The sequence below is a fragment of the Bombus huntii genome, unplaced genomic scaffold, assembly GCF_024542735.1.
Source record: "Bombus huntii isolate Logan2020A unplaced genomic scaffold, iyBomHunt1.1 ctg00000059.1, whole genome shotgun sequence".
Lineage (NCBI taxonomy): Eukaryota > Metazoa > Arthropoda > Insecta > Hymenoptera > Apidae > Bombus > Bombus huntii.
The window spans coordinates 502201-574289 of NW_026099320.1; the positions used below are offsets into that span (position 1 = coordinate 502201).

At 38.7% G+C, this 72089-nt stretch overlaps 1 protein-coding gene, 2 long non-coding RNA genes and 1 pseudogene across 5 annotated transcripts; 3 read left to right on the forward strand and 1 right to left on the reverse strand.

The window, feature by feature from the left end:
* Window positions 1-4522: 4522 nt before the first annotated feature.
* Window positions 4523-8353, forward strand: LOC126875884 (uncharacterized). Of its 3 annotated transcripts, none has more exons than XR_007693739.1 (5): window positions 4523-4685; window positions 7439-7530; window positions 7648-7792; window positions 7852-8017; window positions 8084-8353. It is a non-coding gene; the product is annotated as an uncharacterized LOC126875884 (long non-coding RNA). The 3 variants fall into 3 exon arrangements; XR_007693740.1 differs by having other exon boundaries at window positions 4524-4685; window positions 7648-7805; window positions 7877-8017; XR_007693738.1 differs by having other exon boundaries at window positions 4525-4685; window positions 7877-8017.
* Window positions 8354-18884: 10531 nt separating this feature from the next.
* On the reverse strand, window positions 18885-20903 carry LOC126875891 (uncharacterized). Its single transcript, XR_007693748.1, has 3 exons — window positions 20575-20903; window positions 20197-20343; window positions 18885-19137 (listed from the first exon to the last, which is right to left on the reverse strand). It is a non-coding gene; the product is annotated as an uncharacterized LOC126875891 (long non-coding RNA).
* Window positions 20904-35302: 14399 nt separating this feature from the next.
* On the forward strand, window positions 35303-35420 carry LOC126875907 (5S ribosomal RNA; annotated as a pseudogene).
* A 34778-nt stretch (window positions 35421-70198) lies between these two features.
* Window positions 70199-70785, forward strand: LOC126875848 (uncharacterized). The gene is made up of 2 exons (XM_050638747.1): window positions 70199-70363; window positions 70441-70785. Exons 1-2 carry the CDS (start codon window positions 70199-70201, stop codon window positions 70783-70785), a joined length of 510 nt encoding a protein of 169 aa, XP_050494704.1.
* Window positions 70786-72089: the final 1304 nt, after the last annotated feature.

Genomic DNA, 72089 nt, shown 5'->3' on the forward strand with positions numbered 1-72089 from the left:
TTACATCTAGCACCCCCTCCCCCACACACAAAAGTTTACCAATTTATAATATATGTACTAGTAGATTGACAAGTTACGATTTACAGGTTATATAGAATTCTATTTTATGATTTTATAATTTTTCGTTAAATAGAATAATCAAATAACTTGCAAATAGTAAAATTTCATTTGTTTTATCGTCAAACTTGTGCAAGGGAACATATTAATGCTGGTAACTTTAGTGACTTGCAAAATTTCAATAGTGCAAGACAGGCCAGATATTCAATTGCAATTGGTTGCTATCCATATTTTCATCGGTCTTACAATAACCTTATGTTATCAATTATGAATTAAAAAGTTAATGAAATCACAACTCACCCAAGGCCAATGGGTATGACTTCTTTTCGAAGATCGATTGAAATCTCGAGTTTGTTGTTTGAGACATTCAGTTACCACAAGACAAAAACACCACTCCATTACAGCCGACGTAAACAAAACATGACAGATTCTTCCAATTCTCGGACAACAAACATAGGCATACATACTGTTTTAAAGTCACAGTCTGTCGTTGAACTTTCGCCAAGTAACTTGATACGCACATATACACGTCCCTCGAAATCAGTTTTCGACGAAAATACATACGTGACATGTTATGTTGCAACCGAACGTGAATTTCTCGCGGGAAATAGCCTGATATCGTTTATTTATGCGTCTCTCAAATACGAATTTTACTATACACTTCGTTTAAGACACGCCATTTTGCAAAACGATTATCGAAAGATTACTGCTTACATCGAGATCGAGAATAGATTCGCAGGAAGCTGGATGCCGCGATTTCTTCCCGCGCTTTACTTTCTTCCGAAGTTGTGATTGGTTGATTTCCTGCTGCCATATTCGGTTTCGCCGAGAATCGTGAACACGTACGCTGGAAGCAATGCGGGGTAATTATTTAATTTATTTCATAATATTATTTAACATATATCGTGAAAAGTTCTGAATATTCGGATTCTTCTGTTATCGTTTCATCGTATGTTAGCATTATCAGCTCTCGATATCGAATTGACAAACAGAATTTTTCTCATACAAAGTAAGTCACATTAAGTATATGTATATGTATAGTCGAAGCAATGCAATTAAAAATTTTTCCATTTTAATTGCTATTATTTATCACAGACATTTTACCGAGCATTCATTTTATAAATCTTATACATATATAAGTCGGAGATGAAAGAACACCGGAGCCTTTGGAATTTTGGATAACCCCGCAACATTGTAACCTAGAGTCTACTATAGCTGTAATTGAACAATTGTAGTTATTCAACCCGATTGTAATTATTCGAGAATTGTGATAATGAGCTTGGGCTCGAGGCGACAGTCAGTCGCCGAACGTAGCCGCGGTCACGGGATGAACGCTTTGCCTAACAAAGGTATGAAGTAATTCTATAGCTCTCCTTAAAAGAAATATTTGTGGCGACACGCGACAGTAAACATTCCAACGGTTTCTGTCCCGTGGCTCGCCACGTGCAGACCCTATTCTTCGAGTAAGATGATTGCCAGATGTCGATGCGTCTCCGCAGTACATGTTCGGCTAGCCCGAGGGCCCGTTATAAATCTTAAGGTTTAGTTAACTAAAGTCCTTCAAACAGACAAACAGTCTTTGTCCCAACTACGGGAAGATAGGGGAGACATATTTTTCAACGAGCGGCGTCTCCCACTAGCAACTTTCCCTCGAGGGCGGCTAGCATCCTTTTCTAACCACCGATATGGAGATTAACCAATTAGCAGCAACACTTTCTGAACGAAGGCTTTTCTCGACGAATCCGATGATCTCGTATCCTTAGACACACCCCGTTATAGTTTTCCTGTGTGGCATCATCGGGACGGAAAAGGCATTCTCGCCCGCGATCTCATCGATCCAAGAGTAACGCCTTCGCGATCAGTGATTATTCTCTCAGACTTAGACTTTGTGAGTACGTTCTGTTGTCATCCCGTTGACCGCGGATTCGTTATTGAACCTAGGATCATTGTCATTAGTATCTCGAGCACCTAACTACCGCGGTTACTTGTCCGGTTCTATAATAATCGTATTTGCACTAGTCAATGTCTTCTCTATTGCATAACGACAACGTGTAACCCAAACGAAGATTCGTTTCACGCCCCTAACCCTAATTCTAATGTAAACCCGACATATATATATATATATATATATATATATATATATATATATATATATATATATATATATATATATATATATATATATATCGCGAAGGCGTTACTCTTGGATCGATGAGATCGCGAGCGAGAAAGCCTTTCCCGTCCCGATGATGCCACACAGGAAAACTATAACGGGGTGTGTCTAAGGATACGAGATCATCGGATTCGTCGAGAAAAGCCTTCGTTCAGAAAGTGTTGCTGCTAATTGGTTAATCTCCATATCGGTGGTTAGAAAAGGATGCTAGCCGCCCTCGAGGGAAAGTTGCTAGTGGGAGACGCCGCTCGTTGAAAAATATGTCTTCCCTATCTTCCCGTAGTTGGGACAAAGACTGTTTGTCTGTTTGAAGGACTTTAGTTAACTAAACCTTAAGATTTATAACGGGCCCTCGGGCTAGCCGAACATGTACTGCGGAGACGCATCGACATCTGGCAATCATCTTACTCGAAGAATAGGGTCTGCACGTGGCGAGCCACGGGACAGAAACCGTTGGAATGTTTACTGTCGCGTGTCGCCACAAATATTTCTTTTAAGGAGAGCTATAGAATTACTTCATACCTTTGTTAGGCAAAGCGTTCATCCCGTGACCGCGGCTACGTTCGGCGACTGACTGTCGCCTCGAACCCAAGCTCATTATCACAATTCTCGAATAATTACAATCGGGTTGAATAACTACAATTGTTCAATTACAGCTATAGTAGACTCTAGGTTACAATGTTGCGGGATTATCCAAAATTCCAAAGGCTCCGGTGTTCTTTCATCTCTGACACGGCCATCCTGACTATCACACGTCCTCGTGTGTAACTAAAATATCGTATTTCTTACATTAGATTCGATACAACTGACATTATTTGCGATTTAACTAAATGTCCAAGTAAGTCAAGGGTCCAGTGCAATAACAAAGTTTCGTTCGGAGGTTTGACAACAGAAAAATAAAAGAGAATAGGAATTTGTAATGTTATAATTTGTATTCAAAGTGTTAGGTGCGTTCTGTGAGTCGCCAGCCAGACCGTAATGACACAACAGATCATTTTCGATTTCGTACACCGGTGAACCTCAGTTTGTTGGATCATATTGCCACGTTGGGTGCATTACACCCAGAAAGCACGTAAGCCCACTCAACGGGTTACAACAAAAGCACGTAACCCCACTCAACGGATTACAACAAAAGCACGTAACCCCACTCAACGGGTTACAACAAAAAGCACATCAACCCACTCAACGGGTTACAACAAAAACACATCAACCCACTCAACGGGTTACAACAAAAACACATCAACCCACTCAACGGGTTACAACAAAAACACATCAACCCACTCAACGGGTTACAACAAAAGCACATAAAACCACTCGGTGTATTACTATGACCACAACGCAGTGTTAATGATCCTCTGAGGTCAGTGTACTTGCATCGTTATTATCACCGCCGTTGTCATCACCGCAGACGTCTAACTCAGCAGGGACGCAACCTTCTGGCATTTTTCTCAGTCTGTCGTGTCTGTCCTTATATGATCGTTTGCCGTCTAAGGTTTTTAGGGTATATCTATCTCCTTCCAAAATCTCGGCTATTACGAATGGACCCCTGAATTTCGGATCTAACTTCGTCTGGTTTCTTTCCTCGTTTTTACGTAACACGAAATCGCCAAGGTTGAACCTAACTATTTTAGCTTTGTTTTTGTCGAACCTATCCTTATCGTATTTGGCGCAGTGATACATCGAGCATTTTCGACGATCGCATTTGCGTCTAAGTTAGTTTCGCTTAGTAAGGAGTTATCCCGGTGACCGTGGATTCGTTTGAACTCAAACATTGCTAATAGTATTATTTAATTTAATTATTCGTAGATCGTATTATTCATTAGGCTTAGTGTTTGTTAGACTTATTATTAGTTGTACTTATTATTTGTTAAGCTTAGTGATAGACCTGTATATACGTGTAAATAAAATCTCGGCTTTGTGAAACGATGGCTAGTCCACACGAAGAGTCGTCGCGCGCCCAAAATTCGAATCGTGACCCGACATATATAACCAATTTATAATATATATATGAACACACACACACACACACACACACACACACACACACACACACACACACACACACACACACACACACACAAATATATATATATATATATACACACAAATATACAAACACACACACATATATATATACAAACAATAGAAATACTTTCGTGTGCTATTATACGTAGTTCGATAGTTTACATTTCACGGGCCCCGTGTTGCACCTGCGTCGGTTTCGTTCCTGTTTCCAACGTATAAGTGTAGCGTCAGTGATTCGCGTGACGCGACGCAACCTTCAACGTTTGTTTTTCTCCGTTTATGCGTTGTGTGTTCGTTTGAATGAAAACGTCGCGAGTGTTGTAACAAAAACCACGGAAAACAGAAGAAGAATACGGGAGCAAAAGGAATTCCAGGCTACAGCAGAATGCCCATTGCCCAACAGGGTTTCGTTCCATGGTATTTCAACGAGGTAAGCTACCTCTTTTAGTACGCTTCAAGGCGCCTCTTTCCAACCAATTAATTTGCGTCCAACACCATTTTAACTTCGTATACTCAGAGAAAATATCGTTCTTTTGTATTTTCTAACTCTGATCTATGTATAAATTTACTGCGACGGGTCATTTCTACGGATTAACGTATCTTATAAAAACGTTGCGTGAAATGTTAATAATATATAAGTCTTGAAACATTTGTACTAATTTCATAGAGGAACGTAGTTGGTACCTTCCGGGTGGCATATTGTATGCTTGTTGCATGAACTTTCCAAATATCTTACAGTTAAATGGTTGGATTGTTTACTAGAATAAGCAACACAACATTGTTTTTGATTTATTGTGAATGAATTTATAGAATCATATTATTTTACACATATACACTATCGCGCAAAAGTATCCCAACATTTGATTACTTTTGATATTATGTTATTTAATTGCACAATCAAATTGATAGTATGTACCGATATATAATGATTACGATCTGTATTATTATCTTATTCCTATGATGTGGTTTTAACATAGGTCGTAACAAAACGGTCAAAAAAATTCTTTATTCTCAGACTCTGTAGCCTGTAAGAAACGAATTAATTAATTAAGAATCTCGTTGTAACCTACAGGTTCGGAAAAGGCTGATAGGCTTTGGTCTACGTGGTGGTTGGGAATTTTCATTCGTTTCGAGTTCGCTTAGCTGATAAATAGTGAATGTGCATTTCTTCCAAAATAAAGAAGAAAGCGAAGTCGATAGAAACGTGGGTCAAATTTGAAATCATTTCTCGATTATGTGGAGGTTGATTAAACGCGTTGGTGTATATAGTGATGAGACGAGTTGATATTTGGTGTAGTCAAATGTATTTAAAACTATCGGCAGTACTCTTCTAACGATCTCCCTCTAACGAATTTAAATTCGACTTCGGTTGACGGTTGCGCGTAGCGGCGATATTGTTCTGTCCGGAGTTTGTTTATTATCAAGTTTCGTACCTCGAGACGGTATCAATGCCCCGAGGCAAAACAACAACATGAGTTACTCTCGATTCGCATCGTCCTATGACTCATATGCCGCTACAATATGAAATCGAATAAAGTGATAAATAGCTTGCAGATGTTTACGCGTCTCTGAAAATGTTAAAAGATATAACATGTTTAACGCGAAGTATTCGTGATAATATTCGCTGCAATTTGAAATATCTGCGTGCAGTCTCGTAGGTTTTGAATAAAAATTTATCTTTTATCGCAAGATACATACATGTTTTGGCCTATATATAGCTTTGTACTCTTGTAACCTAAAAGAGAAGTCAAAAAAAGTGATGTTAACTCTTGCAGTAAAAAATTCATTTATGTCAATACTACTTTTAGAAATGCACCAAGAGAAGCAAGACAAATTATTGACGAAACACAGGATAGTCATTTCCGATCCAAAAGAAAAACGCAACTAAAATAATATGTAGATAGCTATTAAGGCAATAAATAATAAAGTCATTGAAATGATCCATCATTTCAAACTAATATCGCTTCTCTTTACTTCAGAACTGCTATAAACATTTTAAATATCATTTATGTCTTGGTTCCCTTGCGAAGTTCTCGAAGAATTCGTCAAATGATGTCATGAACAATATAAATAATCGTAAAAAATCTATATTTGTGTTTAAAAAATAGGCGAATAAAGAGAAATAGGATAATCGAGACCGGTGAAAAAGGAACAACCAACATCCCGCATCTGATACAAGCGGAAGAGAAATCAATTTCTATCATGTCGCACGGCGAACAAGAACGCAAATACGGAATCTTTTGTATAATACTACTCCAAACTCTGTTGAGTCGCAGTAATAATAATAATCGGGTGTTGACTTCTGCTCGTTTTTACTTGAAGTTTGCTCGTTACCTCTTTGAAATTTGGTGGATCGTTTTCTGTCGAAACCCGTTCCATCTGACGTTAAAATCAATAAAAACAATATTACGATAAAGACTTTTATCTCCATTGTTGTCAACTTCCGTCAAGTCTTCGTTTTCTGCTCGCTGAATATAATACGGATTCCCAAAAACTTTCTTCGTATGAAATTTTACTAATGTACATTTATCAAACATTGCACATTTTAAAATAGGTTATCATTATAAGATTAAAAAAAAAATAGCTAAAAATATCTTGAAACAAAAGAAACCAATTTTGAAGTTTGTTAGCCCGGAAATGTCATGGTAGGAAGGTATACTTCGATATTACTTTTACTATCGATAGGCGTCGCCGTCGTTGCTGTTATCATATACGAGACACAACAAATCACGAAATTGACAAATCACCGGTGATCTCCTCGAGTCGCAGTTCGAACGTTTCACAAATAAGTTAAAGAATTAAACTTTAGATATAGTGGTAAAATTTATTGTATGAATCCAACAGAGTGACGGTTCAGGGTGTTATAACAAAGAGGTATAGAACGCTGATTTGGGAGACTTCTTGTACTGAGGTTTTAGTCCCTCTGAAGCGGTTATCGTCGGGTGTATATCAGAGGCGCCTATCCGTTGCTATCTGGTTATTGTTTCGATAGCTGTGGCATGTAGGATGTTTTGTCTACTCTATTAGTGCTTCTAAGCGTGTGATACTGTCGACGATTCGCCTGTGCATGATTATACATTGAGTAAACGGATAGCCTGAGTTGGAGTTTTGATGATTAGGATAATCGAAATAATTCATAGCCATGGTAATATTTTAACTAATTTATTTTGTTGTCTTTTATAGGCCACTGCAATGAGAAAAGAATTCCTGAAGCCAAAGAAAATGATACACCCAAATAGCAGAAAGTCTATCGCTATTACGAAAAAAGCCAAAAAGTAAATACAATTACTATTAAATTATGTGATTTTGTTATGTACATTTCATTTATTTTATATGATTATATAATACTTTTGTGTAATAAAGAAGGAAATGGACAATGTGTTTTGTTTCAGAATATCAAATAGACAGAAGGCAGAAATGTCCTGCTTGATAAAACAGAATTCAATAGGAGAGAAAATATCGTGGATCAGAAACAATATGATTCCAGGCGTGTGACCCTATACTCCAGAGATAACTGCAAGTTTGTTAGAAACGGAGGTAAAACAAAAATGTATACACATGATGATACAGAGATTGTACATTAAAGATGTGATTAGTTATAGTTCTATATTTGATCCAAAGGTATGTAGCAAGAAATGATGAAGAAATGGAAGAAATTACTATTAAAAGGTCTATAGGTAGCAACAGGAGTAGACAGCATGCTAGGAGGGAACATATAATTAGAGTAGAAAGAACTAGGAGAATATCATACACGTGGAATAGGTAAAGAATTACAGCCAAATTTATTTTCAATATATCCTGATGTACAAACCCTCCTTTATTTTTCAGAAATTTCTGATATTTTAAATGCAACTCAGTGTGAAATGTTATTGAATTGGAATAATGAATTACAGTGTGCGAATAATTTTAAATTTATAAGGTTTGGCGAGAAAGATTTAAAGAAAGTATTAGAGCTAAGAAAAAGAATGAAAATAAGCCATATTAGACTATCCAAATCTCTATTAGCTATGCCTGTAAACAAGAAGAATTTATTCAGCAAGCCAATTGATTCAGATGAAAATAGTGTAATGGAAATAGAATAAATTCTGTAGATATGTCTTTTTATCTTTCATCTCTATTTAAAAACAAGAAAACAGAAGAAAAGCGAACAGTTTCGTCCTTTTTTGTTTGCGAAATGCTAGAAACCGCATTTCGTCTTGCTCTTATCTCCCACGAGAAACAGTCACGTCACAAGATACAAGAGTACGATAGAAGAGAAAAGAAAATGTTCGATTGTGAAATATACAACAAAACTGAAACATGCAGATGAATCACGTGCACGTTATGAATATTCTGCATCGTTTCTCCGCCTTTCCTTCATTTTTTTCGCTAGCTGCTCCATTATTTAAGAACGAAGATATAGTAATTACTCTCAAAGTTGTACATTTCGAAATGGTAGGAAAATCAATAGTACAATGATAAATATACGATTTTAAAAGCTTTTTAGATTTCTTACATACTTAGCATTAATCAAATAGCTTAGTATATAAAAGAGTTTACTTATGTCGCATGTTATAAATGCAGCTGCGTTCGTTACAACAATTCCAATTCCAAGGAATTTCTCTCGAAGATCGCAGTGAAGAATTTGCTTTGTTAAATTATTACTGGTATACTTCGTCAACTTGTGGTATATCGATACAATTTGTCAACCATCACTTTTAATAGCTTCTCGCTAATAAAAACATTTCGTACCTATTTAATAAGAAGCAGTATATTCTTAATTATTTAGAAATTTACTTAATGATGTTTAAAAATACGAATATGTTTAAAAATTATAATGTAAATATATATATTTCATTTCATGTTTTACTAATATATCTCTAATTTAGATTAAATATCTGAAACTTGAAAGAAACTTTTAAAACTTTCAATACATCGCATACGTTTCAAATTTAGTGCATAGTTACATATATATATACGATCGATCTTACTCGATCATCTTACTCGAAGAACAGGGTCTGCGTGTGGCGAGCTACGGGGCAGGGACCGTTGGAACGTTTACTGTCGAGTGTTACAGCTATTTCCTTCTTAAGGAGAGCTATAGAATTATTCCATGCCTTTGTTAGACAAAGCGTTCATCCTGTGACCGCGGCTACGTTCGGCGACTGACTGTCGCCTCGAGCCCAAGCTCATTATCACAACTCTCGAACAATTACAATCGGATTGAATAACTACAATTGTTCAATTACAGCTATAGTAGACTCTAGGTTACAATGTTGTGGGATTATCCAAAATTCCAAAGGCTCCGGTGTTCTTTCATCTCCGACAAATATATTATGGTATAGTTCCTATTTTCCGACCGCGTGGAAGGAAAATAGGACAGCCTTAATACCAAAGGCTAATAAAGATGGAAATATGGTCGAGAACTGGCGACCAATTACGATCGGCCCAATTCTAGGCCGCATTTTCTCATCAATCCTCGATGGGCGGCTAAGACGGGATATAGATCAAAATATAAGGCTGTTGAGATATGTGTAATTTTCTGTGCTGGACTGAGTTAAGTAGTAGAAATACTTATATGTATATATCAGTGTGTGGAAGTATGTGTGTGTGCGCAGCGTCTCGAAACAAAGGAATGTAAACAGTCAGTCGGTTAAGAGTCGTCGATGAAGAGTCGGGTGTAGAAGGTTCTGAGACGCGTGCAAGTGTGTATCGATAAATATATATAGAATCGTTCATGTAATAAATATATCATTATTTTAGTAATAACTGTCAATATACATTTAATGTTCCTATAACATTATTTCGGCTTCAAAGATCCACAATTCTCAACATGGTAGAAGATCGTGGTTGCCGAGATTTAAGGTTATGGAACCACGTGTAACCGGGAGTGAATGTATAAAAGTCGATTTATAAAAAGGAATAAAAAATTGGAAATAAGTTCTGAAGAGATAAAAAGGCTATTAGTAGAACAAATAAAAAGATTTTGGATAATAAAGAGAATTATTTTTTGAAAAAAAAAAAAGGTGTGAATATAGAAAACGAATCAAGATGCCAAGGGACGACGAAATTAAGGTTCAAATATTCGATGGACGCGATTACAGAATGTGGAAGAAAAGAATATTAATGTATCTAAAGTGTAAAAAATGTTATGAACCGGCTACACGAGAGAAAATGGACACGGATGCGCAAGATAAGTGGGATGAAAAGAATCAATGGGCGATGAACTACATCTATAGTAGTATAACGAATGAGCAATTAGAATTTGTTGGTGATCAAGACACTGCTTTAAAAATAATGCAAAAGTTTGATGAGATGTATATGAAGGAATCAACAGCAGTGCAAATTTGTATAAGAAGTAGACTAGGCATGATGAGGTTGAAAGACTTTGAAGAATCAAATTCATTTTTCACGGAATTTGAAAAAACTATCAATGAATTGAAGAGTGCCGGTGCAAATGCAAACGAACGTGAAAAACTCGACTACATGCTGAAAGCACTAGCAGAATCATTGAGCTATGTTGGTGACTTAATCGACTCAGTGAAAGAAAGTGATCGGACTTGTGAATTTTTGAAAAATAAAATTATAATGTGGGAAACGCGTAGCAAGAAAGAAAGTGATAGAACAAAGTCAAATGTATTTACAGCCGAAAAAAAGGACATAAAGTGCTATGGCTGTGGAAAGTACGGTCACATGGCAAAAAATTGCACAAACACGTATAGAGGCGGAAACAATGGCGCAAACAATGGAAGAACACAACAGCAAGGAGGTGCGTATCAGCCGCAGTAGAATAGGGGTCGCGGCGGACGAAGTTTTGGCCAAAGAAGACGAGGATACGGCCAACGAGGATTTGGCCAACGAGGACAAAGCAGAGGCCGGCAACAACGCTACTACGAGGCAAGTCAACACGACGCAAATTATTCACACAACGAGGGCTACGACGACAAAGAAATTGGATCTTTCCTAACGAGAGTAGAGCGCGAAAATAATAAAAATGAAATTACGGTATGTACTAGCGATACGCGAAAAATAGATTGGATATTGGATAGTGGATGTTCAGATCACATTATAAATAATGACTCTTATTTTGTTGAGTACGAAAATTTAAAAAACCCGATAAATGTGAAGTTAGGAGACGGTAGAATTCTAAAAGAAACAAAAGTCGGAAAAATTTTAACTTACTTTGAAGTAAACAAAAGGAGGATTAAAATTACAATGTCTAATGTATTTTACGTGAAAGAAATGGATAATAACTTAATTAGCTATGCGAGAGTAACGAATGAAAATAAGATAGTCTCAGCAGGAAATACTTTAAAGATATATAACAAATACAGAAAGTTGATAGGGATAGCATTCAAAGATCATGGTTTATATAAGATAAGTAGTTACATTGAAAGGCAAGAATCTCATGCTAAAAATGTAGAAATGTACCCTTCCAAAATAACCGTAGAAGAGCACGCGAGATTTTAGAATTAGTACATACCGATTTAAATGGACCTCATAATAATACCGGGTTTGATGGATCCAAATATTTCTTGACATTTATAGATGACTACAGTAAGTGTGCATTGATTTATACTTTGAAATCAAAAGGTGAAGTTTACAATTGCTTCTTTGATTACATAAACAAAGTCGAAAATCTTACTGGTAAAAAGATAAAGAGATTAAGATACGATAATGGAAAAGAATATATGAACAAAAGCATGTACAATCTAACTAGGGAAAAGGGAATTGTCGTAGAACCATGCCCACCTTATGTTCACGAGTTAAATGGAACAGCTGAGCGCTACAATAGAACAATCATGAATTCCGCTAGATGCTTATTACATGATTCAAAGCTGAATATTAAATATTGGCCGGAAATAGTTAGAGCCGCGGCGTACTTAAAAAATAGAACCGTTACAAACACATATGAAAATAAAACACCATTTGAAATATTTTTAAAAAGGAAACCGAATATAAATAATTTAAGATTGTACGAAAGTAGAGTTTTCGTAAGAATACCCGAAGTTAAAAGAAATTCGAAATGGGACAAAAAAGCAGACACTGGGATACTTGTAGGTTATGAAAACAATGGATATAGGATACTAGTTAATAATAAAATTGTAATTGCAAGACACGTAGAATTTATAGGTGAAGATGATAATTTAGTAGGATTTCGAGGAGAAGATGGACCAGGCAATGAGACAGAAAAGGTTTTTGACGAACATTCGGATGTAAACGAAAAGGTCGAGCAGGTTGCAATAAAAAAGGAGAGAAATTTAAGTAACGAATCAGAAGAAAAACTTGAGGACACAGAAAGTAATTTGAGAAGGTCAGGACGGGAAAGAAAGAAACCTCAAAGATATGGTCAAACGAGCTCATATTTCATTTATGTGAATATAGTTAGTGCACACAGTCCTATGAAACCTATGAAGAAGCTTTAAGTGGAGATGACAGCGGTTCATGTAAAGAAGCAATGGATCGAGAAATGAATAGTTTAATGAAAAATAAGACCTGGCAATTAGTAGAAAAACCAAAAGACAAAAAAGTATTAGACTTGAAATGGATATATACGAATAAATCTGATAATCGTAAGAAAGCGCGACTAGTTGTTCGAGGCTTCCAACAAAAAGAAGTACTGGAAGATTTATACTCTCCAGTAGCAAAAATGCAAACGTTGAAGTTATTACTATCTTATTGTTGTCAATATGGTTTGACGATTATGCAAATGGATGTAGAAACAGCTTTCTTAAACGGAACTATAAAATCGGAAGTATTTGTAAAACAACCTATAGGTTACGACGATAAAAGCGGGAAAGTATGTAAATTATCAAAAGCGTTATATGGATTGCGTGAAAGTTCAAGAGCTTGGTATGAATGTTTCGACGAATATATGAAAAATATTACTGTTAATAAATATTGATTGTTGAATACATCTGAGTATTTCTTCCGCACCTATCACGACATCCCACCTCATGGCCATGAAGGGAAAAGAACAAGAAAGAGAAAGAAGGGACTAGAAGATGTGAGAATGGGAAGGATACAGATAGAAACAGGAGAGGAATAAGAAAAGATGACAGCAGACCAAATTATAGAAGAAAGAAGAAAGGAAGAAGCAGAAGAGAGGGAGAAAAGGATAAAGGAATCCAAGTATAATATACACTACAGAAACATAACCAAAGAAAAATTACCAAAATACTTAGAAGGGAGGATGAAGTGGAAGGACAGAAAAATACTGGCAAGATTCAGATGCGGAAACGAGATCAAAGCAAGGGAATACTAGAAAGAAGAGGGAGATAAAGATGCAGACTATGTAGAAGGAAAGAAGACCTGAGGCATGTAATAGAAGAATGTGAAATAACGGGAGGACCAAAGGACATAGGAAAAACGCTAAATGAGACTGGAGAAGGTTTAACAGAACTGAAGGCAATAATAGAGAAGAGAAGGGCAAACGACAGGAAGGATGCACAGCAAGGAGGCTAAAGACCAAAGTTGCAATAGTTTTTTAGTCGTTAGTTGCTAATTTGTAGTTTCTACTTTTAGTTTTTAGAGGTAAAATTAGCAAGGTAGTGCAATAGAATAGAGTGGAAAAGAGATGTAAGAGATGTAAAACCGAAAGTTCATTCAAAGCCGAAAGGAACGAACTAAGCAATAATAAAATAAAAGAATAATACAAGAGGATCCAACAGACCAACAGGCGATCAACATTGTGTAGTAAGCCCTATTATCATAAGAGGTAGAAACGCTACTATTCACTTCTAAGGACGTAGGAACGCTATCAGTGATGTCTAAGGATGCAAAGCCTTCAGCATTTATATTTATATAATCAAATAATAATCAAATCTATCTGCCAAGCAAAGGAAAGAGTAAAGAAAAAAACAAAGAAAAGAGGGAACACTGTAACAATCATCTCGGAACAATGTAAAAGCCAGGTCGAACGAGAACATGGGTACATGAAATTTGCATAAATGTTGAGGACTGATGGTTTAACTAACTAGCACTGCTCATTAGATTAATTATATGATCTCTTACGTCGTATCGCAACTTATTCCGGTTATGTCCATGAAGTGTGAGTTATCTGTAAAATTTAATCGTGGCGTTTAGCTTCCCTTCATAGACTTAGCTTATTGTAGTTCGTATCGTTGTCGTCTGTCTTGGAGCCTATATATTCATGCACACCATCAACAGAATGTTTGGATCTCTCATAAAGCGTCTTTTAACTGTTTTGCCAACCGATGCACTGATAAGGCGTCTTACTCCAACACTCACTGCTGAAGTCATGAAGACATGGGTTGCATTGGGTGATCGACAGAACGACGAGTTTTTGAAATTGCATGGTCGTCCCGCGGCCTACTTTAAGAGAGCGTCGAACGATAACACCGTGCTCCTTTCTATCTGCCTAGTCGTCAAGTCACTTCAAGTCCGTTTGAATCTATCAGTTTAGAGAATCGGTACCAGTGCACTTCGCTGGGCATATGTTCTCGTACACATTCGCGGGACATTCTCTTTATATTAAACATTGTAGAAACAAACTATGTGTGGACATGATTAGCCTATCGTGCAGATAGCTAGAAAAAGAGAAAAAGAGAAAAAAGGATTAAAAAATTTAAAGGAAGGAAGAAAGCGATTTGGAAAAGAGAAAAAAAGGGCTGAAAGCCGAAAAAACATTTCTTGACTTGGGCGAACTGGAACGCCCAAAGAACAAAAAAGAATGTAAGACAATTAATGGGGAAAATTAATTTTTATTATAAATTTATGGAAGATGCCTGCAAACTCCTGGAACCACTTCATAACTTATTAAGGAAAAATGTCAAATTCATCTGCAATGAAGAATGTGAGAAATCATTTCAGAGGATCAAGGAATATGTCTGTTCAAGTCCGGCTCTAGCAACATATGAGCAAAACAAAGAAATATTCATTTATACAGATGCAAATGGTGATGGTTTAGGAGCCGTTTTAAAACAACCCCAAGATAACGGTATGTTGCACCCGGTTGCGTACTTCTCAAGAAAACTGAAACCAAACAGAATCAAAGATGAAAGCAATCTATCTCGAATGCCTTCCTCTTAAAGAAGCGATTCAATATTGGCAACATTACACATTACTGTTGCTTTGCACAGAATGCTTGATATGAAATGAACCTTATAGCGATAGCGTTCGTAATGAGAACTAGCTGCAGTACGTATATAGCAGCAGATGGGTTCACGAAAATTGCATCAGGTCTAATATGGCGTTCTGCGTGTACATCAACTGTAACTCGAATGATACACGTTGCTGAACCGAATAACAAGCGTATCAACTAAAAAATTGTAAAATAGAGATAACAATGAAGTGTTTGCAAGTGATCTTAGTTAATATATCTTGAACTTTGTTGCTGTATTTTCGATGATAGCGACTAGTGTTATTTGCAAGAATTGCAAAAGCAAATTCAATCTTCTAGAACCAGAAACCGCGGCTTAGGTTCCAAAATTGCAAGTAAGTGTGAGTACTGGATGAAATTTTTCAACTCATCTCCACTAATTGGCAATGCCAATCCATACCAAAAGTCATCTGAAATAAATCGCAGGATTGTGTTGGCGACTTTTAGAGAACGGAATGGAAAAGATAAATTTATTTTGTGGGCTAATGGATATTTTTCAGGGATCGGCTATCAATAGATACTATGGCTGTCCGGAAAATTTACATTCTGTTGTCTTACGGGTATCTAATCGTCCAATTTCGAGAGCTACCGAAAAAGACAGAATAAAAGTTAGCGTTTCGGAAGAGAGAACGCCAGGAAAATGAGAGAATTGAATTTTTCGTTCGGGTTTGCTACACTCCTCGGGAAACACAGTAAGAATGTGCTTGATATAATTGTAAAATCTAGGTTTCCCAATCTTGCAGCGTTGCATGGGAGAATAAAACGGGCACAGAACAGTACAATGATTAGTATGAAGGTGACAAAGATAATTGCACTATAAACCATATCAGTGCTGATAAAGTGGAAACTTATGTCATCACAGAAATGTTTATGAGATCAGGAAAGAAACATCATGCCAAGTATAGTACATGTATTGGAGATGGAGATAGCGAAACACATAAAGACATTAATCCATACGAAGACATTGTTGTTTAAAAGAAAGAATATGTTGGTCATGTATAGAAACGAATAGGCACAAGGCTAAAGGACGCCAAATAATGTTAAATAAACTGTTTTCGGATAATTACAATAGCGTTTTCACAAAAAGTGGAATTTCTAACTTGAGAAGGACAAACACAATAATTTGTAAATGTCCTAGGAATAGCGAAGAGTATAATCCATGCATGTTTTAAACCAGTTAAAGCTGGATTCCAAGTCACTTTACACAAAGTTCATCTGAAACAGAACTTTTGTTTGTAATTGCTTTTGTTTGTATTTGCTTTTTAGATGAATATAATTAAGTGCTGTGGTCAAAATCTGAACCCTCGTCAATATTTTATTGCCGATCTATTAAATTTGTATTTATGAAAGAAAATGAGGCATTGGTTAGGGAAGAAGGTAATAATGGAAATAAATAATCTTTCTCCCAATACATACAATTCAAACAATGATAATATAAAAGTTATCTTTGCTTTGCGCTTAGCCATGTTATACGGTAGCGTTGGTAATATTTTATCAAATATAAATGTTGGTCCCAAAATGTTGTACCGGTGGAGAATCTTCAAAGAAAATGAATTCGATAGAAATTATTCAAAAACCTCGCGTGTGCAGATATTTCGACGTTAGCACGCGAGCTAAGAATTTAATCGTAATTCGACCGTGCCAGTTTATCCTTTCAGGAAGAAAACAACTTTATTGACTGGACAGTTCTATGTAAATATTTATAAATCGCACATTAAGCGAACTTGTTTACGAGTTAAAATCCAAAGGTCTCAGCTGTAAGAACCACAAGAAAAGATAAAAGAGACCTACCTTCAGAATTTCAACCTCATAAACGTCGTGAGGTAAACTGTTTTCTTTTTGGGTTCACTCAAAACAGAATATTGGTATCGTATGATCCCAAGAATTATGATCCCATTAATACAAATATGTATATAACAAAACAAAAATGAAACGTATTCTTTTCATTTGTAATTTTAAATAACGCATAGAAAACATAACGCATACATGGAGTTTATCACCTTCTTTAAATGGTATAATGCATTCCATAATTAAAAGCGAATAAAGAAACGAACTTACCAAAGCACCATAGGAAAGAATTTATGAAGTTTTATCTTACTCGGGAGTCAGTTTGCCTGAATATCACAAAATCCATTCACCTTAAATTTCTGGCAACGAGAACTCTTCAAATTTCCTAAAAAATGAATTTTAACAGACTTTTTTTCAATTTTTTAAATTTTAACAGGCAATGTAATATTTTAACAGATAATTTAACATTCTAACAGAAATAGTAACAAGGGAAAGATAGCGTGTGCAAAAATGCGTGAAAGGGCATTTAGAAAAATCGAAATAATTGGAAATATAATTAAAAAGTGAAGAGAAAATATCATGGGTTTCATGCCTGGAGCATAAATGTGAAAAATTTCCGCTTTTGTAACAAATTCTACATCCTTTTCTTTTTTTGTTTAAATTGAGGTGTGCATTGAATTTCATGACAAAATAATATATATTCATATATAAATATCAAAAATAGTAGTCATTTTCCTTAGTTTATTTATCAAAATGTCATTTCTTTATATTATTATGATACAAAGAATTATATATATATATATGATGTATAATGCAAAATAAGGATATAAAAATTAAAATTGATTTCACAATTACACTTGAATATGGTATGAAAAGTAAGGTTTGAAAGAAAATTTCAGATACATTGATTTCCGGAGTTATTTAATTGTTTTTCATGTTTAGTTGTAAATTTCCACAATTGGCCAAATTGCAAAATTCATGCCATTGACATTAAGGAAACAATATAGAGTGTAATAAAAGGAAAACAAGAAAATACAAATTCTGACAGTGAATTTAGTAAAAAATCAAGAAAAAGTAAGACAGACGTTAGGAAACTATAGCAAAATAAAAGAAGCTCGAGAGGGCAGCGGTAACCATAACAATAAGAAAGAAACATAAGAGAAAGGTCACTAAAATAAATTACAAAGTGTAAAATAGCAGTAGAAGACAAAAAACAAATAACAAGTAGGAGCAAGGAAAATAAGTTATACAAAAAAGGAAATGAAGAAATGATTTTAAATCAAACCTTAAATCCTACAGAAAGTACATATAATGTTGAAGGGAACAAAGAATATGAAAGACAAATTAAAGAAGGTAAGAAAAATTTATCATTAATTAAGAGAGATTTTATATTATAATAGAAAGATACCAGAATATAGAAAAAGGTAGGAGAAAAGAAAAGAAAATGAGCAGATGAACAAAGCAAAATGGGCAAAAGAAAGAAGCAAACTAACAAAAAAAAGTGAGGTAATAGAAGAGTCAGACAAATTAAAAGAAGAAAAGAGAGGAAAAACTATTATTATAAAAAGGTTGTAAATAAGAGATAAAGTAGAAGAACCCAAAATGAAATTGAACATAAATAGATTAAACTTTGTTTGAGGGCATCACTCTTTTCTGGTCATTGTTTGTATCCTCTAATGTTATTTCATGAATATGAAAATGAATATGAGAACGAAAAATAATAGTTTTGAGTTTAGTGATCAATTGTTTCACAAGTAGTGATCAATATATAAATTGATTTGGCAAAGGCAACTTTTGGTATTTTGTACGAGTGGAAAAATATATATAACCCAACTTATATTATAGCGAAAACATTCATGTTATGGACAGAAATTAATGCTTTAATGGTAATCTGACATAAAGACAAAGTCAACCATACACAGTGTAGGTATATGGTATAAGAATATGGGTTCTCCACTACTCAACAAGAATAGATAAAACACAAACACATTTCCTAAAAAGAATATTATACATACTGAAATACCATGTAATGCCAGATTATGTGATTAAAAGCAATAGGAATAGTCTTGGAACACAAAATAATAAAATGAGGCATAAACTACATGTTAAAACTGGCAAACATGGGAGAACTCATAATTAGACAGGAAAACATTGCAAAAAGTAATACACACATAATAAACTCAAATAGAGTTATGAAGCCGATGGTACAGAAATAATAATAAATTTAAACTGAACAATAATAGAAGAAATAACACAAATACTTGCTGGATAAAAGAAAGAAAGAATAGAATAATCTACTTATAGTGAAGTATATAAATATGCTAAAAATATAGAAAAAAATAATTAAAGTTTCTTGCATATGAAACTGCTATTAATAACTAAAAGGATAATCAAAGTTAGAGTAGCTGGGAGACAGGAACGATCAGTGAATGCAGAAAATAGCATAAAATACAAAACAGATGAAAACAAAATGTATAATATGTGTAAGAAAAATATATTGGATAATATTAAGAATTTACAACAAAATTCATTAAAAAACAACAATAGGATGGTGATTTTTTTTCTGACAAAGAAAAATAGTTACAAGGACTGACAAATTTTATTAAAAAGCAAAAGCAGCATTAAGCTAAGATCATTTTATCATAGAAGAATAGCAATTCAGACAAATTCACAAATTATAATAATCTAAGAACAACTTAAATACTTTGTTATGTTTGTTTTGCAGTAACCAACAAATTTAAAGACTTAGCCTAAGTATAAATATGCCATAAATAATTCTATGTAGAAATAAACATAAATAATATTAAATAAATAGAACTTTTCTTATTGAAATGTGACAGTCTGTAATAAAAGATAAATTAAAAAAGAAAAAATAACTTTAACAAAAAAGAAATTTATAAAAATTTATTCTTAAAAAATTGTGGCCAATCAGATACGTGAAATAAAAGATTATTAGAAGAAACATGATTAGTCTACAAGAAGATCATACGAAAGGAGAAATGAAACATGTACCGTATTCTCTCAACATACGATTGCGAAGAAGTTTACTTACTCTATATTTCATTTCCGAACTTCTTCGTTTCCACGCAGTCATAGCAGTTCAGAACTATTTTATGAAAATCAAGAATTTCCTACATCAAATTATTTGATTTGCAAGACCTCATATATTTCTAAATTACTTACACAAAATTAGTACAGCCTATGAACAATGCAAACATTAAAAAGAAATAAGCGATACAGTAGCCCAAACAAGGACAAAGGTTGAAATAAGACAACAAAAATAGCAGTTATTATTCAAATTTGTATGAAAAATCCTTCAGAAATTAAATTCTTCTTTTAATGAAAGACGGTTATGTATATGAAAATCAAAAATGCAGTAAAAATACAAAAAATATAAAAGAAGAAAACTGTATTTGTTATTACGACTTACTTTTGCATGTAGAATAATTTCCATTTCGGTTACTGCACTACCCCTGTTATTAAATAGGTTTTGGAGTTCGATATTTAATTGATTCACACAGATTCAGTTTTTATATTCTGTATTTCACCACCATGTACAGCCATATGAACACACCGGATACTCTCAGATAATTAACACGTGGCAGAAGCCAAAACAAAAGGGCGTCGTTAGAAGTCGTACCAACTTCGCATGTAGGAACTAGTGATCATACCAACATGACATTTATCTCAACAGATTAAACAGTACTGAACTCTATGATGATGCGCTAGCATGATATAATGTCGACGACGAGGTAGCGTTGTTTGCTGATTGGTTATACTTCAGGACTACATGTGGGACCTCTGTACGATCGCTGGTTAAATCGGTCACTTTGCGATATGCTTATGAAATCTAAACGTAATTCTTTTGTTAACATTTTCATAATTCTACTTCTATTTTAGGATTAATTAAACAAATATTTAATAATTATTTTAATATCGATTACTATATATAACGATTATTATAATGCGAAATTTTATGTGTAAATAGTATGTTAAAATATGTAAATGTATATAAAATAAAATATATAAATGTGTGCATATCCAAAATATATTACATGTGTGTGTACCTACATTCAAAACACGTAACAGTAATACAATATTCTAGATTACGAATTTGGATTTATCGTTCATTATGTTCTTTCATTACAATTTAGTTGTCAGTTGCAAATCGATTCATAAGATTCATAAGGGAAGGATCTTTTTATTGCAAATAGACTAATGGAAAGTTTTTCTCTAAAATCAATTGCAAATAATAATTTTGAATAAAAACGGAAGAAGAAATGTCTTTCCTAAAGGAAGAAAAATGAATAAGGTATGAAAATCTAATAGCTAATAAAATTTTATTCGTTATTCCTTATTGACTGTCGATATTAGACCTTGATATTTCGTGTCAGGTATCCCTATCTCTGACATTCAATAAGAAAGGAGAACGTTTGTTTAGAACCTTACGTCCTCGAGAATGTTTCTAGTCCTATAACAAACAGTTTTTGTAAACAAAATCTTATTTTTAAAATTACATATTTACATACATTATATTTAAAAGTCTCGCTCTGACAAAATAATATTATTATACACATGTATAGCATTACAAATTAGAAACAGAAAAGACATGTACCTCTGTAGCTCATAACTTTCTTTGACGAAAATTTATTCCTATTCTAATTATAAAGTTTTTAGTAATAATAATAACAAAATAATGACTCGATGATTGAGTACATATTAACAAAAATACCCGTATCTGAAATGTTTATTATTTTGAAACTTAGTGAGGTACAATTATTTCATAAAGTTTATTATTCTCGCTTTGTTTCGTGCAAAATCAATAATTATATCTTCGTAATTTCAATTTTCACATAACTTATTCAAATTAAATAATCAATTAGATAGTCTTCCCTGAGACATAGTAGTATGTATATAATTTTTAATTAATTTTAATCTAGAGAAAGCACGCCCTGCAGAAGCGATTGGAATAATTAGTAATATTCTTAAAGTAACATAAAATTGGAAAATAAATCCTTAATTTTATGTATCATATTCGAACATTGCATTGCTGTTATATACAACAAATTTTTACTGTATATGTCACAAAATATTTTTATTTCATTAAGCATATCGCTTCTATCTACATTTCGATGATTTTCATTTTCTAAAATAATGTCCAAATTCATACGGTGTTTAATCGGTTCTTCTGCTTTCATATTTTTTAGTATTGTTATGTTATATAGAAATCTGAATGGTACAGACTCATGCTCAATGCTCAATTTGCATGAACCTTTCTCCGATTGAAAATATTCTCTGATCAGTCATAACTAAAAAGTGCTTTTTGAAAAAGATAACTTCGGTGTTATGCGAACGTGTATCTCCGCTTCATAGGCATAACAAATTTTCGTTTTCTTAATACGACGTCTTAAAAATTTAATGAAATGTCATTATTAGAGCAGGTGAACCTGTCGAAGAGCTACTTGCTCATCGATTTCGATGCCCTTGAAATATATCGTGAGATCATGATTCTGAACAACATTTTCTTATAGATACGAATGCTCGGTCTTAGTTTTCGTTATATTCATGTAAAAGTATGTTTGGTATCATAAACATATAAATCCTTTTTTTATATTTTATATAAAATTAAGAAAATAATGTTTGACATCTTATTTGTAAATAAAATAGTAGACGGTATTATTTCTTCTTCTAATGTCAACCAGCAATTTTCTCTTAATGTCCCTTTAAGATGTCTTAGAACCAACAATTTATTCTACACCGGTCAACACATATTGCTTTAATCGTGAGCTAAATCATGCTAACTCCTTTTATTCGAAGATAGATCAACTTTGGCAAATCACAGTCTCCTTAAAACACTTGCTGGAACGTTTATTTTAATTTATTTGCATGCTTGTATCTATATTTAATATATATATTATTTCGAGCATATATATGTCGGGTTCACATTATGATTAGGGTTAGGTGAGTGTAACGAATCTTCATTTGGATTAATCATTGTTGTTATGTAATAGAGAAGATATTTACTAGTGCAAATATGATTATTACAGAATTTGACAAGTAGCCGTAGTAATTAGATACTCGAGATGCTAATGACGATGATGTGAGATCGGACGAGAACGAGTGCACTCAACGTGGTATGAGAGTTGGCTGAAGTAAGTAGTTTTGTTAATTGCTCTTAATATTCAAGAAAAAAAGAATATTAAAAAAACAGATGTATGTAAAAATGAGAATGATACAATGTATGGCAATAGTCGCGTAGTACTAAAATATTTTTTTTTCGATGCTTATATTATAGATTATTAAAAATAGATTATTAAGGAAAGCAAAAGAAAAATTGTAAAAATGAACAAACCAATACCACACGGAGTTCCCAAACGGTGAACCATCTAAGTACCATTCGTGCCTAGCGTTGCTTAACTTTCGTGATCAAACGAAAACGAGTGCTTTTTTAATTTTAATTATAACGTTTATTGCCCAAAGAAATACATATTTTGTATATAAGGCCGAAAATTTTTACTATATCGAATGCTTTTTCAAGGCAGGCGGCTACTCGTTGCTTTGCATTGGGAGCCCACCAGATGTCTGACGTTAGTTTATTTATTGCGTACAGTGTGGAATGTTTGTGTCGGAAGCCGATTTGATTGTGTTGGATTACGTTGTTTTTTGTGCGGAAGGAGACTAGGGGGTTGTTTATGACTATTTCGAATACTTAGCTTATGTTGGATAGGAGGGGTCGCAGGTTTGATTTTGTCTTTGTTTCCGCGTCTTCTTTTTTTATTTTGCACTTGCCTGGTCAATGCGACTCAATATATTTTACGCACCGATAATTAAGGTTACAGTTTTGTGAGATATGACATAACAGTTGGCATTTGTGGCATTGCGTCATGTAATTTTTTCTGGTTTTTCCCCATTTTACCCTAAAGTAATTCAGACGGCTAATTTTTGGTAAGTTACTAATATTGCTATGAGAGAATACTTGGACTATGTAGATTGGGAGCAGTACGTTGTTATCTATTGATTTTTTATTGAGATGCGTGAAACTTTTTTTAATTGGACGTCGGACATCTATAATGCTTGCAACTCTACGAGTATTTCTATCTCAGAGATTTATTATTATCATATGTATAGAGGAATATATATAGGTACTGAATTAAACCATCGATAAACATATGATAATGAGTGGACTTGTGGAAAAAAATTACTTCCTCTTCGATTTCGATGGGTTTTGAATATATTATCCGAATATATTATTATATTGAATATATTAGTATCCGAGATATTCGCAAATAACTGTCGATAGTACTATAGTGTAGTCAGCCTATAGTTGTGTGCTGAGGCAGCGTATGGGTCAGTATTGGTTGCCCAAGTCCACTACAAATCTATCTCTTATCTTCTGTTTATAGTATATATAAACGAGAATTGGGCTAACTCAATGTCCCGTGCATAACTGTATAGGTTGTAAGAAATGTCTATTGTAAACCAATTAAATGTAAATGTCATCAATGTATTGCGTTAGGGTTAGTCTTTTTAATAGCTTGCTTGAAATAAAAACAAGTTAATTATACAAATACTGAACGAATTGATAATTGATATTATTTTTCGAAATAGAACAATTATTATTTTATGCTAATCATTTCGCGTGTAACCTACGAGTGCACTCAAATTTTTCACTCTTAACTCCTTTCTAACCTCATCTTTTGTAATTATTGCGGCTTATTTACGGTGTATTTACATGCGTGTGGTATTCGCTGGATAAACACTTCTCAAGCTTGTCGAAGGTGCGGCCCCTTTCCCCCACAGTAGTTACATGATAATAATTTTATTTGCACTAAAGTTCGTCGATTCGCGGATAAATATATCGAAAACTAAATTGAGAATGCGATAATCACGAGACTATCAATTTATATTATTTTAAATATAATTATTTTATACGTCTTTCAAATTTATTTGTGAAATTAGAAGTATTTTGAAAAATAAAGAACAAAATAAAGGATTCTGTTACATTGAACCGCTTAATTGAGCTTAATCACTAAATAAGTTCGGATTATCCTTTTCTCTTTCTTGCTTCAGTTTTTCCTCGGTCCTGTCGTTTTCGACGAACTGATCGATCGTCATAATGACATTAACAAATTAATATCTTATTCGACAATGATAACGGATTTATTTTCATTAGAAAATCGATTGACTGTGTTTACAATCAGAGCATCAGCATTTTCTTTGGCCTGATTGGTTACAAATCTAACAATGTGAAATTCACCATGAAGCATGAAGATAAATTTGCATTTAATTTCATCGTTTGAAAAAAATTGTCTTTTGAACGACGCATTTTCACCTTACGAAAAAGCTTTGTTGCTTTTGTACAAGAAGAACTGTTTTCATCGGAATGGTTATCCGAAAGAATAATTTGAAAAAACACTCTGTATAATATAAATGTGTATATCTGTACTATATGCGAATTCACCGCTAATCTACATCGACCCATTAGCACCTATTCTATGGTCATAACTGACCATATACCAGATCAGTGCTTTTCTATTCTTCGAACGAATTTCTGGTTTTTACGAACATTCATAGTAAACTTGTTTTATGTAGCGATAGTTTATTTTTTGGTAATTGTTCACTGGTAGAATGTCTACAATGAGTCAGTACATTTTCTTCCTTTTGAGTCTGATTTGCTCGATTTCTTTATTTATGTGTTGTTTCCAAACAAATTTGTCTGGATGTAGATGGTCCGGGCAAAGACTTGATTATCTAACTGTTTTGATTTGCTGTATGATGTGGTGGTTGAGAATAATAAGAGATGTGGTACCTTTCCTTAATGTGAATATAGTGAGGTTGCATTTACCCGTATTTTCAGTTTATTTCTATCTATTTGGCCGCTCCTCGAGTATTTCGATGTGAGTTTGTAGCTGTAGCTACATTAGAGTAGGTTCTAATTTATTTTATATAGTGTCGTACAGTGACAACTATCTACTTGCCAAGCCGCGTTACAAGAAAAAACCTGGGAGCACAGGAAATTACTTTGAACCCCGAGACAGTTGGGCTGATATAGTCGGCTGCCCGAAAGTTCCATTATAATATTTCCGAATTAAACATGATAGAATTTGGAAATATTGCGCTATAACGGTTTGTGAACAATATAAAGGAATACCGATAATGTGTAGGTCAAGGTGGGTGTAGGTCGTAAGATAAAGGATAGTGTAGATAAATATGACAAGGTGTATTTATAAACAAGTTATTTATTATAAATTATTTAATATGTATACAGGCCAGTCGTATTATAGCGGCGATAGTTAGAGTCAAATTATTAATTTTGGTTTTTTATCGTAGTTAATATTATGTTGGTTGTGGCCATGTTGAAGGCGAATCAGGATAGTCCTGGCCCAGGTCGGTGGTCTGGCCCTATAACAAATAATATCAACAATAATATAGCAAATAAATATCATAAACATCGATATCATTTGTAAGGGAATGCACTTTGAGCATAGTGAATTTATGTTGAACAGTTTTTGGGTACTAGATTGAAATTAGATAATAATTTTGTTACTTATGTTATAGATTTACCCGTTAATTTTAAGGAGATGCAATTGTTCAGGCGCCGTTAATTCACTGGATATGTCGTCCTTGTAGAGAAATGTTAGGTTGGCATGATCGCTAGTTACTACAAGCTAAGTTGGTACGACTTCTAACGACGCTCTTTTCTCTTAGAAATCGACCACGTGTTAATTGACCGAGTGTATTCTGTGTGTTAAGACGTGTCTTACGAGGCGATATATTATTACAAAATATATTGGAGAAAGTCGAATCTGCGTGAATCGATTAATTAATAAACCCAAACCTATATCCTTTAACAGGTTATGGGCCCAGGGCAGTAAACTGCGGTAATAAAAGGCATTACTTTTGAGTTTTTGTGTTTTCTGAGATAATCCAAGAAGAGACCACGCCATGGTCGACCAGGAGAGAATAGGTGATGTGGACAGCGATATGAAGCCGGCCCTAAGAAAGGGGAATTACGAATATTAGAAGACAATGACGGAAGCCTCGTTAATTTTCCTGGGTTGCTGGAAAGCAATAGAGCCAGGATTTACGGCAGCAGAAAGGTTGAACCCAGAGTGCATGAGGATGGACAACATGGCACGTGCGTACCTTCCCGGCATATTCGCCCCGAATATCTTGGGGAAATTAGGACTTTGAAAACAGCAAGGGATTCCTGGAAGGTGCTAGAGGACGTCCACCGGAGGTCTACGTCGATGGACACTGTTTTATGCATACGGGAACTGGGAACTATAGAGAAGACCCCCAACATGGATATCTCCACATACTGCGGAAGGATATACGACCTATGCGACAAGCTCTCCAACGTAGGATTAAAAATTGAAGACCATATGATGGCATGTTTCGTTTTGGCCGGCCTCGTGGCGGATCCAAATTGTGCAATGTATATTAGAACAATAAGAATCGATAAGAGTCTAACCATGAGGATCGTGAAGTCCGATCTTCTACTTGAAGAAAAACAGATCGAAGCAGCCATGGATTCATCCGAGAAGAACAACGCAATGGCGACCTGGAAACAATGGAGGTCCAAGCCTCAACAAAGCAAAGATGGCGCGAAACCAATGCAAAAAGACCAAAAGGATAAGAAGTGCTACAAATGTGGAAAATGAGGCCATATGTCGTACCACTGCCAAGAGGGAAAGGGAGATAAGGAGGACCAAAACCAAGGAGACAAAAGGGAGAGAGAATCAGAAGACAAACCGAAGTCCAAGGGACTTATCTCCACGCTAACTCTATCATCTATCAGCCACATGGAAAGGGACAGGATCAGCTACCTTGACTCGGGGGCCTCAAATCATATGACTCCGGACAGGCATCGGTTCGTGGATTTCGTGCCTGCAACTGGACAGATCAGGATTGGTAAGGTGTACCTGGAAGTCAAGGGAAAAGGAACGATCGTCGTGAAGATGACTAAGGCCTGTGGCGGGTGGAACCTATACTTGTCGAACGTCCTGTGGGTACCTGAATTAAATGTGAATCTAATCTCAATCAGGCAATTGGCAGTATGTACGAGGGATGAGGCCATCGGTACACATGATGATAGGGATGTAATATTCAATTCAAAGGCAGGAGACAATGTGTATTACCTAGAGACAATACCATTTGAAAGGCATGTAGCAAACGTTTCCGTGGAGAATGATCAGGAAAGACCTGGGAAAGATGACGACGACATTGAGGTCATTGAAGCCAAGGCATACAAAAGTATCGTATCATGGCATGAGAGATTAGGTCATCTACATGGGAATGCGATGAGGAAAATCCCTGTAAGTAGTGTGAAAGAGGACTCGAGGAAACCTGAGGAACCATGCAGAGTCTGCGTGAAAGGAAAGATGACCAAAGTACCATTTCCGAGGACAGCTCACCACATGTGTCAACGCCCTTTAGAGATTGCTCACAGCGATATTAGTGGCAGAACTCAATGCAAGTGGCTGGGCGGAGGTAATTATTTTGAGACCCTTATTGATGACTTTTCTCGTTTCATGCACGTCAGAATCATCAGTAGGAAGAATGAAGTACTCAAATGTTTCAACGAGTACCAGGTGGAAGTGGAGGCTTTGCACCAATCCAAAATAAGTGCCCTCCAAACTGATAACGGGGTTGAGTACACGGGGGAAAACTTTGAGAAATATCTGAAGGAGAAAGGCATCTTACACAGAAAGACCGTTCCTAGAAACCCTGAACAAAATGGGGTTTCCGAACGAGCAAATAGGTCGAAATGTCTAGATGTTTACTCATCCAATCAGGACTCCCTGACTAACTGTGCGGGGAGGCTGTGAACACGGCATGTCACATAAGGAACCTATTTCCATTCACTGCTATCGGAGACAAGATCCCACTGGAATTATGGAAGGGTAAGGGATGTGACCTCCAAGGGGAGATTAACAGACTGAGTGTGCTTGGATGCAGAGTCTGGTATCTGAAAAGTCCAAGCGGAGGAAAATTCGAGAGCAGGGTGGATGAGGGAATATTTGTAGGATATGACAAACAGGTCAAAGGTTATAGAGTTTACCTGCCGAAGACCAAGAAGGTGATAATATCCTGTCATGTCAGGTTCGAGGAGAACACGTTCCCCTACAAGAGCGCTAAGGCGGAAACGAACCATATAAAGGATAAGTCCTCGGAATGGATATGGGATGTAGAAGCCTTTGAACTTGGAAGGGGAGTTGGCCAGACTGACGTCGAAACACAGAGTGATGGCGAAAACGACGAAGGGGAGACTGACTACTTTATGGATAATTTAACGAGTGAGAATAATCCAGTGGAGGCTGTGAGTGTACCGATTGTGCCCAGGAGGTCGGCAAGACGGCACAAACCGAAAACATGTGATAATTGTGCTCATACTGCGACCGTTTGTAAAACTCAAAACATGTGTGTACCTGTGAATGTGTACGAAGCCCTGAGGGGACCAGCTGCTCAAAAGCGGTCTGACGCAATAAGGGAAGAATTAGACAATCTAAAAAAAAAGATGTGTGGGACATTGTGCAAAGACACTTAAATAAAAACGTTATAGACTGTAAGTGGGTGCTTGTGATAAAGAGAGACCCTGATAGGTATAAGGCTAGACTGGTAGCTCGGGGATTCTGGCAGAGATCTGGAGTAGATTACTCAGAAACCTTCAGTCCAATAGTGAAACGCAGAACTCTAAGAATTCTGCTTGCTCTATCTGCGGAGAATGGGTGGGTTTATGAGCACATCGATGTGGAATGTGCGTATCTCAACAGTTCTCTGGATGAGGATATATACATGGAGCAACCAGAATTTCCCAAGCCAGGGAAGGACAGAACTCAATTTGTGTGTAAACTTAAAAAGAGCCTGTATGGACTGAAACAAGCTGGGAGAATGTGGTTTAGGCACATCAATAGTATTTTAAAGGGTATGAGTCTGAACCCATGTGTGAGCGATCCATGTGTGTATGTGAATGCGTCCAAAGATTTGATTGTAGCTGTGTATGTGGATGACATTCTTGTGTTTGGGACGAAGGAGTGGATTGAAATATTCAAAACTAGGATTAAGGACAAATTAGACGTAAGAATGCTAGGTGTAGACACTCAATTTCTATCCATCCGCCTGAGCATGCCAAACAGCACCACTGTAGTATTCGATCAATCTGTACGGATAGGTCAAATGCTGGATCTGTTTGACATTACTCGTGAGGTTGGGGTGGTGGGAGTGTCGACACCGCTAGCTAGAGAATGTGAGACTGGTTTTGATATTGAACGTGATGAGCCTCTCGACAGTAAATTATATGAACAAGCTGTGGGGCACATAATGTATGTAGCTACTGTAAGTCGTCCTGATGTTGCGTGTGCAATAGGGAAACTAAGCCAAAGATGCGCGAATCAACTGTATCCGATTGGAAAGCAGCGAAGCGGGTATTCAGATATTTACTAAAGACCAAAGACTTGAAGTTAGTATACCAAAGGACCGGGCAACCTCTGAAGGTGTTTTACGACTCGGATTTTGCGGGTTGTACGGTAGACAGGAAATCCAGGAGCGGGTATGTGTTCATACTCGCTGGTGATGCGATATCCTGACTATCCAAAAAACAACCGATTATAGCTCAATCGACGTGCGAAGCGGAGTTCGTGACGATGCAGGAAGCAGCAAGGGAAACAGTGTGGATTTCCTTACTGTTAAGGGAGTTGGGCCAATTGTCATATTGCCCTCGCCCTTGCAAGATCTTCTGTGATAATATCGGAGCTATTTCATGGTCAAAGGTTCTAAGCACGTCCAAGTGCGTTACTTTTATATTAGATTATACGTATTATATATAGGGGATATTAGATTATACGTATATACCTAGTCCTGAGAATGACGCTGACATCCTTACCAAAGGCTTAAATAGGGTTAAGACTCAGTATTTCACCAAAGTTATGGGGCTTGTAGGAACTACGATCAAAGGGGAGTGTTGAAAAATGTTAGGTTGGCATGATCGCTAGTTACTACAAGCTAAGTTGGTACGACTTCTAACGACGCTCTTTTGTCTTAGAAGTCGACCACGTGTTAATTGACCGAGTGTATTCTGTGTGTTAAGACGTGTTGTACGAGGCGATCAAATATATTGGAGAAAATCGAATCTGCGTGAATCGATTAATTAATAAACCCAAACCTATATCCTTTAACAGCCCTAAACCAGGATATTTAAATTTTATATTATTGTATTAAATAATATTGTATTGATAGGAAGTATTTTATCGCTAAAATTATGAGTTTTGATTAAATATAGCATAGTGTCGCGTCACTACGAGAAAGGAGGTCAGTCGTAAAAAATGGCAGTAATTGTATAATAACAAAGAACAAGCCAAATATACCGGAATAACTCATCGGCTAGCGGTTGTGTCTATCAAAAACAAAAGAAATTTGAAAGATCTTAGTTTATAGGACTTGTTGACAATCAATGTCACGCGGTCGATACAATGTTTAAGTGGGCTGTGTTTAGACACACAACATAATTTATAAAATAAACAATTCTTATATTTGATTTAAGAAATGATAGATGGTTTGCGAGCAGTATTTATTAGACAGTGGCTGAAATTCAGTTTATAATTTGAATTTAATAATTAAATATCTAACGAATGAGTGTTTAGTCTATAAAGCACGAATGGAACAGATGATAATCTACAGAGCGTTCGTGCTTGGCGGGTGTATTATTTTGTTTTGTTTACCTAGTGGATGGGTATTCTGTTGCGACGGCTTTAAATTTGTAGATGTAAATAATGGGATTGTTTGATATTATTATAAGGAGTGGGCGATCACGGCATGCACCCTGAGAGTTGTATAGCACTGGTAGAGTTATTCGAGTGGAGATAGTCGCTAACTATTGATAAACTGCGTAAAATGCACTTGCACTTGCACATAAATTCAATCGAGGTTGTTAGAATCACGTGGCAGGCTAAAGTATATGTCGGAGATGAAAGGTCATCGGAGCCTTCCCCTTGGTATTTCGGAAAAATTCCTTAACACCGTAATCTAGAATCTAGCATAGCTGTAATTAAACAATTGTAGTCACCCAGTCCGATTGTAATTGTTCGAGATTTGTGATGATGAGCTTGGGCTCAAGGCGACAATTAGTCGCCGAACGTAGCCGCGGTCAAGGGATGAACGCTTTGTCTAACAAAGGCATTGGGTAACCCTATAGCTCTCCTTAAAAGAAAGATTTGTAGCGGCACGTGGCAGTAAACATTCCAACGGTTTCTGTCCCGTAGCTCGCCACACGCAGATCCTATTCTCCGGGCAGGATGTTTACCAGATGCCGACGCGTCTCCGCAGTACGTGATCGGCTAGCCCGAGGACCGTTATAAACACTAATATCTAGTTACCTAAAATCCTTCAACAGATAAACAGTCTTTGTCCCAGTTACAGGAAGACAGGAGAGACCTATTTTTCCACGAACGACGTCACGGATGTCGCGAGTGTGTGATCATTGTGAGCTGTGTCAACTCTGTAACATTTTTGTGTGTGTCAATAAAAATAACTTCAGTGTAAAAAAATGAATAGCTTCAGTGAGGAATCCTTACCTGTCCCAAGCCTCCGCCAAGAGGACGACTCGGGCCCAGATTCGGACTTTGACTCGACATATATGTAATTGTACAGCATAAGAACATTTATATAAATAATATAATTGTACAATAAATGTACGCAAACATTGACATTATTTATTGTTAGGGAAAAATCGACATAAATTTCCTCTATATTGTCTATTGTAATGATCAAGTTTATTTCGTTGATTGGTGGTTCATCGGCTTATTCTGTTTCTGCCGAGCACACGCGTTTTTGTGGCTTGACGGTGAACTCGACCTAGGCAGTTTTTGCATAAAGGAATGTATGTGTGTGTTTGCAGAGAATGCCTACATGAAGACAAGAGGGCTTAGTCAGCGAGTTCAAGCGGACGTCTCTCTTTACCTGGCAGTTAAATAATATTTCAATCTCCCGTAATCTTTCAATCTCCCGTAATCTTTCAATCTCCCGTAATCTTTTAATCTCCCGTAATCTTTCAATCTCCCCCTATCATACCTACATATACTATGAACAAAATACTGTATCCGGTAGCAACCTACGCATAGGTTGCACGGACGCACAACTATAGGCAGAATTCATTCAAGCGATACCGGCAGTTTTTCGCGAATATCTCGGAAATTAAGCAAGTTCATTCCTTGTATGGATAGGAAAAGATTTTTCAAAATATAGATTTGCACGACATACGCAAAAAACATCAAAATCGAAGTTTAGTCAGTCTTACTACAGTTTCAGTAAATAGTGAATATAGACTAATATCTACGTAACATAGTGTAATTAATATCGCAATCTCGTTATACAAACTTGAACGAACGTATAAAGTGTCAATTTTGAACGATCCTTTAGTTTTACGATTTATTCCTTTTTTCGCTAGCCGAACCGTGGACGTCAACCGACATGCCGGTGGAAGTGTCACACGCTCAAGAAAGGCCACCCGCTCAGAAACAGTAATAAAGTAGACGAAAAATCCTGCATGCCATAGCTATCGAAATAATAACAAAACAGCCCCTCCAAAGAGACTAAAACCTCCATATAAAAACCCTCCTAAATTAGCGCTCAACACATTATTCTGTTGTAACACTTTGAACCGACACTCTGTTGGATTTATACAATAAAATTTCCATCAACTTATACGAAGTCACCTGATCATGCGATAGCGGTGAGAATAGACAGTAACCGAACTCCCACCCGTGAGATATATGAATCATAGTGAGGAGGCAAAGATCCCAGTTCTTTAGTAAGTAAGTCAGTCTGTATTTTGCTATTGAAGTGTAACTTTGCCTTTTGAATAAAGTATTGTTCATTCGCCTATCTTTTTTTATATATATCGAAGATGAAAGGAAAGCCGAAGCCTTTTCTTGGAAATTTTGGGAACATCCTCTACTCTAGCCTAGATTTTATCCTAGCTGTAATTGTTCAAGATTTGTGATAGCGAGATTGGGTTCGAGGTGACAATTGGTCGCCGAACGTAGCCACGGTCACGGGATGGACGTTTTGCCTAACGGAGGTCTGGAGTGGTTGTATGGGTTTTCCGAGAAATGTGGTAGTGGCGGCATGCGGCCTCGGGAGCGGGCCTAGCCACGTGTGATGTTGCCTCAGAGGTCCCGATATAATGGGACATACATTGTGTTAATAATCAAACTCGAGGTAGAAACTGCCTAGCAACGGTGTTTGGAACTTTCTCGATGCTTCCAAACTAGTATAGAAAGCAAATGCAATCGTACAGCGAGAAAAATCTCCACGAGGCTGGCATTCGTGCGATTGTCTTGGAGAGTAACACATCGAGCATTTTCAACAATCGTATTTTTGCGTCTAAGATTAGTCTACGCTTAGTAAAGAGTTATTCCGTTGACCGTGGATTCGTTTAAACACAAAAACGTTGTTAATAGCATTCATTAAACTTATTATTCGTAAATCATACTATTCATTAAACTTACTATTCGTTAAATAAGTTTAATGAATAGTGCTAGTCTAATGAATAAGTCTAATGAATAGTTCAATGAATGCGCTATTAATAAAGGAACTTGTTTGGATTCAGAAGATGGATACACCTATTGGCAGCCACATCCACTATTCCTATGTAAGTTCGAGCAATATGACGTCTTGTACGAAGGAATCGCCACAAAAATTCAAGAAATAAAAACCAATAGCAACCCGACGCTACCGGGTTTTGCCTTTACGACTCAAGAAATAACCTTTGTGCTAACCAAGACTGGAGAACAGCCTTTGTGCGGATACACCCTGTTATCCACAGAACACCCCAAGCTCTTTTTCCTAAAAACGACTAAAGGAAATACATTTATACCCAAACGTAAAACAGCAATCAAAAATTTGGATATATTCGCATACGTTAACTCAAAATTCATTTACGTAGAAAAACTGTCAGAAGACAAATAACGGCACTCTATCAGGATATATTGACACTAAGATGCATCTCGGAAAAGAAAATAATAGAGAATGCATTCAGTCTAGCAACTATATTACCTGATGAATTTGCGTATGCAATAACCAAAACTCCAGGACACATGGCTTTGGTCGCAGGAGAAGCAGTACACATAGTTAAATGCATTCCAGTTCAAGTGAAAGTAGGCAATGCCCTGGCCGCGCTGAGTGCACTCGTTCCCGTTAGATCACGAAAGTTAAGCAGCGCCGGGCACGGATAGTACTTGGATGGGTGATCGCCTGGGATTCCGTGTGGCGTTGGCAGAGCGCGCTGGGCCCGCCGCGCCCCCCATGCGGTGGTTGATACGGATGCCAGCGCGAAGGTTCGTTTCTCAGAGGAGATTCCTGATCAAGTGTTGGAGGCTTTCCTACGCCACCATTCCTCAGATCAAGGGGGGGGGGGGTACTTGTCCTGAAGTACTCTCATGGTGTTTAGATAGGTTTCGTGAAATGTATCCTGATGCTCCGTGTGTAGATTTTGACTTTACTTGGTAACAGTGCCTTATTTATTCATGTGTGTATATATGCCTAAATGTGTTCCCAGCGGGTGTTATTTTATTGGAGTGATTTTGTCTATATTCTTATATTTTATTTAATAAGATATGTTTTGTTTGTTGTCTTTCTCCCTTGCATTGACACGCGGTGAGTAGCGTCGGCTTCCGGATGACGGGTTGTGCATCTTGATTGTTGATTTGGTATATTATCATTACGTAGATTTTGATTACTATTTCCATGTGATTGTTGCCTCCGGTGTTTGATTTGATTTACTGTTATGAACATAGGTTTTGGTCATTTCAATATTAACGTTTAATGATGCATACGGAGGTATCTTCGTCAGAGGTTCCCATGCGGACTGTTCCAGTGCATATCTTGTTTTGTTTTCTTTTATTTAGTTTATCCTTTTTCGTTCATTTTTTATTCACTGCAAGTAGTATTTCAGCGCAAGAAGAAGAGGGGTTGTAACCAGCCACGAGAAACAAACCATGGATTAAAACCTTATAATAAATTATTAAACCCTTAACTACTCATGGTGAACGGATTAAGAAGAAATAATAAATGACAATTAATACAATACACAGTAGCAAAAATGTTAAAATCTGTTAACGAACAGTCACGAGAAAGGAAAACTGGATCGTAATCAGCTATCAACCCGTCCATGATTGACGAATTAGAAGGAATATATGAAACACTGAAAGATAAAGGCAATACCCCGAAAGGAAAATCCCATTGTGACGCACTGACAAAATGAATCAACAAAAACTTCATAATAAAGCGAGACATGTTAATAATAAAATATCTTTGTTCTGTTACACAGAATGGGCGTTGAATTTAACAATCAGAAGAACCAATTGTTATACCTTCCGGATAGAATCTTACCTACGGACTACCCGGATGCTTACGAGGAATTGTTATTCAGTTGTTGCGTCCATCTAATCCGCTCTGCTTACTAGTTCCAATATGTTTTTATTTGTCAAGACTGATTGGATCCGGAGGATCAAGAATTACACGAAGATACGCCAACACACTTGCTGTGTGGAGTACCGGAGCGAACTACAGCAAAGCATTGCCGAATGTGCGATATAGATATGTCACAGATACAACCCGCGACATCCAGTACTGAGTGTATAAACGCTTACATGGATCTTACCGAAACCGAAAAAAGTTTTCTGGCTTTTGGAAAGATAACTTGCCCCGTTGTCCCCCTAGATGACTACAATATCATTATCGACAACTTACACGGATAAATACATATACATATACATATTTATACATATACATACATATACATACATACATATACATATAATTGTAAATTACTATAGTAACGGGCCCAAGAAAGTAAGAATAAAAAAAAAAAGAAAAACTAAAACAACAACTCAATTGAAAACGTAACAATAACAATTAAAATATTTTTTTCGTGGCAGCGGTGGGATGCGCTCCACAGAGGATTAAAGTTCTTACGGTTATTGACAAAATATAATAGAGAATATGGCAACTCCATTAGAATCATTGAACGAAGACATGCTCTTGACATTGTCAGAAAAACTAAGAGCATGTGATGCAAATTTTCGAGTAATGAGCCGACATGAGTACAAAAACCAATGAATTACAAGACGACATGCGTTCACTCAAAACAAAAAAGGAAATCGAGACACCCGTATCACTGCCGATAATTCCTCAGGTGACAATACCGACAGACGGTAGCCCCCAACCAATTAAGTTAAAAGACGCGATCGAGTCAGTACCAATATTCGACAGACATCGACCCTCAGTATTTCAATTTTTAAGAGCATACGAGCGCGCACGAAACATGATTCCGCGGCATCAGGAGCCTCAATTGGTAAAATTATTAATGAATAAGCTTCGCGGGTACGGGTACCTCGCCGTAGAGGACAGTCAGCTAAACAGTTTGGACGATTTCGGGAACAAATTAAAGGATATGTTCGGCCCAGGGAAATCCCTTAACGAATATAAGGGAGAATTAGGAACAATATTGGAACGACCGGGGGAAGACATACTAGACTATATAGATCGCGTCAGAAACCTTAGGTTAGCAATAATGGACGGAGAAAGATGTGATTACGGTATTATATCTCAGGATGTTCAAGACACAATAGATTGGGACACAAGGGAGGCCTTCGTTAAGGGACTCCCAAACGAGGTATATTTGCGAGTAAAAATAGCGGGATACCATTCTTTGAAGAACTCGTATCGCCAAGCTGTTAAAGCAACGCGAGAATTAAAACGAGCAAACGACAGAACGCAATACCAACGTCCGACACCTCCGAACAATTACAATCGTAACAACGTTCGTCCCCCGAGCAATAGTAAAAACATCGGAAACAACCGCCAGGATCGAAGACCTATATCGCCGCCGCAAAATGGCCCAAACGCTCCGAGACAAAATGCGCTAACATGCAATTATTGCAAAAAAACCTGGGCATTTGATAAAAGATTGTTATACATTCAAAGCCAGAGTAGACGCTAGGATAATCGTACCCTATGCATCGGAACAATCGGGAAACCGGGCACGTCCTTCGGGAGAATGGGGCGAGCCACGAAGGAACGATATTCCGAATCGCCCGAGAGTACAGGCAGTAGCAAGAAAGCCGGCACCTACGCCAGTAAAACAAACACGAGCAGCGATCCCCGTAAAATCAACTACACGATCTACAACAAAAACCAGAGCGAATGTAAAGCCGGCTGTAAAACCAACGGAACCACCACCAAATACTGTGGGAAAACCTTCCTGCTGGATCAAAAAGAGAAGAAAATACGAGAAGAATTGACAAAAGAAAATCACCAAGGATCGGACTCAGCTTTGGACTCTCCGGATTGTTTCAATAAAAATGAACGAAACTCCAAGTACTCCCACCGCTAGAATAGTCTCCCCAGATTTAAAAACTAAGACAAATTTACTATTAGACTCCGGATCAGAAATCAATATTGTTACGTTTTTGTTTGGTTCGTTTTGGTTGTGTTGCCGTTAATTTTTGAATTCAGATTAAATTGTAGTGTTGTCTGTTATTTAATGCGATTGACAATTAAACTCCACGTTTCGGGTGATCTGCTATGCGCAGGAGTACTGGCACGGGAGAGGATTAAAGTTGGTGAAAATAAATGTTCGCTTAATCCTATTATATTATTAGACAAATATTCTTCACAAAAAATGTTTATTCATATTCTAATTGGAAATTGTCGTTGAAATTTCAAATACTCGAAGTTACTCGAATCGTTCGCAATACGTTTTCACTCTTATTAATTACAAGATTTTAATTTGATAGATTTGCAATAATTTACAAATTGACAAATGCAAACACGTCGATTAACAAGACTAACAAGAACTGGGGAACTGAGGAACTCTGAACTAAGGAATTATCTCTCTCTCTTCTATGTCGCTACGCTTATTTATATGTCGGAGATGAAAGAACACCGGAGCCTTTGAAATTTTGGATAATCCCGCAACATTGTAACCTAGAGTCTACTATAGCTGTAATTGAACAATTGTAGTTATTCAATCCGATTGTAATTGTTCGAGAGCTGTGATAATGAGCTTGGGCCCGAGGCGACAGTCAATAGCCGAACGTAGCCGCGGTCACGGGATGAACGCTTTGTCTAACAAAGGCATGGAATAATTCTATAGCTCTCTTTAAAAAGGAAATAGTTGTAACACTCGACAGTAAACATTCCAACGGTCTCTGTCCCGTAGCTCGCCACACGCAGACCCTATTCTTCGAGTAAGATGATTGCCAGATGTCGATGCGTCTCCGCAGTACATGTTCAGCTAGCTCGAGGGCCCGTTATAAATCTTAAGGTTTAGTTAACTAAAGTCCTTCAAACAGACAAACAGTCTTTGTCCCAACTACGGGAAGATAGGGGAGACATATTTTTCAACGAGCGGCGTCTCCCACTAGCAACTTTCCCTCGAGGGCGGCTAGCATCTTTTTCTAACCACCGATATGGAGATTGACCAATTAGCAGCAACGCCAATTTCCCTTACTTTCTGAACGAAGGCTTTTCTCGACGAATCCGATGATCTCGTATCCTTAGACACACCCCATCATAATTTTTCCTCCGTGGCATCGTTGGGACGGAAAGGCATTCTCGTTCGCGATCTCACTGATGAAAGGAGTAACCCTTTACGACCAGTGAATATCACGCGTCCGACTTAGATTTTGTGAGTACGTTCATCTATCATCCCGTCGACCGCGGATTCGTTATTGAACCTAGGATCATTGTCATTAGTTTCTCGAGTATCTAACTACCACGGTTACTTGTCCGGTTCTATAATAATCGTATTTGCACTAGTCAATGTCTTCTCTATTGCATAACGACAACGTGTAACCCAAACGAAGATTCGTTTCACGCCCCTAACCCTAATTCTAATGAAAACCCGACATATATATGTATTAATAAATTGGTATGTTAAATTCAATTATTTTATTAACAATAAAATGCCTCTAATTTGGCTTCAATTTAAAATTTATTTTATTTAATTTATAAATTTAATTTATATGAGAAGTAAAATTTACTTTTAATTTCGACTTAAAGATTGATTTATTTTTATAAATCCTTATATAATTAAAACATTCAATTTAAATAATTACATGATCATTCTATTAATAAAGAAAAAATTAGCATAAAAAATAAAAAAATTATTAAAATAAATAAATATAGAAAATTTAATGTTTTAATATATGAAATTAAAGGGATTAGTAAAACAATTTCTACATCAAAAATTAGAAATGTTAATGAAATTAAATAAAATGGTAATGAAAATGGAATATTTATTTTTGTAATTGGATTAAATCCACATTCATAAGGTAAATTTTGTTGTATATTAAATTTTTTGTATATTGATAAAAATTTATTTAATAAAAAATAATTATTAAAATTATAAAAATTAATAAATAATAAATTATATTAATTAAGTATATTAATTTAATATTAAATTTTTTAATTGGAAATTAAATGTAATTTTATTATACTATATATTTAAAATTTAATTTAATTTATGATGATGTAATAAAATATATAAATGAATAATCAAATTAGATCAACAAAATGTCAACATCAAATAGCAAATTCAAAATTAATACGATGAATTATTGAAAAATGATTTTTTATTATTCGGATTAAAGAATATAATAGAAATAATGTTCCAATAAGAACGTGAATACCATGAAATCCGGTAGATAAAAAAAAATAGATCCAAAAATTCTATCATTAATACAGAAAAATGAATTATAATATTCAAAAATTTGTATAAAATTAAAATAAAATCCTAAAAAAATTGCTGATATTAATATTGAGATTCTTGATTTAAATTTATTATTAATTCAATGTATCCTACTATTATTATTAATTGGATATAGTACACTGCTATATAATATTGATAGTTCAAGAAAAGTATTAAAGCAGTGAAAATTATAGAGTTTTTAAGAAACAGGACGACAGAAGCAGGACAGAATCGCAACAGACGGACATTGCAAAAGTGTCTTTTGCTCCGCCTCCAAGGATTTGCACCCCCTCCCCCAAATGTTTTCAAAATTTCCTAAGGAATTATACCTGGCTTTATACCCGAGGAAATTTTATGACCGCATGAAAACATACTTCTTAGTTTCCTACTTTCTTTCATACTTCCCCATTCCTATTTTCGTAGTTAATAAGTTAAAATTAATTTTCTCTATGTATCTCAAATATTATTTATAAAAAATGAGAAAATTAAATATATAAAATATAATGATGTAAGTAATATATTTAAATTAGTATATGGGTATTCAAATATTTGTTTTCCTAACCAAGTAAGTATAATAAAAATATTAATAAATCATCAATAAAAAATTTTATTTATAAAATAAAATTTATTATTTTTTAAATTATTTAAATTAATTAATGGAATTAAATATAAAATAAAAATTGATATAAAAAGTATAATTACTCCTCCTAGTTTATTTGGAATTGTTCGTAGAATTGAATATGCAAATAAAAAATATCATTCAGGTTTAATATGAATTGGTGTAATTATTGGATTTGCTATTTTAAAATTATCTGGATCACCTAAGATGTAATGTATTTGTAAGTTAATTAATATAAATAAAATAAATGTTAAAATGATTGTAATTAAATCTTTAATTGAAAAATATGGATGAAAATTAATTTTATAAATATTTAATTTTGAGTGTATTGGGTTTGATGATCCTGTAACATGAAGGATAATTAAATGTATAAATACTATTATTAAAATAATAAATGGTAAAATAAAATGAAATGAATAAAATCGGTTTAATGTATCATTATTAATTGAAAATCCACCTCAGATTCATTCAACTGTAAATTGTCCAATATATGGGATAGCTGAAATTAAATTAGTAATAACTATTGCTCCTCAAAAAGATATTTGACCTCATGGTAATACATATCCAAGAAATGCTGTTGCTATTGATAAAAATAAAATTGAAACTCCAATTGATTAAACTTGAAATAATTTAAATGAATAATAAAATATATTTCGTGCAATATGTAAATATATAATGAAAAAATAAAATGATGCTCCGTTTATATGAATTAATCGAATTAATCATCCTGAGTTTATATCTTTTATAATATTTGAAATTCTATTAAATGCAATATTGATATTTGGACAGTAATGTATTGATAAAAATAATCCTGAGATAATTTGAATTATTAAAAATATTCCAAGTATTGATCCAAAATTTCATAAGTAATTAATATTAATTGGTGTAGGTAAATTAATAAATGATATAGGTATGAAATTAATTATGAAATAATAATTGATTTAAAATATAAAAGATTTATTTTGATAATTTCAAGAGTAACAATATTAATTTCAGAAATTATAGCTAATTTTGAAATAGATTTTAAAAAAATTAGTGCTTTATCAACATTAAGACAATTAGGTTTTATAATGAGAATTTATTCTTTAGGAATAACAGATTTGACATTTTTACATTTATTTATTCATGCGTTTTTTAAATCTATAATATTTATATGTGTTGGAAGATTGATTCATTATATAAATGGTATTCAAAATTTTCGTTTTTATTCTGGTATATTTTTTTTTATATCCTATAAAAGGATTATTAATAATATTTTCATTAATAATATTATGTGGTTTTCCATTTTTAGTGGGATTTTATTCTAAAGATTTAATTGTTGAATATTATTTTTTAAGAATTAAAAGAACTTTTAGTATAGTAAATTTAATTTTTGGAACTATTTTTACTGTATCATATTCTTTTCGTCCAATATTTATAATAATAAGAAATAATTATATAATAAATTTAATATATTTAAGAGAAGATTGTATTATAATTAGAGTTATATCAATAATTTTAATAATAATATTAATTTTAAGAAAATTTATTTTTAATTTTTTTTTATCATTTAAATATTTAATTTATATTTATAAATATTTTGTATTTAAAATGATTTTATTAGGATTAATATTATCAGTATTAATATTGAATGTTAATTTTTTTAAAAAAAGAAAAATATTTATTAAAAGATATTTTATAATAGAATTTTTTTATAAGTTTATAATTAATCAATTAATAAATAAAATAATTTATTATGAATTTTATTTTGAAAAAGGTTTATTAGAAAAATTTATAGGAAAAATTATAAGATATATTTGTGATTTATTAGAAATAAATTTTATATTTAAAATTTCTTTTTTATTATTATTATATTTATATTTATTAATATTAATAATTTTAATTTAATTAAAATTATTATATATGTCGGAGCGGACATTAGAATTAGGGTTAGGGGCGTGAAACGAATCTTCGTTTGGGTTACACGTTGTCGTTATGCAATAGAGAAGACATTGACTAGTGCAAATACGATTATTATAGAACCGGACAAGTAACCGTGGTAGTTAGATACTCGAGAAACTAATGACAATGATCCTAGGTTCAATAACGAATCCGCGGTCGACGGGATGATAGATGAACGTACTCACAAAATCTAAGTCGGATGCGTGATATTCACTGGTCGTAAAGGGTTACTCCTTTCATCAGTGAGATCGCGAACGAGAATGCCTTTCCGTCCCAACGATGCCACGGAGGAAAAATTATGATGGGGTGTGTCTAAGGATACGAGATCATCGGATTCGTCGAGAAAAGCCTTCGTTCAGAAAGTAAGGGAAATTGACGTTGCTGCTAATTGGTCAATCTCCATATCGGCGGTTAGAAAAAGATGCTAGCCGCCCTCGAGGGAAAGTTGCTAGTGGGAGACCGCGCTCGTTGAAAAATATGTCTCCCCTATCTTCCCGTAGTTGGGACAAAGACTGTTTGTCTGTTTGAAGGACTTTAGTTAACTAAACCTTAAGATTTATAACGGGCCCTCGAGCTAGCTGAACATGTACTGCGGAGACGCATCGACATCTGGCAATCATCTTACTCGAAGAATAGGGTCTGCGTGTGGCGAGCTACGGGACAGAGACCGTTGGAATGTTTACTGTCGAGTGTTACAACTATTTCCTTTTTAAAGAGAGCTATAGAATTATTCCATGCCTTTGTTAGACAAAGCGTTCATCCCGTGACCGCGGCTACGTTCGGCTATTGACTGTCGCCTCGAGCCCAAGCTCATTATCACGACTCTCGAACAATTACAATCGGATTCAATAACGACAATTGCTTAATTGCGGCTATGGTAAAATCTAAATTAAAGTATTAAGGTATTTTCCCAAAATTCCAATATACACAAGTGCAGCAAAAGAATAACGAGACCAGGAAAAAGTAAAGTACATGGACGCACAAAAGACGACGCACTAGATCTTTTTTTATTTATTGCTTTTTAAATAATTTCCGATGGACTTGCTTGTGATATTCACATGATAGCTTAGAAATCGTCGAAAATTCTTCTAACTTAATTACGTTTCATTTCGTTGTAACAATCAGTTAAATATCTGATGTCCATCCAACAAAAGGTTTAATTCCAACTTTAATTTTCGTAAGAGAAGCAGTTATCTGGAGAGAGGGAAATCAAGAGAGTAAGGACAATAATGAAGTATAAGAATTTCATTTTATCGTTATATTGATGGGCGTTCTTGCAGACGCAATATCGCGGTGTAATCGTCAACAAGTAAGACTTTCATCTTGAATTTTAAAGAATTTTTAAGCAAATTGTCGCATCATTATTAAAGAAATTATCATATCATTCTTGAAGGAATCAATCAAATGTTTTTTTGTTTTATATTAGTTTATTGAATTATGCATGAACATAATAATAGAAATATAACAAAATGGATCATACCCAATTCAATAAAATAATATAAAACAGAAGTTGTTGTTCATATATTATCACCTTAAAAAACTAAAGAAACTTTTCGGACAACCTAATAATTCCTCTGCAATTTGTACACACAGTTCTGCCCGAGCAGCCGAGCTAAACGGGCGTGTGAAACAGTGCTTCAGTGAAAGTGCGGCAAGTGAGGAAAAGTAAGAGAAGAACGACAACACCCAACGCCAAATGGTGGAAAATCCAAAATGCAACAACAAATACCGCCAATAAAAATAACAAGCAAAGGCAAAACATATTTCATAAACAAAGTTACAAATATAACAAATCCAAGTCAGTCACTAAACGAAGAACAGGAGTGCTCAGCTATGAATGAAATAGAAATGGAAACATTACAAAATAATGACGAGAATAAAATCAACAACGAAGTACCCCACCAGGATGAAAGATGGAAGGTCGCAATTTACAACAAAAAACGTAAAATAACACCAAACACAAACATTAGGAAAGCTATAGAAGCAGAAAAGCAACAACGGCTACAAGAAATCACTCTCCGAAACTCCTTCAGCGCACTGCCAGAAGAGAAAAAAACACACTCAGCCGAAAAACCAATAACCCACATCGCCAAACCACCATCAACTTACATAGAAGCCCAAATAGTAGACCCCCTCATTGAACTACTGAACAACACGGCAGGAAAAGAAAATTACAGTATAAAAGAATTAAAACTAGACCAGGTAAAAGTACAAACTAACACCCCAGAAACTTTTAGAAAAGTGACAAAAGCACGAAAAGAAAAAACGCCGTATATCACATTTACCAGCTCAAAACTGATAAAAGTTACAAAGCAGTAATCAGAGGATTACACCCAAAAACAAATACAAACAACATATGCGAGGAACTAGCCAAAATCGGACACCAGGTAAGAGCAATAAACAACATAACGAGATATGATACTAAACAACCATTACCGCTATTTCTAATAGAACTCGAACCTAAAAATAATAACAAAGAAATGTTTGAAATTAAAAAAGTTCTAAGCACAATAGTAACAGTGGAGCCACCTAGACATAAAAAAAACATACCGCAATGCATACGGTGCCAGCAATATGGACACACAAAAATTTACTGCAACAGAAATTCGGTGTGTGTCAAAAGTACCTAACAATAAACTGTCCATACATAGGAAAAATAAATGAAGTAAAATGCTACAACTGCAATGGAAACCACCCAGCCAGTTACAAAGGCTGTGTAGTTAGAAAACAACTGCAATGTAAACTGTCTCCGCCGCTTCGAAACAGAACACACAATAACATTCACGCGCAACAGGATAGCACAGAAACTGAAACAACACCAAATCTACAGCACGTAATGAACAATAACCACAGTAACATCAACACCGTTGGTAGCCGAAGCTACGCGCAAGTAGTCAACCAATCGCCACCCTTAGACAACCAAAATCAGAATAATAACAGCAACGACACTACACAAATCAAGGAACTGCTCAAACAATCCATCAAAAACATCGAAATGCTAACAAAAATGATAAGCGAACAAAACGCAGTTCTCAGACAGCAAACGCAACAAATAACAGTCATGTTACAACTTCTTACAAACATGCTAAGCAAAAAATAAAAACGGGCACGCTGAAAATAGCAGCCTGGAACTCAAACGGCCTACAACAATGGGCCCCAGAAATTAAAACATTCCTATATAACAACAATATAGACATATTACTTGTTTCAGAAACACACTTCACTCCAAAAAGCTACATGAAAATACTTTACTACACCATATATGATACCGAACACCCCTCAGGTAATAATAAGAAACGATATCAAACATCACTTACACATCCAATTTAGAAAGGAATATACCCAAGCAACCACCGGTACAGTACAAACTAGCAGCAACCACTCCCATTTGCCAGCAATATATGTACCATCACGACACAAAATTACATCACAAATGTGGGAAGAGTACTTCCAACACTTAGATGACAAGTATATCGCAGCGGGAGACTACAATGTAAAGCACACGCTATGGGGATCAAGAACTACTACATCTCGAGGTAGAACCCTGAAAAAATACACTAGAAACAAGAATCTCAATATATTACCCACAGGAAGACAAACAGACTGGCCGACAGACCTCAGCAAAATATCTGACCTACTCGAGTTTGCAGTTACAAAGGGACTAAACGCAAATAAACTAAAAATAACACCCAGCCTCGAGTTTAGCTCCGATCATACACCCATAATAATTGCATACAGAAACAAGCCAATACTTTATAGCAATCCAGAGACACTATGCAACAAAACCTCCAAATGGCAAACTTTTAAAGAAATAATCGAGAGTAAAACCAACTGCAACATCCAATTGAAAACACCCGAACACATCGAACAGGCAGTAACAACATTGACAGAAACTATCCAAGAAGCAGCATGGGCAACCACTATACCTGATCCAACCACCAGACAAATAAAAATAATTCCGCCAGACATACTTGAAAACATTAGAGAAAAAAGAAAAGCGAAAGCAAAATTGCAAAAACATAGAACACTAGAAAACAAAAAACACCTAAACAAACTTGCAAAGGAAATAAAAAACAAAATAAAAGAGCACAACAATAACGAATTCACAAAATTCATAGAGACACTCTCTGCACACGAGAACTTCAACTGCTCCCTATGGAAAGCCACGAAGAAAATAAAGAAGCCAACCAAACTAGTCCCAGCAATCAGGACGGCAGACAATACATGGGCAAGAAGCAACGAAGAGCAAGCTGAAGAATTTTCCAACCACCTTTCCAACACATTTACACCACATAATATCAACAATAGCAGCCCCAAATGCCATACGGACGAGGATGCGCAAACCACTAGTACCTCAACTGACAAACACTACATCATACCTAAAACAATAGCACAAGAAATTAGAAACATAATCGAGAAAACAAAACATAATAAAGCACCAGGAATCGACCTAATCAGTGGTAAAATCTTGAAAAACCTTCCGCCAAAAGCGATAACACTAATGACAATAATATTCAATGCAATACTACGAATCCAATACTTTCGTAAACTATGGAAACTAGCCAGATTATAATGTTACGTAAACCAGGCAAAGAACCACACCAAACTGCATCTTACAGATCAATATCACTACTTCCTGTGTTTTCCAAAATACTAGAGAAAATAATATACGACCGCATAAAACCAATAATAGAGAAGTAACCAATGGTCAAAGAGGAAATTAACAGATACGCAGGAAAATACAAAGAAAGAATAGGAATATACCCAAACCGGCTAGCTGTGGAAACGGTCAACACCCCAAACATGGATAGAAGACTGAAAAGGAAACACCCAGCAAACCTCACAAAGGACACAACCTAACAAACACGAAGATGGTATCTCGCTGGGGGTAGCCACCCACATGATAATCAAGCAGTTAAAAAATGTCCTACCAAATGTCCAAATTAGACAGATTGTGAATGAAAAGAATTAAACAAAAAAAAAAAAAAAAACGCGTATGGCGTTAGCCATACACGCTGGTCATCCTGCTTGTATCTCGGGCTGATAAAAATATTGATAGCATTTTTATGTTGTATGACGTCTTTAGAATTTCACACGACTCTTCCTCTCTGTCTCTCTTTAAACAAGCTTTTTTCTTATTCCTTTCAATAAACACACAACATTTCACACTTTATTTTCTATATTCGTTCAGATTCGTTGACAAAAAATTTGTAATCATCTTAAAAGAATGATTTTACATAACAAATTTTTAAAAATCTCCGATATACTTCTGTTCTAATACTTCTATTTTAATACTTCTTATTTTAAAAATCCCTAGTTATTATTATAATGTAATCAATAATATAGAAGAAGTAGTAGGAAAAGTATTACAGTTTGTATCATTAATCTATATTAATCTGATTTGGTATAGTCACCGAATAATCCTAATATACTTTACTTTAATCCGAATAAATTTCATTATAACTTATGAAAATGAGAGTGATCATTTTAATGAATTCGCAAATTGTTACGACCGTTCGCGGAGAGACGCGGTCGCTAGGAGATCGCGTCAGCGAGAGGCGTAAATTCTCGCTACGATTATGTTGATCGACGCCGCGAAATAGTCGTTCCCCTGTTTCGGTTAGGATAACAGAGGTGGTTTAATGAATGTAACACTGTATTAACAGGTTAACATAGAACAATATATTTTACAATAATATGACGAAGATGTTACAGAAATTTGACTCGACTTTGCGATATCTCTAGATAAATTCGTTTGCTCGTCAGATTTGTCGAAGTGTCACGTTTGACTCGTCAGAAGGAACTGAACGCCCTTCGATTATTCCTTTGTCTCATTTGGAAGACGACCCCCACTATGCTCGGGTCACGCCACCGCTCGCGCCTATGATCACGTATGCCTCTTCTTGTGTGAAAAACGTAACGGTCAAAAATCGACGTTTCTAGAGCTCGCTACTTGGCGACAACTATGCTCTCGTCGATACATTGTATATGATCCAGATAAGACGATCTGCCTGCTACGTTGTAGGACCGCGAGCGACGGTTAGAAAATACAGCCTGTGGTAAGCCTCGTGGCGTAACACAAATCTTTTGACATTTCGTGAACAAAAGGACTGTCATAAACACCATTTTTGGTGTTACTACCCGATTCTAGAAACTGAAATATTTTACGTCACGTAACGCGGTCGCGGTCGCGATAGGCAAATTGACAAACCTGTCAATCCCTATGCCCATTAACATCGTTTCTCCGTCTGTCTGTCGTACATCCAGCCTCAATTACAATTTATTCCCGTCACGGAGCGCTATCACCAGCCATAGCAAATTGTCCCTGAGCTTTCTTATCAATCGGAGAACGACTGCCGCTTATCGTTGACCTCGACCGCCGACCACGACGTTCAAAGTTTCCGTCTAGATTTACAAATCGACCACAACCAACGAAATTTCATTTGTTCCCTATCGATAGATTGTTTCGTAACCATTCTCGAGCAATTTCTTCGAATATCGAGGAGGTGCGATGCGTTTCGCTTGCCACGCCGCGACTAACCGTTCTCGATCCAATATTTGCGCGAGAAAACGGTCAGTCGTCGATAAGGCAAGTAAAGACGAAAGTGTGAATTGAGATAGCGAATCTGTGAAAAGCGAAATCGGAGCAACTGCCGATGTCTATGGAGATGTAAGTGGAAGTTGAACTTTTCGAGGAAAACAAGAAGAATTATTGGAAGTAAACTGTAAATTTATATTTCTATGAATAGAACCATAGAAATGGAATTCAGATGGAGATTCTTTTCGCTCTTGAGACATTGTATATGTCGGAGTCAGGTTGGAAATTTGGGGCGTTCAATGAACCTTTACTTACTTTACCATCTCGGGTGTAGCTAATGTTTATTGGTACAAATGTGGACTTGTGACTCTGGTCTAAGACTCGATAACGCATCCACGGTCAACGGGTTAGTAGGCTTGTTTCTTCGTCCAAGTCTAAGATGTAATGGTTACCCAGCAAGACGTTAGTTAACTCGTACAAGAGCGCGTACCGGTGAGAAAGTGACTTTCCGTCACGGTGGCGCTGTCAATGAAAACTATGATGGGTGTGTCTAAGAGAACGACATTCTCGGATTAGTGGAGAGACGTCTTCATTTGAAAACTGAGGGAAATTGACGCTGCTGTTAATTGGTCAATTTGGAACAAAGACTGCTTGTCCGTTCGAAGAACCTTAGTTAACAAAATCCTAAGGTTTAAAGCGGGTCCTCAGGCTAGCTGAACTTATGCTGCGCAGATGCATCGACATCTGGTAATCATTTTGCCCGAGGAAACCGTTGGAACCTTTTTTTTTTTTTACTGTCGAGTACCTCTACGGGTATTTCTTTTAATACGGGCTATGTTATTACTCCGTGCTTTTGTTAGACGGAGCTTTCGTCCCGTTGATCGCGGCTACGTTCGGCAACTGACTGTCGCTTTGAGCTCAAGCTCATTGTCACAAATCTCAAATAAATACAATTGGGTAGAATAACGGCAAATAGTTTAATTACAATTTTTATGGATTTTCCCGAAATTTCGGAGGGGCGGCCCTGGTGTTCTCTCATCTCCGACATATATAAAGAATATTTTATTCCGAATAGTTAGTTGTTTTTGTGGTGGATAGTATAGTGGATTAATGAAGTGGGAACAAGAGATTCCTGTTGCAACCCGTCAAATATATTTGAAATAATTAAATAAGTTAATAAATATATGACGTAGAATGGTCACAAGCAGGGCTGTGAGCGTTCGGTGGATCTTCCTTGGAGTTGACCATCGTCGCGGAGGCGCACGCGGATACGGTTTTCTCACGCGCGAATGAACACTCCCGACGCGGCAATCAATAGCAGCGGTGTATATCTCGTAGTGTGAACGCCGCGGGTCTTAGGTCCGGTAACGAATCCGCGGTCAACGGGAGGAGAGATAGACTGACACTGACTCGAACGTGTACTACTCGCGGATCAAGCGGTGTTGGTCCCTTCGTCGATGAGATCTCCCGGAGGAATGAATGTTCGTCCCAACGTCACCACCGAAACAACCTCTGGTAGTGTGTCTAGGTATGCCAGCTTCTCCGATCGGCGTCGCTGTCGATTGGTCGATTTGGGACAAAAGCTGCCTGTCCGTTTGCAAAAATCTTAATTGCCGAAAAAAACCCCGGTTTTATAGCGGGTCTCCGGGATGGCTGAACTTGTACTGTGTACGTGCCTCCACGTCTGGTATTCATTGTCCGAAGGGACCGTTGGAATGTTTTACTATCAAATACCTCTATGGGTGTTTCTTTTAATGAGGGTCATACTGTAACTTCGCGCCTTTGTTGGACGGAACGCCCGTCCCGTTGAGCGCGGCTACGTTCGGCGGCTGATGGTCGCCTTGAGCCCAAGTTTATTATCGTAAGTCGCAAGCAGGTAGGATTGGGTCCAGTGACGACAAATCGTTTAGTTATAACTGTAAGCTTTAATTACAAGTTTATGGGTTTTTTCCGAGGCTCCAGGAGGAAGGCTCCGGTGTCCTTTAATCTCCGACATATAAATACTGTCGAGAGACGCTCATACAAACGTATTCGCAATGATAGTGTATGATCGTTCGTAGATAACTCGATAACTCGTATAACTCCGTTAATAACTGTTAATAACTGATTCGCTCGCGATCGCGTCCGTTTATTTATACTGGTTGGGGAGAGTCGAAAAATTCAAATTCGCCTTTGTTCTACGGTTGCACATAGCGGTGACATTGTTTTGCCCGGAGTTTATTTATCGTTACATTTCATGCGTCAAGGCTGTGTCAATGTTCCGAGTCAAAACAACAACATGAGTCGCTCCCGATTCGCATCGTCCTCTGACTCATGTGCCGTTACATCACCCCCTTCCAGTGATAACGTTTCTATTAGGTTATGTTCAAAAAATTATTTACACTGTTTTTTCTTGGTAGTCGCTATTTTAAAAGTTAAATACATACTTTCGATACATACGATACATCCTGTGTCCGACAATTTACGACTCTCAACCGAAACCTGCCTGAAACCAATCGGGAAAACGGACTCTTCGCCCAGACCGCCTAACGGACCTATTCCTGGTGTTTTCTTCCGTCGTTCGATTATTATTATTTGCACCGCTTTCGTTGCGGGCGTTCGTTTGTCCTACCGGAATACGTATGTTACGAGTTTCGGCCGTTTTTTTTCTCTAAGTCGTCCGGTACTATACACGCGGGTTTTAATCGGTCTATGGAAACCGTTACGTCGCGATTATTTACTTTTATAATATAATCTTTTTCATCCCTTTTTACAACTTTATGTTAAGGAAATTCGAGGATTTGGAAATACAAATAATTGACTATATTTCACACACAACAGCTATACATCTATATTACACTCTGAAGAACGTCTTGCACGCACGCTTGTCGCCAACCGACTATCCAGAATCTTCTAACGGCAGTCTTTTGTCTCAACTAAGACCTGGACGCCCACTGACCCTTACACACACACTCTTATGTACAATGTAAATGTATCACTTCCCTAACACTTTAAACGGCCCGTCGTACTGCGGCTGTAAAGGGCCTCCTATCGCGTCATGGCGCAAGAAAACATACGGCGATGATTTTAGATCTTTAAAAACGAAAATTTTCTGTTCGTCATGACGCGTAACCGGGTATGGCCTGACTTTCTCCATCCGCTCTCTTAGCAGGTTCGCGAATTCGAAGTTGGCCCGCTGATTAGTAAAAAGAACTTCGCCGGCAATCGTATACCGGTACCGTAGATCATTTCGGCCGCCGTTGCGTTAAGGCGCTCCTGTATCGCGGTTATAATCGGCGAATTGTACGATCGGCAGAATTTCGACCCAGTTGCTCGTGTCGTGGCACTTGATCGCCGCTTTAAGCTGTCTATATAAGCGTTGTACCATCCCATTAGACGCGGGATGATAGGCCGACGTGCGTAGGTAGGTTACGCCGAGCAACCGGTATAACTCTTCAAACAGACGCGATTCGAATTGGCGTCCTTGGTCAGTTGTTATTTTTAAGAGAACGCCGAAACGAGAAATCCAAGTTGAAAGGAGGGCCGAGGCAACGGTTGGCGCTTCCATGTCAGCGATGGGAATGGCTTCGGGCCAATGCGAAAAACGATCGATACACGTTATACAATATTGATAGCCCTCCGAATACTGCATTACGATAATGTCTACGTGTGCTGAAAATACGTACCTGGTGATTTTACTGCGTTGGCACTTTATGCATTGTTGCGTCCACGTACGGCAATCTTTGTTTACGGACGGCCAGACAAAGCGCGTTGTGGCCAGTTCTTGCGTGGCTCGTATCCCCGGATGGAAAAGTCCGGCTAACGACTGAAATACGTTGCGTCGTAACGGTTTCGGTACGAACGGCCGCAAGGTTCTGGTCGAAATGCCGCAAAATATTTCCACATTCTTTTCGGGAAAACGAATCTTCTCTAGTCGCAGTGCGCGAGAGTCAGAGTTGAGGATTTTCTTGAGCTGATGCTAACGTTCGGTGATCTACCGAGTTTTCAGTTGTCCCGATGCGAGCTCCGCAGAGAGGACTTGCTTATGTAAGTCTATGGGGGCTGGTAAACCCACGTTCCCGCAGTCAGGGAGGACCATCGGGACCAGCGGCCCGCTTACGTGAGTCCTCTATGTACACCGCAGGGAAGGTCGCCGGGAGTGTAAGCGAGAGGCTCGTTTATGCTCTCTGTATGTGGCCTTGGGTAGTAGCGCACCCACGATCCCGATGCCAAGGATGGGACCGTCGGGATAAGTTCCCGGGTACCTTGTACCTTGAGGCCCCCGCTTACGTAAGTCCCATCTGGATCTGTCGAGTACGGTTAGCAGCTCGCCGGCCGGCAGTGACGTGGCGGTACATCCACATGATAGTCCCACCAATGACTTAGGATGGTACCACGGGGGTCGAGTGTAAGCCCGGAGGGAGTAGCGACCCCTCTGCTCGGCCAATTATGGGTTTGGACTCGTGGTGGCAGTGATTGATGACCAAGATGCTGGCAAGAGGGCCGATTGAAGGGGTAATGGCTCGCCCCGAATGGTCTTCAGTGGGTGAGCAGCGTCCCGCCTGCTCTGGAACCGTCCTGGTGAGACAGTAGGGCTTGCAATCGCCCCGTTCGACCTGTAACGAGCGACAGCCCCTGCAGGCTTAGCTAATCAAGGTAGCACTGGGTGCCTTGCGCGATGGTTGGGCGTATCCCAGCCCCTATGGTCCTAGGGGTACCCGGGTGCCGGGTAAGTTGACGCCGAGGAAAGCACCCGTTAACTAAGACTGACAATACTTGTCCCGATGCGAGATGGCGTATCGGCTACATCGTTTTCTACGCCTTTAACGTACCGGATATCCGCTGTAAAGTGTGCTATATAATCTAGATAGCGAAATTGTCGCGGCGAACATTTTTTAAGTTTTTGTCGAAATACGTAAATGAGGGGTTTGTGGTCGGTATAGATTATAAAGTTTCTACCCTCAACGGCGTGTCGGAAGCGTTTTACGGTGGTTTACATCGCGAGCAGTTCGCGATCGTAGGCGCCATGTTTTTGTTGCGCGGGTTTTAGAGATTTCGTGGCAAACCCTAGCGGCTGCCATTTGTTGTTCACGTACTGTTGTAAAACGGCTCCTAATGCATAATCGGGCGTGTCTACCGTAAGGCTGATGGGCGCACCTAGTATCGGATGCGCCAGCATCGTGATGTCCGCGAGGGCACGTTTTGATTCTTCGAAACTGTCCTCCGCCTGTTTGGATCACTCGATGGGCGTGTTGCCCTTTTCCGCGCCTCTTAACAGGTCGTGAAACGGTTGTAAAATTTTTGCGGCCCCCGATATGAAACGTCGGTAGAAGTTAACCATACCGAAGTACCTGCGTAATTGTTTAACATCCGTGGGCTTCGGGATTCTGATTATCGCTTCGACACGTTCAGTCGGCGGCTTGATTCCTTCGGCGTTCACGTTGTATCCGCATTTCGAGGGATTAATGACTACACCGTAATCATTGAGGCGGTTGAATACTGTTTACAGATGTTCGCGAGGTTAGTTTTCGTCTTCTGAAGCGATAAGGAAGTCGTCTATGTACGCGTAGACGAAATCGAGACCGCGGATGATTTCGTCGACGAATCGCTGGCACGTTTGCACGGCGTTTCAAACATCATATTGGTCGCTTCGAAATTTCCGAACGGTGTTGTAATTACCGTTTATTCCACGTCTTCCGGCACAATTGGAATTTGGTGGTAAGCGCGAACGAGATCAATTTTTGAAATTATGCGCTTACCGTGTAAATGGGGGGCGAAGTACTCTATGTGTGGTGGCGTGTACCACCTATCAGGTATCATGCGAGCGTTTAACGCACGATAGTCGCCACATGGCCGCAGGTTTCCGTACCTTTTCGGTACGACGTGCAGAGGTGACGCCCACGGGCTTTTCGATGGTCGCACCACGCCTTGCTCAATCATGAGTTCAAATTCAACTTTCACCTGCTTGAGCCGATCCGGTGCGAGGCGGCGGGGTATTTTGTAAACTGGCGGGCCTAGCGTGGTTTCGATGTTCCCGTAATTCGGCGGACGAGTGAGGCCGGGAAATTCCGCCAGTAGTTGATGATACACTGAATTACCGCAGATGATTTTTATAGATGAAACGTTGACCGTGGCTGTGTATCCCTTCGAAGATAACTAGGTCGTCGTATCGAGAAGTCTTTTATTACGTGGGTCCACGAGCCGTAGTGACTTAGAAAATCCATACCGATAATAGGTGTTTGGACGTCGGCCACAATAAAATACCACTTAAAGGCACGCCGTAGGGACAAGTTAAGATGGACCGCGACGGTCCCGTACGTTGCGATTTGTGCCCGTTAGCCGCGAACAACTCGTACTCGCTTTATCTCGCATGTCCTCGGATTCTGCTGCGCGGGTAGATGCAAATGTCGACGCCTGTGTCTGCCAGATACGAGATACGCGTGTTTTTGTCGAATAGGAAAATGCGGCGGAACATCAAGCTGTCGTCGTTTGCCGCGTTTACAGCCGTTTCCCGGCTTCCAGTTGCACGGTGAGTTGCATTTTCTCGCGCGTTCCCGAAACGTAGCGTGGTAAAAACTAAACCATCTTGTCGCAGCGTGTTTCAGGATCTCGAACGGCGGCGGTATCTCGTACGAGAGCGTGATCGTGGTCGCGGTCGTCGACGATTATCCATGGGCAGCACGTTCATTTGCGCTTGCATCTGGATCGTCTGCTCTCTCAACGCGCTGATGGCAGCAGCGGTAGAATCACTAGCTCCGACGTTTTGTGCAGGTGGATTAGATACCGCAGTCATTCGGTCTGTGCTGACCGCGACAACCTGTCCTGGTCCCGAGTGTATTTCGTAAATGCTGCCGGCGATCCGGGTCAGCGTTTCGGGGCTCTTATCCTGCACGACGGCCAGAATATGCTGCACGTGAACCGGCAGCCGGCCTTCCCAGATGGTAAGGATGAAGTCATCGGACGTTACGGGAGTGGCGAGGAATTTTATTTCGCTCACGTCGAATTCACATTTCGCGATATATATTACAACCCCGTACTCGTTAAGGCGTTTAAACAAAATCCGCCAGTATTCGCGGTGTTGTTCTTCGTTTTCGGATGCGATTAAAAACTCGTCTATGTATGCGTAGACGAAATCAAAGCCTCTCGTGATTTCGTCCACGAATCTCTGACACGTTTCTCTGACGTCATGTTGGTCGCTTCGAAAATGCCAAAAGATGTTGTGATCGCGGTTTTTTCTACGTCCTCCGGCGCGATTGGAATTTGATGGTAAGCGTCAACGAGATCGATTTTAGAAAAGATACGCCTACCATACAGATTCTGCGCGAAGTCCTCTATGTACGGCGGTGTGTATCTATCCGGAGTGGTGCGGGCCCAATAGTCGCCACAAGGTCGAATCCATCCGTCCTTCTTTAGAACGATGTGCAAGGGTGATGCCCATGGGCCTCTCGATGGCTGCATCGCGCCTTGCTCTATCATGACTTCGAATTTCGCCTTCGCGGCGAATTGAGCCGGCCAGATTGAGTCGATCGGGGACGAGGCGGTGTAGTTTGGCGTGACGGGGGGGGGGGGTCCCCGCGTCGCCCTGATATGGTGTTGCACACCGTGTCGTAGAAAACTTCTCCGGAAAACGGGCGGTTTCGTCAAATCAGGGAATTCCGTCAGTAGATTGGGATACGATGATTCTCCGTCGATGGTCTTGATTGACGCTATGTCGGTGGTGGCGGCGAATCCCTTTGTCGACAGTCATGTAATCGTATTAAGGAACCGTTTGTTTCGTGGGTCTACGAGCAACTCATAATGACTCAGGAAGACGAAACCGATGATGGGCGTTTGCACATCGGCAACGACAAAACGGCACTTGAAAGATCGACATAGTTGAGGGACACGGTGATGGTGCCATCCTAACCCCAACCTAAATAAATAAAAATAAAATAAAATCGAATACAGGTCGCACGATTAACATTTTTGATCTCGAAAGCCAGAGGAACGTGAGAAACTTCTCGGTATTACTTTTCCTTTTTCTTTGACATTTTTCTTTGACTTCTGCAGTACGTTCGAAAAACTTGGTCGTCGAAATGTAGACGCGCGGCTGGTAATACACTCGTTTTCGACAGAAAGGAAAATACGGAGGTGCAACTGAAAATTAAATCGATGAACCGAGGCAATATTTGCTCGTTTTATGAAAAAAAAACTGTTTTAGAGGGTTGAGTTTCAAGAAGTTTGAATGTCGATTACGAAATAACGTGAAACTTTATATTTTACGAATAATTTGGTTTATTTGGCGAACAAAATGCAGAGAGTGCAGGGAATGATGGATTTTAATAGGTATAAAGTTTTAAAATCGCGAATGGACCTGTTTCATTCGACGTAATATTACTATAAAATTTTCTCCGTATAATTAATTTCATAACGTTTATTCGTTTAACGCAATAAGAATTAATATGTCAGATAAAATTATAGTTATAAAATTAATCGTAAAAAATATAATAAAAACTGTAAAATTCCTCCATTAACAAACGAAATCTGATAGAATAGAAATTGGGAATTTTTTAGACTCTGAACGTACCAGAATGAAAATGGACTACTCGTAAGCAGACAAAATCACCATTAGGTTTACAGGTTTACAGTTGTCACAGGTAGGTTTACAGTTATCGTTTTCAGGAACAATGTATGTAATACTTGTTCGTCGTGTTACGTCTGGGTCAAAGATGTTTCACAGATAATTCTCTATTCACGATGTATCGATGGATCGTTTGGAATTTGCCAAGTAGCTGTTAATTTCAATGAAATTATTCTTTGTAAATTTAGAACGGAAGTATTATAAATATGCCGGCATCCGACGGTTTTGTGAGAATATCTCGTTATCGAATATAATATAAATTATATTCAATGTTACAATTTTGGAAAAGCAGGTCTCAATGATTTATTATGTGATGTACGTACAATGTTACTGCTTTATGGTTAAACAAGAAAAGAAAAAATGTATAAGAGTTTATTTGTTACGGCTTAATATTCCTGTCGTATCAGCAGACGCTTCTTTCCGTATTAAAGTCTTATCGTAGATGAAAATCTCAATCTCACGCACGATATTACAAGGTCTGGATCACAATACGTTACGAGTTGTTCCTAGTTATTCTTACGAGGCGATGTCCCACGCGCCTCGCTCGTTCGTCCTTCCGGTTTCAATGCATTCATCAGCTAAACACGTGGAAGGTATCAAAAAGGAGATGAGAGCTCGGACTCAGGGTTCAGGAGAACACAACTGGAGGGGGGAAACAAAACTCTGTCCGCTGTTACTTTCTTTATCTTGAGGGCAACGTCACCCCCTTTGATGCCCCCGCTTCCAGTTTCACGAGGATATCCTCGTCCGTTTAATGCCTGTGCTCTCGCACAGCACCTCCTTCGTTACCATAGGCTCCTTATAGGTCTGGAGACATTCCTTACCCTCCCGGACTTTCACCAAGAGGGCCTATTTCGAATTCTAGGCAACCTTTCCCTCCAGCCTTCGTTAACCGGTGGCCTCCATTCCTCGTTGTTCCTCCTCTCTCTCACCCGTCTTTTTTATTTTCTACCTATTTGAACAATCCATTCGCCTCCAGAGTCGTAGGTTTCTCTATCCCTGGGGTCAACTTCGCCCCTCTTCCACATACGAAGGATCGCCTCTCTTCGCCCTTTTTATCCCATCGGCCTTCGTGTCCTCAAGCGGCGACACAGTTTTCCTTTTGTTACGCTGTTCAAACTTGTTTCTCACGTCCCCGTTTCTTTTTCCAATCTAGACTATTGGAGGGGAAGTTTGTGTAGAGACGTTAACCTCAACGGGCCTTTCAACCTGTCTCCTACCTTTACGTCCCTTCTTATTTGGTAATTTCTTTTTATTTACAAGTACTTTACAATCAATTCTCGCATTGAGAATTTTGAGTAAGTTTCTCTGGCGTGGTGCAGTGGTTGTTGACTATTATGATATATCTATTACCACATTTTGTTATTTCTTCTCTGACTGTGGGTATCTTGAGGTGGTGATGTATTGCTTCGTTGGTAACATACCAGGATGCATCTATTAGGGACCTTAGAGTTTTCGACTGGAAGCGTTAAACTATTTCAATGTTGAAATTACTTGCTGTTCCCCATAGTTGGATTCCGTATAATCCGATAGAGTGTAATTTTGTTCTGCGTGCTTAGGTTAGAACGTCGACCAACGAACCAGTAGAATTTTTTGAGTTTAGCCTTGAGTTGCTTCGATTGGTCTATGTTGTGTTGTTTCCATGTTAGTCTCCTGTCGAGAATCATGCCCAGGTATCTGACTGAATCCTTGTTAGGAATTGTTATATTGTTAATGGTCACCTGAGGGCAGGTTTGTTTTCGCAGCGTCAAACTGTTTCGCTGTTATATTAGAAACAAAACATGAGTTTCCAGTTTTCCTCGATGCTTTCCTTAGCAGAAGTTTGGTTAACTAATTTTATGAAACAGTATTTTGAATTATCCCTTCGTGCAGCAAAATCCGCTTCAGTCGCACGAGCCATCGAACTTAACAAGGTCAATGTTGGTAAAATTTTTTCATCCGTTTCATGACCTTGTAGACAAGCATAAATTTCGACCATATAAGATTTTTAACGTTGACGTGACAGGTATCACGATAGTACAAGAAAAGTGATTTCAAATTATCGGTTTTAAAGGCAGAAGACAAGTTGGTATAATCAGTTAGCGACAAAAGAAGACAGCTTTCCATAGCTGTCATCTGCGTTACTGTCTCGGGAAATTATGTTCCTTTGTTATAAATTTTTCCAAAAGTTTGGAAAATAAAATAACTGGGCCAACGATTCTATCATTTAAAATTCCTATTCGAGTATTTGCTAGAAATTACGTTTGCGGATTTAATTCTTAACACGTCTGGATTTTCACTTGCCGAGAAATGTTCATTCTGCATATCCACCGTTCCATATTTACTGAATGAGCCCTTGTCCGTAAATAATATTTTCGCAGGAAAATTACAGTTACACTAAATTTTGCGAGACATCCATCTGTAAAATTCTCTCTTCTCGGGAAATCTTCCGCACTCAATTCTTGAACTTTTCGAAAACTGTACGGGTGTAGCTTTTCTTTCTTCAATGCTATCCATATGGTTGTTGGTATCTTCTTCTGCAGCATAATCCATGTTTTAGCTAAACACGCTGCGATGTTCTATACCCAAAGTCTGAATCATCTTGTTGAATAGTCGGACTTCACAGATTTTAATGTACTTGCATCTAATAAATTTTGGTTGATTCTACGTAATATACTTGTTCTTTGTATTCTATTCTATTCGGAGATTTTTCACGTAACGCAAGTGCATATCGGCAAGTGTGTCAAAAGTATGACATTGTACAATAGACTACGAAAAGATGATGATGTACACTACGACCACAATATACACAATACGCAGTAAGTGCATTACACACGCAATAACATGCACTGCACACAATACACACAATACAACTCGCTCAACAATAATTGCTACATTCGCATGGACATTAAAGAACAAATAAAACGAATCAAAAATAAAAGAGTTTAAAAAAGTGAAAATTAAAAAGGTCTAATAATATCTACAAAAATTAAAAAAAATTGTGGTTGGTATGATACAGAATAGCTACCATCAGCTGCAACAGCATTATCCGTGTTTGTTTGGCTGCTTTCATTCGATATGTTTGTTGTTTTCGCATGAAAATAATGTTTTGTACAAATGGTCTACATGCTTCGGTCTCCCTTGCCCATATCGCATTCGGGTTTTTAATTGCTGGAATCAGTTTTATTGGGCTTTTCTCGTTATTTGAGTTCTTCTCGAAAGCCCGTTTCGTAGTTTCCCACAGTGAGTAATTGGTGTCCTCGTGGGGTGAAAGTGAGTCTAGATATTTCGAGAATTCCATATCATTGTATCCTTTATAGCCTTTTTGACGTTTTTGTTATTTCGCTCAGGACCTTTTTATTTGCTGATATTTCGTGTTTCTGCCAAATCGCTTTTGCTTCCTTCTCACATTTAATTTTTTCCAGAATTTCATTCGGTATTAATTTGTTTTGTCTGGTTGTTGATTTGCAATTCGTGGTTGCTTCCACTACTTGTGTCAGTTCTGTTAAATGCTTACTCAACTTCATCTGGTGTCTTGTTATTACTAGTACATTGCCTAAATAATTGTTTTATTGCAGAGTGATGTTGACTTACTGCAAAAGACTCGTTTGCGTTATATTCAATTATTATTGGAGTATGATCAGAGACGAGTCTTAGGTTTCCTGATATTCTTAGTTTGTTTAGATCTGTATCATTTGTGACTGCAAAGTCAAGCACATCCAGTGTTTTATTGAGTTCTGTTGATAAGTGAGTTAGCTCGTCAGCTGACCTTAAGGTTACTCCTAATATTACTCTGAGAGTGTACTTCCAGTATTCTAGTGTTATTTTATATTTTAATGATGCGTACAATGTTCAAATTTGGAAAGAATTTGTATTTGTTTGTACTGAGACGGTTGTAACTTATACGTGACCCTGATTAATTTGGCTATGGAGGTAGTGTTTAATGTTATTCTTAATTATTATTGCTGAACCTCCATGTGCTCTTCCTGATGAGCATACAGTATAGTGTGATATTTTTATGTAACTCTATTTGTTGTATAATGTATTATACAAAATGTTTTTATTTCATGTATTCTCTTTTGTAGCCCATTAGCGTCCCATGCTCTTATCTTTAATATATCCATTGATTTATTTTTGCATTAGTGCGCTGCTGATAAGTTGTAGCATGGCTGATATTTCTTGCACTTGTTACTTTAATAGCGAATTCTGTTTAATTCTGTTAAATCCATGTTTTTCTATAGCTTGCCTCACGTAGCTCTTTAAATTCTGTTTAGATTCATTGCTCCAGATTAATAACTCTAACAGGGCCCGCCTACGGCACTGGAGCTGCCAGGATGGCGAAGATGCGGGTGGAGGTACTAGAGAAGGAGATCGAGGTCTTGCGGAAAGAGCAATCAGGAAAGGCCGGGTGTGTCCGTTCGGAGAATGCACGGTACTTGCTCATGTACCTTGTCTTGTAAAGGCGTCGCTCGCACCTTGTCGCCAATAAGTTCGTTTATCTTATTGGCAGCTACTTTCACCTCGCTGCCAGCCCTCATTTCTATCAAGATGTCCCCAGCTCTTGTTCTACGAATGCCCGAGCTTTCCTTAAGAACATCCTTCGCCACCATGAGATCTTTATACACCTGAAGCCATTCCTTGCCCTCTCCTACTGTTACGCCACGAGGCTTGCCACAGACTGTGTTTTCTAACCGTCGCTCGCGGTCCTACAACGTCGCAGACGGATCGTCGCGGCAGCCCGGCAAACGAACATTGTAGTGGCAAGCGCATGGTTCACTAAGCAAGGCGACCTCCAGAAACGTCGACTCGTGGCCGTTATTTTACCTCGCGTAAAAGAATGTGGCGTGATCCAAACGTAGTGGGAGTCGCCTTCCAGAAAAGACCAAAATAATCGAAGGGCGGGCAGTTCCTTCTGACGAGTCAAACGTGACACACCGAACATATCAGACCAATAGCAAACGAATTTATCTAGAGATCAAAGTCGAGTCAAATTTCTGTAACATCTTCATCAGATTATTGTAAAATATATTGTTCTATGTTAACCTGTTAATACAGTGTTACATTCATTAAACCACCTCTGTTATCCTAAACGAAATAGTGGTTCCCCTGTTTCGAGAGGAAATTCAAAGAGCTCGGGCCTTCACTAATGAGGATCCTGGAAGAACGCCTACAGGAATGGCGTCATAGTCTGAAAACAAGGCAGAGAAAGGCAACCACGGTTGCGGGCAATGCCACCAATCGCCCTTGAAGTCGAACACAAGAGAAAGAAAGATGCGAAGAGACCAGTTGCTGCCAAGGCGCCTAGGACCTCACAACGAAGTCTTCGGTTTAGGACGCGATGGAGAGCGGATGTGTTGACGGGTTGCTCCCGCTAGCCGAGTATATGTACGAGGACGTAGGAGCGTTTGAGATGGGTGTGATTGTTATAGGGTGTAATGGGTCAATGAGGCGGGAAGTGTAGTGTAATAATAATTGTAAGGAAGTAGTGAAATGAAATGAGAGGTATGAGTGGACTGAGGTGGCAGGAGAATGCATGGGAGTGAAATAGTGTTGGGTGATGCGGGGGAGAGTGAGTGTGTGGAAATGGAAATAGAGTTGGCATGTATGATGATTGAGTAGGTGAGCAACAAGACGTTTGTGCGTAATGGGGTGATAATATCCTCACTGAACAAGAATAAGTAAGTGGAGGATGTAATAGGAAGTGTGCAAGAAACAAAAAGTACGGTTAGTAATCGTTAATTTGAATTTATCCGTTCTAAACATCTAGACAAGACCCCATCGACTATAATGGCAGATCCACGCGTCACGGTAATTAGTCGCTTATATACATACGCGATAGTGGATAACTGCAAATAAATAAACAATAACGTGAGCATGTCGTGTGAGTCGACACGTTGTAAGTCCCTATTTTTAAGGAATAAAGTCGGGCCGGCCAGGGTTCTTATACTTATAATATTTATTTGGCCATTTATTTATTGTGACACGAGCCGAACAAGGTTCTTTGGAATAAATAAATAACTAATAGGGTGCCGAATAATGAGGGGGCTGTAGGAGTTACGTGGTGATTAGTAGGTTGGAGTATGTAACGGTTGGATATAAGCACCGCTATAATATTATAATATTTTGTTATTTTATTTATTCTTTTAGTTTATTTTACTTCTTTATTTATAACTTTATATTGATTAACTAGTAATTGTTTTATTCGTTTTATTTATTTATTATTTATTATTTAAATTATTTATTTATTTATTTATTTTTATTTATTTATTACTTATTATTTATTATTTATTATTTATTTATTGATTTATGGTATTTATTACTTATTGTCCATTATTTATTATATATTGTTGTTATTTATCTATATTGTGGCGTTCTTGGCGCGCATCATCGGGTCTTTAGCAGTATGCAAGCGTTTGACAGGGGAAAATTAGATAGCACAATTATTGTAAATATAATCATTGTTTGGCTTATTTGTTGACGACCTGGCGATGTTTATGGACTTGCTTATTACATACAATATGGACAGACGGTCTAACGTAAAAAAACGTACGGCGCAGGAGGTTTCGGAACCCCCAGGCCCCGTCGGGAACACGAGTGGCTTACCAGGCTCGACCCGACGGTCATCATGTTACTGGAAGAACGGCGGGGGGGGGGGGGGGTGGAACACCAGGCACCCCCTTGTGCGGTAATAGCTACTGGGGAAAAGGAAAAGGAAAAGGAAAAGGAAAAGGAGAAGGGCAAACTAAAGAAGACGATAGCGGGAGGAGAGAAGCCGAGGATGATGTCTGACGTGAAACCGAATGAGAATGTGATAATCTCGGTTATTCCGAGGAAGGATGGGGGAGTAAAGTGAGGATTTCTGCCCCTTTAAACCGAGTAAGAGGCTTCAGAGGAGCCCTGATTAGTGAAAGGACGAAGGTTGGAGTGATTGAGGAATCGGAGGGGTGCTTTGGGACTAGAGGGAGCGACCACAGTACGCCCGTAGCAGGGATAGGGCTGGCCTACGCTAGAATGTTGACCAGGAGGGTGGTCGAGAGGAACGTCAGCGCGAAATCCACGAGATCGGCTATGGCTAGCGAAGTCGAGGATAGTGCGAGAGACGATACGCAGATTAGCGATGCTGACGACGAGGATCTTCTGATCTCCAGGGCTGAGTTGAAGGGGCTCACACAAGCCATGGTAGGGATGGTTAAAATGTTCAACATGGTGTTGAAGAGGCTGTTGAAAGTTGGACAAAGAGAAGGATGAAGGGATAAGGGCGATAGGCAACATGATGAAAGGTATCCTATCTACCTTGGAGCAGTGTGGGGAACACAAGGAAAGAAGAAGAAGGAGAAGGAGAGAGCCTGCCGAGGTTGTGAAAAGGGCAGACAGGGCAGAGGTGGAGAGGGAAGTGACGATAGCCAAGGGCGGATATTCAAAAAGAAAGGTATTATCGCCGGCTGAAGGTATCAGAGCTGAGGAGTATAAGAGACCCCGAAGAGGAGAGGGCACATACGCTGAGGCGTGTGGGAGGGAGAATGGAGTGATAAAAGGTGACTACAGCGAGGACTCCGAAGGTTGGGTGAGGGTAGAAAAAGGAGGAAGGAGAGGAGAGCTCGCTTAGAGCAAGCTACACCGATGGTGCACCCGGCAAGCAACCGGCGAGTTGGTACTGAAGAGAGAGGCGTACCAAGAAACCGGAGGAGGAAGGAAGCCATACTAATTAAGGTAGAGGATGGTTGTAAATGGCTTCAGGTGTATAAGAGGATAATGGCGGCGAGGAGTTCATTGGAGGGAGCCACGGCGGTCCGTAGGACGAGAGCGGGCCACATCCTGATTGAATTCGACAGGACGGTGGTGGTCAGCGAGGCGGCGGCTAAATTGAGAGCCGCCTTGAGTGATAGTATGGAGGTGGCCGCTCTGGTGATCAGGGCGACTCTACAAACAAGAAACATCGACACCCTCACCAGCAGGGAAGAGCTGGTGGAAGAAATCAGGCCACACTAGGGAATCGAGGAGAGTGGGAAGGTGGAAATTAAATCTATAAAGGCGGCACCATGGGACACGCAAGAGGCGGTAGTTGTCCTCCCGGTGAGTGGAGTTCCTAGTGACGAGAGAGAAAGGAGATTGAGAACTGGGCTAACGATAGCCTCCGTTAGGCAGTTAGCTAATGTTCGGCGCTGTTACAGGTGCCACATGTTGAGGCACGTGGCGGCAAGGTGTACTGTTGCATGTCCTGGTAGAAAGTTGTGTAGGAGGTGCGGCAGCGCTGAGCATAGTATGAAAGATTGCGATAGAGAACCGAGACGCGCCATGTGTCTGAAACACGGTGGTATAAATGCAAGGCATGTAACGGGTTCGTTGGCGTGCCCTATGGTGCGCTTAGGTGGTAGGAATAGACGGGTGCCCAATTAGTGTCTTACAAATAAACCTGAACAGGTACAGGCTTGCACAAGACCTGATGATGCAGTGCGTATGTGAAAGCAGGGTGGACATAATGGTCATCTCCGAGCCCTATAGGCAGTTGCCTTATTTATTTAATGACGAGGGTGGGGATGCATCGGTATGGGTCACCCTATTTAATGGAAAACATGCGACGAGCGAGGCGCTGATAAGAAATGTAGGGATTGTAGGGGTCAGGGTTGGTGATGTGCTTTGCGTCAGTGGGTATTGTTCCCCCAATACGGGCAGGAACCAGTTCAACGATTATTTGAAGGAACTGGAAGGGGTCATAAAGGAAGGGAGGAAAGGAGCACCGGCGATTATGGACTTTAATGCGAAATACAGCCGCTGACAATGCTCATAGAGAGAAGCATGGTCACGATCCATTCCATAGGGATCAGTATGGCTTCAGGAGAAAGAGGGGGACTCTTGAAGCCCTGGATAGGATCGTCGCAGTTGCTGAAGAGTGTAGAAGGAAGGGCCTGGTGTGTGTTCTGGTCGCCCTTGATTGTGAAGAACACCTTCAACGCTCTAAGGAGTGAGAGGATAATGGAGGAGATCCGAAGGAGACGGCTACCGGGACGGTTACAGGAGTTGTTAGCGGACTATCTGGCTGAAAGGAGAATATTGGTACACTGTCGGGCGATGTCGTAAGGAGGAACGTCTACGCAGGGGTCCCGCAGGGGTCGGTCTTAGGACCGTTACTGTGGAATCTAGTGTATGACAGGGTGCTGGAGGCGCTGGACCGGGAGAAGACGGAGGTTATCCTCTTAACAAGGAAGAGGATTCCGAAGATTTTTAATGTTGACGTGGGGGATAGGGGGGGGGGAGAGATTTCCACTAGCCGTGTTGTGAAGTACCGAGGGGTAGTGTTGGATAGTGCTAGGAGATTCTCCTCCCACCTCAAAGCAGTTTGTGATAAAGCGGAACGGTTCTTGGGCGCCATACGGAGCCTACTCTCAAACGTCGGTGGGGCCAACGATTTAGTCAGGAGACTGTATTATGGGGTCTGGAAGTCTGTGGTACTAAATGGCGCACCGATATGGGCCTCCTCTCTGGGAAGAGAAACAAATAGGTCGATCATGAGAAGCGTGCAAAGGGCAGCGTTGATCTGTACGTCTACCGCCTACCGTACGGTGTCACATGGGGCTCTGTGTGTGCTTACCGGTAGCATGACAATTTACATCAAGGCATGGTTGCGGTGGAAGCAGTATGAAGTGAAGAGGCGGATCAACGAGAGCCCTGAAGAAATGGCACATGTTGGGCAAGAAGAAATGAAGGATTTGGAGACGGAGGCAGAGGACAGGTGGAGATTGGAGTGGGCGTTCCACAACCCCCACAATTGAACTACGAGACTGGTAGAAGATTCGCTGATCTTCTACAAAAGAAAGAGGAAGATCAACTACCATACGATGCAGATCCTTACGGGACACGGTATCTTTAACTGTTACCGTCTGTTTCGATCATTCGCGGAGAGACGCGATCGCGAGATATCACGTCAACGAGAGTTGTAAGTTCTCGTTACGATTAAACAATCGACGCCACGAACTGATCGATTCCCTTATTTCGATTATGATAATAAGGGTAGTTTAATGAAATTTCACAAAATTAACACAACTAAATTAATGTTTATTGCAACAACTTATTAACTAGAAAGATATAAATGGAACAACAAAAAGAAAATGTGACTACGTAATGCGCGATATAAGATGTGTGTTGACTGTTTGGCTTCTCGAAACGTTCTGATTTTTTCTGGAAGGCGACCCTCACTACCTTCGGATCACGCCACATTCTTTTACGCCAGATAAAATAACGGCTACGAATCGACGTTTCTGGAGGTCGCCCTGCTTAATGAACCATGCGCTTGCCACTACAATGTTTGTTTTGCCGGGCAGCCGCGACGATCCGTCTGCGACATTATAGTGCCGCGACCGACAGTTAAGAATATGATCTATGGCAAGCCGCATGGCGTAACACCGTCATAAGATCGGCAAAGAGTCTCACACCAGCTGTTGGGATTGTGGTGCGGTGATGGATGACGCCGAGCATGTGCTATTTTGGTGCCTTAGATGGACGGAGGAGAGAACGGAGTTGGAGGTCGAGATCGGTGAAGATTTTCAATTGGAGAACCGAGTCGTTGAGAAGATGGCAGCAGAGGAGCGGCTGTGGAACAGGTTTCATGACTTTTGTACAAAGGCGATGAAATGCTGGCTTTCTAAGGAAAGGGCGGTGGAGGTCAGGAGAAGATGGGAAGGAAGGAGGAGAAGAATGACCGGAGTCGAGGAGAGAGGATAAAGGATCGGGTACGTGGTGTAGAGGCCAACCTGAAGTAATGTCGAATGACTGTACCCGGTTGGTGCCTCGAGTACCGTAGCAGAGGGAAAATGAGGAGGGGTTTTTAGTGGGTATGGCGATGTCATCTGCCGAGTCCTACATAACCCGGAGACGCGGGTCTTTGGGTATGCGTAAAAGAGTTTTCCCCTCCTCGCTATTAAAAAAAAAAATAGGACCTCACAACGAACTCCAACAGGAGGGCCGGTGCAGGAGACCAGGAAGATGGTGCTCCCACTTCCTCCGCGGTCATCTGCGGTGACCCTAACGCTGAACGAGGGGAGGAAAACATCATAAGCTGAAGTGCTAGCGACGGCTAGACAGAAAGCCGAATTCGGCATTGAACGAGTTAAAATCAAAATGGCGATGACTGAGATTATCATTCTAGAAGTTCCCGTAGACAAAGAGAGGAAGAAGGCACCCGCGCTTACAGCATGGTTGACACAGGTCCTGGATCTGACCACGGTGAAAGTTGCGGCCCCAACGGTGGAGCTGAGGGTAACTAAGATTGACATCTCGGTCGGCAAAGAAGAACTTCGGGACACCCTGGAGAGGGCCGGAGGATGCAAGGCACTGGAAGTTTGAGTAGGAGACATGAAGACTTCCAGAGGTTGGGTCAGCCTGGATAAGATGCCCGACAGTAACAGCGGGGAAATTAAGTCAAGCGGGAAGAGGGTCGAAGTCTCCCCGAAGAAACTAATAGAAGCTACAGATGCTTAGAACTGGGACACGTGAGAGTGACCTGCAGATCTACGGTAGACCGGGGGCAGCTATGGTACAGATGCGAAGGCATCGGTTACCAGGCCAAGAGCTGCTCTGCCACCGTGCCCGGGGGCCCGCTCTGTGAGTCGCTTGGTGCGCCACCCACAGAATGGGAGAGGCGGCATGCGTTCCGCCGAAAACTAAAGGGACGAGCCGGATTCGGGAGCCTGCTACGGGCTGGAGACAGGGCGACAACGCGAGAGATCTACCGCAAGAAGAGGAAAGAATCACGAGTGGGGCAGATGGCCAGGGGGAAGCCATGGATATGGACTTAGTAAAGTAAATAAATTCATGCGGCTCCACCAGACCAACTTGGAGCGATCGAAACGGGCATAAGACCTGCTCTTCCAGGCGATAAGGGAGAGCAGGGTTTTTCTGGCAATGGTAGCCGAGCCCTATTGTATACTAGACACCCCTGACAGGGTCGCAGACCTGGACGGCTTAGCCGCTATGACGTGGATGTCAGCACCGAGCACATCCGCCGCAGAGATCCTGTTCGAGCAGGGCAAGGGGTATGCCGCGATCGAGTGGGCTGGGATGGTAGTGGTGGGCGTATATGTTTCCCTGAACAGTGGCCTGGTCGCGTTTGAGGAGTTCCTGGACGTGTTTAGCGATTGCGTGAGACGATACCTTTCACGTCAGGTCCTCGTCTTGGGAGACTTTAACGCTCACTCCTCGCAATGGGGAACACAATGACAGATGCTCCGGGCCGGATGCTATCAGACTGGGCTGCGGGCCTCGGGCTCCTCTTACTTAACAGAGGCTCGTCCAGCACATGCGTGGCATGGAGAAGATGTTCCGTCGTCGATATTACATGGGGTTCCCCCAATGCCTTCCAGCGGGTCTCAGGCTGGAGAGTAGCCGAAGGGGTTGAGACTCTCGCAGTCCACCTGTATATATTCATCGAGGTCGGCCCGGAGGCAATACCCGCGAGACAGACCTGCGGCATTAGGGGAATGGAACTCTCCAGCCCGCCACCAAGATGGCGCCTCAAGGATAGAGACAACGAGATGCTCCAGACAGCAGCCAGTGACGCGGCCTAGAACTGGGACGCCCGTACAGAGAAGACAAACATGTAGGAGGAGGCGGAGAACCTTCGCCGAGACGTCAAAGCGGCATGTGATGCGTCAATGACGCGCTCCGTGCCTGGGATTAAACTGGTGGACCTGGAGATCGCAAAGCTACGGATAAAGTGCATTCGGGCCCGCAGGCGGTTCTAGAGAGCCCGCTGTCGGCGGCTTTATGACGAGGAAGAAATCTACTTTTGAGTCTGTACGATAAATTGTTTTACTAATAGTGAATAGAGAAGAGGTCTTCTAACACTCCATACATCTACCCATGTTGATGGGTTATTATTAATTATTATTAGCCATAAGTATATAGGAGGGAAGTATTTGCGCACTTTTACTCACTGGCGTTTACTGGAGAACTAAGCCCTTGCTTGTGCAGTGTTAGGAGGTTACGAGTGTTAGGTTCTGACCTATCAAACCTGAACAGGCACCTTGGCCGACATCACACGGATGCTCGCATCCAGTGGGGATGTCAATATTGTGAAAGGAGTTTCCCGAAGCTCCATGGGGCAAAATGCCACATTCCAAAGTGTAGTGGCACTAGTCAAAGGAAAGAAGGAGCGTACAAATGCAAATTTTGCCCCATGAGCTTCTGTACTCAGAGAGGATTATCCACCCACGAATGGCATGCGCACTCTGCCATGAGAAATGAAAAAAGAAGGAGAACGGGCTCTTGTGAGAGCTCGATGAAATTTATAACAGTGAAAAATTGCCAAATGTTGAAATTAGCAAAGTCCTCACTAACAGGACAGTTGAACAAATAAAATACAAGAGAAAGATATTAAAAATAGCTAGTGAGAATACAAGTCCTCAAGAGTTTGCCGAGGAGACAGAGGGAGGGTGCGATCCCGTTAATTCAGGCAATGCGCGGACATGCGTTTAGCCTGTAACTAGCGGGGAAACATATAATGAGGAGCCTACCCATCAGTG

Bases quoted from the DNA above. Each gene is read 5' to 3' on its own strand.
- LOC126875848 (XM_050638747.1), top strand. From the start codon at position 70,199: ATGGGAGAGGCGGCATGCGTTCCGCCGAAAACTAAAGGGACGAGCCGG. The intron at 70,364-70,440 runs GTAAAGTAAATA...CTGCTCTTCCAG, and splicing joins AAGCCATGGATATGGACTTA to GCGATAAGGGAGAGCAGGGT.